The following is a 72,089-nucleotide window of genomic DNA, read 5'->3' on the forward strand; positions in this document are numbered from 1 at the left end:
CATCATTTTATTTGGATTCTTTGGCCTCCCACGAGGTGGCCTTGCTGCATGATATCAGAACAAAACATGAAATCACAGCAAAAACAAAACAACAGCAAACCATCAAGAAGATCCCAACTTTCCTCTTGACTGGCTGAAGCATGCACTCTACCAGACACTGGCCATCACACAGCTATTCCCTTTGGTCATACTATTCAGCCCTTAATCTTTGTTAGCCTTGCCTTCCTGCTCTTGAATGTCTCCTGTAGATATTTTGCCTGGTTTCCCAACTGAAGTCTGTACCATTAGCACATAACTGTGTTGTACCATACCTGGCTACCAATGGATATCAGAGCTGAGGACACAGTTGCTGCCCTTCCCTGTCTTTTTTCCAGTTATCCAAACCCTTCACATTTAGCTTGTGTCAGTCCCATGAAACTCTGTCTTCCCTTTAAATTCTATGAGCTGCAAATGCACCTACCTAAGCAGAGGCAGCAGGGTGGTGCAGTGGATAGAGCACCGGGCTTGGAGTCAGGAACTCATCTTCCTGAGTTCACATCTGTCCTCAGACACTTCCTAGCTGTGTGACCTTGGGCAAGTTACTTACCTCAGTTTCCTCATCTGCAAAATGCACTGGAGAAGGAAACAGCAAACCATTCCAGTATCTCTGACAAGAAAACCTCAAACAGGATCACAAAGAGTCAGATATGACTGCAACTCAACAAGAACAAATGTGAAATTCATGCACAGTCTAATGGAAGATGTTGTCCAAAGAGAACACAAGGTCCAAGTAGGGACATACTCCCTACTTCTAAAGAATACGGTTAGGATTTCTGAAAGAAAGAAGTCAGGAGCTTACAGACAACTCAGAAATCTGGACCATGTATCTTCAGACCCTTTTTTTCAGGAAGAGAGTCAGAAGTTTGATGGACATAGTGAACATGAAATAGCATCACAAAAAATTGAAACTGAGTATACCTTAACTGATTAAAAAAACAAGCAACTGATGTGTGAGTCCTCAGAGTTAGCTAGATATATGCAATCAAATCACTGTTTCTTTAAAGCAAAGGCCAAGACTGACATCAAATTAGAAGGAATAATGATGAGAAGATGCTGCATACAAATGTAAACAATGCAATCTGTCAATACCCAAAATTGGGAAATAGAAGAAGGCAAAGCTAGGGACCCTGGTAATCAATAATTCAAAGTTTAATTTATGTAAAGCAGTTGCCACAACAAGGAGACTGCAAAAAACCCAGAAATCACCTTAACCAACACGTTTTTCACCTTTTTGTGTGTGTGTGTGTGTGTGTGTGTGTGTGTGGCAATAGGGTGAAGTGACTTGCCCAGGGTCACACAGCTAGTAAGTGTCAAGTGTCTGAGGCCACATTTGTACTCAGATCTTTCTGAATCCAGGGCTGGTACTCTATCCACTGTGCCATCTAGCTGCCCCCCACCTTCTCATCTTGAAGAGAGGCAGCATTGTGTAGTGAATAAAGTGCTTAGCTGAGAGTCAGGAAAAGCTGGATTCAGGCTGTGTCTCAAATGCACCAGGTATGCAACCACAGTCAAATCACTTAAACTCTGTACCACCAAACAATTAAGGCTATTACACATTATAAACCAGTGTCCAGTCTTCACTGGTTGAAGCATTTCCCACCCTGAAGACTTGTCCACACTAATGAAACTGCAGTTCCAATCCAAAAATTAATTCCATTAAGTTTCAATTATAATTACTACAATTATGCTACTACTACTGCACTACAATTACTACTTCAATTATAATTACCCAAGATTACTAGCATAGCATCTCACAGCAGTCAGTTATACAACAGTAGCAGGAGACAGGTAATGAATAAGCCCTACTGACCTGATATTTTCTGGGAGTCAATTAATTGGGTAGATTTTTTTGTTGGCCAAATACCTAAGATAGATATCACCTGAAGGGTTAAATGGGTTATAATTAGTCCATGAACTGCAACTTGGACATCTAGAACAAAATGAAAATATAAAAACAAAAAAGTTCCCTACAAAATGATAATTAGGCGTAGCTAGATGGTGCAGTGGATAGAGCACCGACCCTGGAGTCAGGAGGACCTAAGTTCAAATCCAACCACAGACACATAACACTCAATAGCTGTGTGACTCTGGGCAAGTCACTTAACCCCAAGTGCCTCACCAAAAAAAAAAGTGATAATTGTAGTGAAATTTGATCAACAATTGTTAAATAGAGTTTTACTTTAGTTTTTAAGGAGTTTATGTCTTATTGTTCAGTCATTTTCAAACTTGTCCAACTCTCTATGACCTCATTTCTGGTTTTCTCAGCAAAGATACTGGAGTGGCTTGCCATTTCCTTTGCCAGCTCATTTTACAGATGAGGAAACTGATGCAAACAGGGTCAAGTGACTTGCCCAGGGTCACATAGCTAGAAAGTATCTGACACCAGATTTGAACTCAGGTGGTTCTGACTCCAGGCCTGGCAATCTATCCACTGCGCAATTCTAAAGGCAGCATGGTATACTAGACAGAGCACTGGACTTGGACTCAGGAAGACCTGGATTTGAATTCCATTATTATTAATTACTAGCTGTGTGACTATGGCCAAGTCTGAGCTTCAGTTTCCTCAGACATACCCCAGAGAGTTGTAGTAATGTTTTTATAGGTGAGGAAACTGGTTTCCTTTGGTCAACTGAAGGTAAATGACTTGTCCAGGGCCACAAAACTAGAAAGTATATTTGAACTTAGGTCTTATTGGCTCCAAGTCTAACACTCTCTCCACAGAACTCCTCAGCTGCTACTGTTATGTAGAGAATTAGGTGGTCTTTTTCATTAACATAGACATAGAGTAGTCTGTGATATAAAAGGAAAGGAAAATTTTGTAAGTACTAAAAAGCAAACACTTTAAGACATTTCCAACTGGGTAACTATTTATAGAGGACAGGAATCACACCAATTTAGCTTCTCCCAAGATTCAGACTTGCCCTAAGAGCTTTTCTTATAAGATGAGGAAAAAATATACATAGAAAACAGCAATAAAATTGTGATTAAAGATACCATCATCCTAATACATTTACAAGGGTGGGGGAGATACTGATTTCTCATTAATCACTTTAAGTAAAAAATCTGCTGATCGAATCATTAGAGAGTAGCCAATTATTCAGTAACAAGAGACACAACTTGGAGGTGAGATTGACTTTGAAAATTTACAGGTTCCATTCATATTAAATTCTGTTAGGAGAAGCTAAATGTTTGATTTCTGAAAGCTTCCATATGGAAAAACCCAAGACAGAAGGTCTCATAGGCATCAAAATATTTTCAGCAGCACTTTTTATAGCAGTAAAAACCAGAAGCAAAGGGGGAGGAATGGTTGAACACATTGAGGTATATGAAGTTAATGAAATATTATCACACCAAAAGAAAAGACAAACATGAGGAGTTCAGACTCGTATGAACTGCAATGCAAGAAGGCAAGCCCAGTCAAGAGAATAATAAACACGATGCTACGATGTAAACAAAACTGAGGGGCAGCTAGGTGGTGCGGTAGATAGAGCACTGGCCCTGAAGTGAGGAGGATCTGAGTTCAAATCTGACCTCAGATGAACATTTAATACTTACTAGCTGTGTGACCCTGGGCAAGTCACTTAACCCCAATTGCCTAAAAACAACAACAACAAAAAACACTGAAAGGAAACTGAACTCAGATTAGTTATAATGATTAATCTTGGTCTGGAATAACAAATCAATCAATAGGTATTTATTAAGGACCTACTATATGCCAAGCACTGTTTAGATGTTGAATGAAATATAAATCTTCTTGGTAGAGAAGAAAGCCCAAGATCTAAATATTGCTTATGCTGTCAGTCAATAAAGCACCTACTATGTGTCGGTCACTGTGCTAAGCACTAGGGATGTGAAAAGAAGCAAAAGAAAGTCCCTGCCCTCAAGGAGCTCACACTCTAATGGGGGAGACAAGCAAACAAATATGTACAAAGAAGCTGTAATCAAAATAAATATGGAGTAAAAATAAGAGGGAAGGCACTGGAATTTTAGGTGGACTTAAAGGAAGCCATTAGGTGAAAGTGAGGAGGAAGAGTGTTCCCGGCATGCAGAACAGCCAGACAAAATACCTGGGGCCAAGAGATGGAGTTCCATGTTCATGGAACATCCAAGAGTCACTGGATTAAAGCATCCATGACAAACAGTAAAGTGTGAGAAGACTAGAATGGGAGAAGAGGGGGGTAGGTTATGAAGGGCTATGAATAGAGGGCTCACTATTTAATCATGAAGGCAATAGGGAGCCACTGGAGTTTGGTGAATGAGAGTAGGGGGTGACGCAGTCAGGCTTGCACTTTAGATGCTGAATATAGGATATATTGGAGTAAGGAGAGACTTGAAGCAGGTAAACTCACTGGCAGGATTTGGCAATAACCCAGGTGTGAAATGATCAAGCCTGTACCAGAATGGTGGGTGGCAGTGTCAGAGGAGAGAGGGTGCCAGGGTGAAATTGGCAAATCTTGGCAATAGACTAGATAAGGGGTAATGGGAGATAGTGAGGAGTCAAGCATGACTCCTAGGCTGTAAGCCTGAGGGACTGGAGTCACTTTATAGGTTGGTTTTATTAACTATTTTCTTAGTAATAAGAGTTCAGTGTATGGAAGGTGGAATATATTATGAAATTGCTGATATGTAGGCAAAGAACTGGAAACTAAGGAGATAGCTATCAAATATGAAATGACTGAGCAAATTATGATTCTCAAATTTAATGAAACATAGTTATCCCTTCCACATTGCAGGGGTTACGGGCATGGAACCCTGTGATCAGGAAAATCCACATAAAATTTTTTGGCCCTTTCTTCATACCAGAGAAGAAGAATGAATTTTTTCTTTTCTATTTACAGGGTGTTTACAATACATTATTGTAAAATTTGGGTTAATTATTTGGTTATAGCTTCTGTGTCATCTGCTAGCTTTTGCTTGTCATCTGTGGCTTCCACAAAACTCTCCAGAAATTTCCATTTAATTTCTTATGCCAATCTGCAATATATTGAAACCATCATAGGGAAAGTTGTGATGTGGAAGGGCTGACTGTGTACTGTTGTGCAGTAAAAAATGATGAAAGAGATGGTTTCAGAGAGACCAGGGAAAACTGAGAGACTAATATGAACTGATTCAGAGTGAAGTGAGCAGAATCAGAATAATTTATACAAGAACATCATCGTAAAGACAGAGAACTTTGAAAGATTTAAGTACTCTTACTAATACAGTGGCCAACAGTGATTCCAGAGGACCCAAGAGGAAACATGCCAGCCACCTCCCAACAGAGAAGTGAGGAATTCAGGGTGAAGATTAAGACACAGTTTTTGCGTTAGAACAATTCGAACATTTGTTTGGCTTGACCGCATACTTGTTGCAATATTTTTCTTTTTCTTTTCCCAAAGAATGAGTCAGTGGGAGAGAAAATAGATTTTTGTTTATTAAAAAAATTTTTTTAAATTACTGATATGTAAAAAAAAACTAAAGATAATTTTTTTTTCAAAAGAAAGGAAAAATACTTCTCAGCATTGGTTTGGTTCATAGAAGATATGTGTGTGTATTTTTTCTTTCTGGAATCTCACCAATAAAGGCATTGAGGTTTCCTCCAAAGATTCTTGTCATTTTCCATTTCCTATTTGATGATATTTCATGGTATTTTTTAAGCTGCCTCCCTTTATACCATCAGATATGTTGGGGGAAAGGGTCCAAGTGCCATAAAAATGCACCAGCCACATATACTATATGATTTTTTTTAAACAATCACCTCATTTTCTATTCTGTTTAATTTGATTCAACAAGCATTCATCAGGTATCTCCAATGTGATGAGTACTGGAATATAAAGATGAAACCAGTCTCATTTTCTCAAGGAGTTTACATTCTGCTTGGGAACACAGTATATAAACAGTTAAGCAAATATTAGGTAATCTGATAGGAAGAGCATTCTAACAAACTTGAAGATGAAATAACTAGTTTTTTGTAGTTTGGGGGAAAAATTCACAATATTAATCTTGGTTTAAATTCCCAAATAGTTCCCTTGTTTCTGTCCCTACATTAGTCAGTTCATTCATCTACAATGAGCATATTTGATCACTTTCCTGGGTTAGTAGTTCAGATTAGTTAAAGAACAAATCATAAGGTTGGCAGTCTCCCATCTTGTGGTACATCATTTGTCAATGAATCCCAATAAACACTAGGTGGCATAGAGATTGCTTTCACTGAAGAAGCAAAAGAGATAATGGATTGCACCACTCTCTGGTGACATGAATACTATGATCTATCTCTGCTGTGTGGCATTGGAATATCATTTTCCAAAATATACTGTTTCTCAGCAGATGAACACAGCCATTTTTTTTTTTGAAAATTGCCATTATGTCCCAGAAGACACAGTGTTCATCCAGGGAAGATTTATTAATGCCATTATTTACATTTTAATTTTTATTCTTGTTTTCTCTTCACTTTGGTTTAGTTTGTTTTTGAAAGGATGGCATTCTCCCGGGAGGAAACAGAAATGGAACTTCCAAAGATTTTTTGAGGGACGATTGTTGGCTTTTCAGGTGGAATTATATCATGCTATTTTCAGTGAAAAGTTGCCCATATGAGTGCTACAAACACACATATGATACTCTAGGGTCCCTTCTTGGACAACAGCATATTGTTTTTAAATTTTTGTGTCAGCCTGACGTGGCAGTGGATCTTTTTTTGGCCATCACAATGGCACAGGGAACTACTTTTTTTTTCAAGTTACTGCTGATTTGATTTTTTTTTAAAGTCTTTTCTGGTTTTGGGGGGTTTTTTTTGGTAGAGCACAATTTTGGGAAGCATTGATTTAAGTTTTCAATTTCCAAATCCATTATTTTTGGCATGGAACAATAATTTAAACTTTCTCTATGGAGCAAAAACTCAAAGGCTACTGATGTCTTTTATTTGCCACACTTTTAAACTTTGTTTCAAAGTGCTTTAATATACATAATCTTATCCCTACACGGCCATGAAGGCAGGAATTATGTTATCCCCATGAGAAAATGGAAAGGTCATGAGACTGGGGTAAGGTTAACTAGAAGGTTAGTAGCATAGCTACTTAGAATCCCTAGTTTCCATCAAGTGCCACTTTCTACATGAGGTCTTTCTTGGTCCTAATCCCAGCTCCTAGTGTTTCCCTTAAAAATTATCTTATATTTATTTTGTGTGTGTATATACACATATGCACATACATGCCATTCATTACATGCTAAGCTTCCTTTCCAGAGTTTACAAAGTGATAGATGTCTTTTCACTTAGTGACGTATTAAAGTGGTCAGCAAGGACGTATATGTAATTTGTGTGTGCACTGTATATATCTGTATACATATGAACATACAACACAAACAGGTATTATACAAATATACATATATAAATGCACATGCATCTATATATACATACACATACATATACATGTATATGTACATCTATGTTTCATTAAGGGAGGCTATATGTCCACTGGTGACAGACTCATTCTACTATGTTCTGGTCAAACTATATCTGGAACCTTCTTTTCAATTCTTTGTGCCAAATTTTAGGAAGGGTGATTACATATACATAAACACATACAGACAAACATACAGACACACATATACATGTGTGTCTGTATATATATGCATATATATATATGTGTGTGTGTGTGTGTGTGTGTGTGTGTGTGTACATTTCTCTGATAGAATATAAACTTCTTGAGGCTGTCTTTTTGTCTTTGTATCCCAAGTGTTTAGCACAGTGCTTAGTAAATGACTGGAACCTTACTTAGTCTTACTACTTAAGTAATGGGATTAGAGAATTATAGCTTTAGAACTGGAAGGGACCTTAGAAGTCATCTAGACTTTCCCCCTTACTTTAGAGAGGAGGTCCAGAGTGGTCATGTACTCTTCCTGTTTTCATTTGAACAAGGAAGGATTTATCTTTGGGGTTGCTTGAAGGTAGATTGGGGATTTTTACAAAAATGCCTTTTTTTTTTACAACTTGGGGTGTGTGTGTGTGTGTGTGTGTGTGTGTGTGCACGCGTGCGCACACATGTGGTGGTGATGGTGTTAGGCTTTATTTTTTTCCTCATTCAAATAGATCAGCTTTTTACTGAAGCCATTTATCTACATACTAAGCCTTCTGTTCAGAGTTTCTGAGGTTATGGATGTCCTGTCAGTCACTGACCTATTAGAAGAAATGGCCAGTAAATGTTTTTAATCATTTTTATGCGCACCTTTGTCGTCTCTCTGTCATTCTTTCATTACCTTGGATTTGTTGAGCTTGAGCTCTCTTCACAAGCTATTTTTCAAGAAATCAGTAAAGCTTTCACTAGAAATTACCTCAAACAAATGAAATTCCTCAAACATAGTCACACTGCCCAAACCCTTGTACTTATCTTCTCTCATAAATGAAAAAAAAAAAGAGAGACAAGGTCATGCTTTGTCAACTTTTTTACTTAGAGATGACCGAGGCAAAGCTAGTGTGTACTTAAAATGGCAATATATATTCAGAAATTCCTCCTCTAGGTCAGCCTAAATTTATACCTGCTATGTGCCTTACACATCCATTTTTGTGAGTAGAATTTCATTGACTGGTTACTCTGAGTCATTATTCTAAGAATGTTATGACTCTGACCTTGCCATTTCTCTAAGGTCATGGTTATCATCAGCCTGTGGACTTGGGTTCAAGAAATCAACTCCACAATTATAAAATGGGGGAGAGGGTAAGGTCAGATACTAGTTCATATGAAAAATATTTAGGGGGTTTAGTAGACTTCAAAATGATCATGGGTCCACAGTGCAACATGGGAGCCAAAAAGCATCACAGGTTTCACTAAGAGAGGCCACATGTCCAGTAGTGACAGATCCACTTTACTATGCTCTGATGAAATAATATCTGGAGCCTTCTTTTCAGTTCTTTGTGCCAAATTTTATGGAGCACAATTATAATCTAGAGAATGTCCAGAGAAGTGCAGAAAGGATGGTGAAGGGTCTTGAGACTAGGCCATGTGAGGATTGACTGAAGGAAATGTGAAGAAGAAAATAGGAGGGATTGGATTGGTTTTATTTAACCTAAGGGGGTAGAACTAAGAACAAAGAATAGTAATTTCAGAGAAACCATGCAGACTTAATGAAGGCAATAGACTTCATCCAGATAATTAGAACTGTTTAAAAATGCAATGAGTTGCCTCAGAGTACAGTGGAATCCCTCTCACTGGAGATCTCAGATGAAGTCTGAATGACTTTTTACTGTATGACATAAAGGGATTCTTATTAGGTATGAGCTGGACCAGACGGCCTTGGAGGTCTTTACCATCTCAGGGATTCTGTTATTGCCTGGCTGTGGTAGTTTGTAGGCTGGAAGAAAACATGGACAGGATGTATGAGTTTCTTGAGCAGGCTTTTTGCCAGCACAGAAAGAAAAGAGAAAAGTTAGGGTAGGAAGTTCACTGAATGACTTTATTACTGGAAAATTTACCAACCACATCTGGAAAGCAGTGAAAGAACTACTCAGGGATGGGGAATCTTTGGCCCCAAGCCCACATATGGCCCTTTAGGTCTTCAAGTGCTGACCTTTGACTGAACCCAAACTTCAAAGAACAAATCCCCTTAATAAAAGGATTTGTTCTATAAAACTTGGACTCAGTCAAAAAGGCTGTACCTAGAAGGCCACATGTATCTATGAGGCTACAGGTTCCTTACCCCTGAACCAGATTCTCTTCCTCTGAAAAATTGAGGACTGTTGTTCTCAAAGAAAAAGGCCTGTAAAATTAGTATTTTCTCTCTAAGTCTGGAGAAGTATTTCACAACAATAGAAATATTAATAGGAGTATTCTGGCCTAATTCTGGGAGAAAATTGTGCCCTAGCTGTTTTTTGTTGATTAAAAAAAAAACTTTCAATTTAGTAGAACAAAACAGCCATTGATCACATAACTCTTCTTTTGCTTAAAGTTAATAGTTAAAGGGTCATTGAACAGAGTTTTGTTTATGGGTACATTTGTCAAAGAATCTTTCATGATCTGTAAAATGCATTTGAAATTCCTCATTTTTGAGGGGTGGAGCCAAGATGGCAGAGTGAAAGCAGTGACTTGCTTGAGCTTCCCCCAAACCCCTCCAAATACTCATAAAAAATGGCTCTAAACAAATTCTAAAGCAGCAGAACCCACAAAAATACAGAGTGAAACAAATTTCCAGCCCAAGATAACCTGGATGATTGATCAGAAACATGTATCATTCCAGGTTGGGAGAGGAGCACAGTGCTGGCCGCAGCGAACCTGGAGCAGGCCTCAGGACAGAATCATGGGCAGCTGTGGTGTTTTCCAGACTCCTCAATCCATGAATGCCAAAGACAATTTAGAAGGTCAGTGGGAAAAATCTGTTTCTGGGGTGCTGAGAGAGGAAGTGGGTTTGATCAGCTCCCCAAGAGCATGGCCCTGGGAGGAGCAGCTGCCTCCTGAGCTTCTGGCCCACAGATGAGGGGGAATCCAGTGGCTGATCAGAGAAGGATTGCAGGGATCTCTTTGCCAGTGCTGAGGCAGGAATCTCTTGCTTTGCCCTTGCTTGGATCTGGGTCACAGTTCTGGGCGGTGGTGCTGGGGTGAGGAGGGGCAATGGTGTAGGGGAGCTTGTAGTGGCTGTGGAGAGAAAACCCTTCTCACAGTTACAGGACAGAAAGGAGTACTTGTGGTCACAGGCCAGGAAAGGAGTAAACACTCGCCCTTATCATACCACCTTGGAAGAACTGAAAATTTACAGGTCCCTACAAGTATCTCTGAAAACAGCTGTACAAACCCAAGCTTGGGACAGTACATTCTCCACATTGGAAGCAGACTCTTACCTTAACAAAGAGTTTAAAACTCAAGTAATTGGCCGGGATCATGAGCAAGCAGCAAAAAGAGTCAGACTATATTATCTTACTTTGGTGAAAAAGAAGATCAAAATATACAACCAGAAGAAAAACAAAGTCAAAGCTCCTACATCCAAAGCCTCCAAGAAAAATGAATCAGTCCCAGGCCTTGGAAGAGCTCAAAAGGGATTTTGAGAAGCAAGTAAGGGAAGTAGAGGAAAAACTGGGAAGAAAATGAGAGTGATGCAAGAAAATCATGAAAAACAAGTCAACAGCTTGCTAAAGGAGACCCAAAAAATACTGAAGAAAATAACACCTTAAAAAATAGCCTAACCCAAATGGCAAAAGAGGTCCAAAAAGCCAATGAGGAGAAAAATGCCCTAAAAAGAAAATTGGCCAAATGGAAAAGGAAGTCCAAAAGCTTACTGAAGAAAATACTTCCTTAAAAATTAGAATAGAGCAATTGGAAGACAGTGACTTTATGAGAAATCAAGACACTGTAAAAAAATCCAAAAGAATGAAAAATTAGAAAACAATGTGAAATATCTCATTGGAAAAACAACTGACCTGGAAAATAGATCCAGGAGAGAGAATTTAAAAATTATTGGACTATCTGAAAGCCATGATCAAAAAAAGAGCCTAGACATCATCTTTCAAGAAATTATCAAGGAAAACTGCCCTGATATTTAGAACCAGAGGGCAAAATAGAAATTGAAAGAATCCACAGATCTCTCCTGAAAGAGATCCCCAAAAGAAAACTCCCAGTAATATTATAGCCAAATTCCAGAGTTCCCAGGTCAAGGAGAAAATATTACAAGCTGCCAGAAAGAAACAATTCAAGTACTGTGGAAACACAATCAGGGTAACACAAGATTTAGCAGCTTCTACATTAAAGGACGCAGGGCATGGAATATAATGTTCCAGAGGGCAAAGGAGATAGGATTACAACCAAGAATCACCTACCCAGCAAAACTGAGTATAATCCTTCAGGGGAAAAATGGTCATTCAGTGAAATAGAGGACTTTCAAGCATTCTTGATGAAAAGACCAGAGCTGAATAGAAAATTTGACTTTCAAATACAGAACTCAAGTGGAACATGAAGAGGTAAACAGGAAAGAGAAATCATAAGAGACTTATTAAGATTGAACTGTTTACATTCCTGCATGGAAAGATGATATTATAACTCATGAGACCTTTGTCAGTATTAGGGTAGTTGGAGGAAAAAAATTATATGTATGTATATGTAGATAGGTAAAAAGAGGGCACAGGGTGAGTTGAAGATTAAGGGGTCATATCTGGAGAATAAAATTAAGGGATGAGAGAGGATGATACTCAGAGAAGAAAGGGAGAGGTAGAATGGGGTAAATTATCTCACAAAAAAAAACAGAAAAGTCTCTCACAGTGGAGGGGAAACAGGGGAAGGTGAGAGGGAATGAGGAATCTTATTCTCATAGGATTTGGCTTAAGGAGAATAACATACACATTCAATTGGGTATGGAAATCTGTCTTACCCTACAGGAAAATAGGGGGAGAAGGAGAGAAGAGAGCAGGGGGATGATAGAGAGGAGGGCAGATTGGGAAAGGGGGTAATCAGAAGTAAATACTTCTGAGGAGGGACAGGGTCAAAAGAAAGAATAGAATAAATGGGAGGGCAGGATAGGATTAAGGGAAATAGAGTTAGTTTTTCACAACATGTCTACTATGGAAGTGTTTTGCATAACTGCACATGTACAACCCATATTGAGTTGCTTGCCTTTTCAGTGAGGGTGGGTGGGGAGGGAGGAAGGGAGAAAATTTGAAACCTAAAGTTTTAAAAAAGTGTGTTTAAAAAAATGTTTTCACATGCTACTGGGAAATAAGAAATACAGGAAATGGGGTACAGAAGTCTATCCTGCCCTACAGGAAAATAGAAGGGGAAGGGGATAAGAGAAGGGGGGAGAGACAGAAGAGAGGACAGACTAGGGGAAGGGATATTCAGAATGCATGCCATCTTGGGGTGGGGGGAGGGGTGAGATGGGGTGAATAAAAAAAGAGAAAAAAATAAAAATAAAAACAAATATGAATGATTCTATAATTATTAAGACTCATTTATATTTTATTTGTTTATTCTGAACAAACACCAAATAAAATGAACATTTTTGTATGCCATGTAGAGCAGAATAATTGTATGTGGAAAATTATGAATTTCTCTTATGTATGATTTTTTAAAACAAGTATGGAATAAACAAACAAACCAAGCATGGAATAAATTTCATGTTATTTTTAAAAAAAGGAATAGATTTTTGAATCGATAAAGTCTTATTTTCAGTGCTAATAATCTGCATGGCATTGTTATACCAAAATATAATACCATTTCTCAGTGGATAAACATCCCTCTTCACCACATTCTACATTCTCTTTTCATTTAAAAATTACTATTCTACTTAGGAAGTCACCTGAGGAAGATTAATTAAAGCTTTCATTTACATTTTAAGGCTTTCCGCCTTTACTTCCAAAGATAATAATGGTGGAGGAGTAAAGTGGGTTGGGTATATAAATTCTTAAAAAGTCATTTTTAAAATGTCAACTGTCATGGAACTATTGGAATTACATTAAATAAGTAAATTAGATAGCAAAACTATTTTTAGAAAGAACATAAGAATGTAGAAATACCCATACAATGTCAGACAGTGAATGGACAATGAAATCAGGCAGTCTGTTTTTGATGAAACAAGGGGTACTTTTGTTGGGAATGTAGCATGTTTCTAGAAAAGGGAAAGATGAACTGCACCTGGGATTTGGAGTTTTTCCACTCGTCTCTTGAGGCAAAAATATATTCCATGGTTTGAGACTGGAGTTAGTACTAAAAAAGGAGATCCTGCAAAAATGTCAAATCCCCAACGTCTATGCAGGTCAGGTTCATTCTTTCCCCCTCTGGAGTAGACATTACAAGAAAAATGCCAAAGATGCCTGTGATGACAAAGGAGAAAATCCAACAAGACTTATTGATCCGGGTTCATATGACCTCTTCAGACAATGAAAAAATGATGGTCCTTCAAAGGTTGCATTGCAGAGGGAAGAATGTCTGCTCCCTAGAAACTGAGGCAGAGAAATTCCAAACACATGTTGGAACTGCATGATCTGCTTGTGTAAATTTTCAGGGTTGAGGGAGGAGAATGGTTGCAAGAATGATTCCCAGCTCTTCTGATCTAGAGCTGACCTTAGTACTAAATGAAAACCACTGCATGGAAGAAAGTTTCCTCATCTATCCCTCAGATATCCATGATAGCTTTTACAACTAACAATTAGTTTCTTGTAAGGAGAAAGGGAGAAACACCTTCTCTCTCTTTGTAGCCCAGGCACGAAAACTTTGCCCTGCCAATTCCAAAGGGAAGAATTAGCACTTAGCATGGTGCTTGGCACATAGTAAACTTTTAATAAATGTTCATTTTGTGCCTGAATGATTCTTGCTTCTGTAATTGTATCATATGAAGTTTTCAAATGGTGATGAGATCCTCTTCAGTGGAGGTCTCAAATAAAGGCTGAATGACCACAAAATGGATGTTGTAGAGAGGATTCCTATTCAGGCATGAGCTAAACCAGATGGTTTTGGATAGGGGTGGTGAACCTGTGGCCTCGAGGTCACATGTGACCCTCTAGGTCCTTGGGTACAGCCTTTTGACTGAGTCCAATTTTCACAGAACAAATCCTTTTATTAAGGGGGTTTGTTCTGTGAAGTTTGGATTCAGTCAAAAGGCCATACTTGAGGATCTAGAGGGCCAAATGTGGCCTTGATGTTGCAGGTTCCCTACCCCTGGTCTTGAAGGTCCCTACCAACTCAGGGTTCTGTGATTGCATGACTTGTGTGGTTTGCAGACTGATACAAAAATTATGGACAGGACCGATGCACTTCTGGGGAGAGGCTTCTAGTTACCATATGGAGAAAAGAGAAAAGTTAGGGTATGATGTTCACTGAATGATTTTATTATTGGAAATCCAACAGTTGTATTGGGAAAACACTGGAAAAGACTCCAGCTTCACTTCCTCTTCCATTTCCCATGAAATTCCCTCTTAAGGGCTTTTAGTTTCTTCTAAGGTTTATAGCCACACATGGTATGAAAGAATGGAATCAGGTGTCCAAGATTAGAGTCAAACCTAGCTAAAAATTTGGTGAGGCTTGACATCTGTAATCTGGCATAAGATTACTTCTTAATCTTACACCCATTCTTTCTCTTGAGCTGTTGTTCTGTATCACCAAGTGCCTAGTAGACATTTCAAATCTGATGTTTTCAGTACTAAGCATACTTCCTGGCACATAGTAGGCACTTAATATATGCTTCTGACTGGACTTGACTTGATGTGCCAAAGATATCTTGAACTCAATGTATCCAGAATAACTCATTGTCTTTCACATCCAAAGCTACCGATTCTATCCTTCATCCCACTTATCCAATCATTTGCCATATCTTCCCATTTCTACTTCCACATCGCTCACATACATCTGACCCCTACTCTCAACTCACACGGCCACCAGTTTAGTTCAGGCAAAAGGCTCTACATGGAACACTACAAATTTTTGTTTGGAATAACTAAAAAGCTGCAATAATTACTAATTAGGCTTTCAATCAATAAAACATTTACTAATTACAGTCTATATGCTCAGCACTTTTACCGTAACCTTGCTGATACAATCAGCCATAGATCAGTATCCCATTTACCCAACTTCTTCAGGTGATCAATTTTTCCATAAAAATACATTTCCCAGGTGACTAAAGTTTATTCTTTTAAGTTCCAGAATAATTTTATTTTATTTCAAATGCTTAACATGGAAATATTTCCCTCCCTTCTTCAACATATAATCATAGGATCTAGAGCTAGGCCTAAGAGATTATCTAGCCCAACCCTCCCATTTTATATGTAACTCCTCTTTTAGTCCCACTCTACCAACTTATACTTTCATTGGCAAGTTGGGGACCCAGATGGTGGGTACTATTCCAACTTAGAGTTGTAGAGGTAGTGTTAAAAGTTGAGATTTTTAGTATTGTCACTTAGAAGTCCCCACTAGTGTATAACTTATTAAATCAGCCAATAGACTCAATTAGCTTTTTTAAAAGACCATTTACTGAGAAGGTAAAAGAACAGTTGGTACAAAATATTTTCCCCCTCAAACCATAGGTATAAACTCCCCTAGTACACATAAAGGGAGAATGGACTCAAATTTAAAATACAGGGATAGTGAGGCACATATATAGAGACCATGGCAAAGGGGCACCTCCTAACTTCTAGCCCTAGAACTCTATCATGGAGTCCTCATGAAGTTCACCAAGAGCATATGATGGATGGGTATATGGGGTATTCAGGGACAACTAGCGCCTTTGGTGTAAAGGATTTCCAAGCCCTTTTCAGGGCTCTCATCCACCTTTTGTGTCTATCTTTCCACCCAACTCTCACCTGTGGCTCCAAGAAGCTGTAGCACATGCAGTGGCCATACCCCAGTAAAACCATCTCCACAGACAAGTTAAATCAGATTGAGGGTAACTGACAGACCTCAAACCCATCAGTGAGTTAGGGGAGTGTCTACCTCAAGTATGTGAAGACTTCTCCCATCAGAATGGGCTCATAAGAATAATTTGTTCAAAGGGCCATGAAGATGGCTAAAGCAGGTGCCGTGGAGTGCTTAGAGCTTGGTCAGACATCAAAAATGCCAAGATCATCCACTTTATCCTGGGCCATCGCCTGTCGTCTTGACTTTTATCTTGCCACTGGACTTCAATGACTCTGGAAGAGAGAGTCAGGATGATGACTTTGTGCAGCTCTGCCTCACTGAAATCCAATTCACGTGCAAGTCAAGACATCACTCTGTGATGCTGGTCTTCTTTGAAAATGAAGGATGAACAGCAACAACTCTATGATGGATGAGTTATTCTGTTGTACAACTGTTTTGATTCTTCACAAAGCGTGGCATCTCCACTGTACGGGCAGGTCAGATGAACTTTTTCCTTATAGGATGTGGTTTTCTGAGCTGGATGGGTCAGTCTTCTATTGGGTTAAGCTGGTGATTTGGTTATTATCTTGCTATCTCTCCAGAACTTGTAATTCTCACAACATTGCTATCTGAGTACATTTATCTCAAGATAGTTGCTTGGTCACCTCCTGATTCCTGTGGTTACTGCCACCAGATCTAGTCTAGTCAGCTGCTCCTTATGGTCACATATGAAATGTCTGATGGGCCCTCTTTATGTCCCAAATCTACCAGTTCACTGCCTGGAATGTCCACTTCAGAATATTAATTCATCTATAATCAGAAAAGAATAAAAACAAAGAGACAAAAGCAATCATGTGCTCATAGCTTCCACATTTGGGTGGATGAGAAGATAGATGCTCCTTGGCTCTTGGGACCAGCTCCTCTCCTGACTCTTGGGAGAAATTCAAACTAGTTCTGCCTCCACAAAACCCCAAAGAAAAAATACTGAGAGATGGGCCAACTGCTTTTGTATAGACATCTAGTTCTGATTCAACAACTTCTGAGTTATTGATTCTTCCAGTTCTATATAACATTGAAAGATTATTCATCATCTTACGATACCAACTCAATTCATCATGGTCAGAGACCATCTCCTCCCAAGTTTCCACAAGGTTTCTTGGTCCAAAACTGGGAATGGAATATCTGTGCATGCTCAAAGGAATCCCCATTCCTCAATGAGCAGTCTACCCCATTATAAATAGATGAGGAACCTTAGCCTTAGAGAGGTCAACTGACTTGCCAGATATTACCTTTAACAATATCTTGAATATGATCTTTTTATTGTTGCTCAGAGGCCATATTTGTATCATTCTAGGTTGTAGGTTATACTGTGTGTAGTTAAGTTTGGCCACATTTGGATGAGGGACAGGTGCTACTGAGGGCAGAATTTTTGCAGTGGTGCCAGGAAATGAGAGGTTTCTTGTGATGAGCAATGAAGAAAAATGTATTGTAGGGTGTTTGGGGCGGGGGGTGTTCCTTTCAGTTAAGGTCAAAACTCTAGGTTGATAAAACTTAGACATTAGAGTTAGTCCCCCTACTTAACTAGAAGAATTTTAAGTTTTTCCTGACATTTCTTGTCCTACCGCAACCCATCACATAAGATCATAATTGTAGAGATAAAAGAAACTTCAAAGACCATAATTCAACTACTTCATTTTAGAGATGAGAAAACTAAGATCCAGCCAGGTTAAGTGACTTGGCCAAGGTCACATAGGTACTGAGTGGCAAAGGTAGGATTTTAACCCAATTCCTCTGATTCCAGAGCCAGCACTTATACCTCTGTTGCAAAGTGCCTCCTAATCTTTACTCTGTAATAATATAGTCAGTATTTGAAAAAGGTGACCTATTGCCTGGTATGGATGGATGAATAAATGAACGAACATTTATTAAGCGCCACTACGTTCCATGGGCAGCTAGGTGGTACAGTGGATAGACTGTTGTTCCTGGAGTCAGGGAGACCTGAGTTCAAATCTAGCTTCAGACACTTACTAGCTGTGTAACCCTGGGCTAGCCACCTAATTATGTTTGCTTCAGTTTCCTCATCTATAAAATGAAGTAGAGAAGGAAATGGCAAATGACCCCAGTGTCTTTTCCAAAACAAAACCACAAAAACAACCAAAAAACAAAACAAAACAAAACAAAAGGGGTCATGAATAATTGTACATGAGTGAAACATCTGAACGACAACAACAGCAGCAAAAACTATGTGCCAATCAATGTATTAAGCATGGAGGACAAAAATGGAGAGCAAAATAGTCTACTCTTAAGAGCTCTCATTCAAACTGGGGGAGACAACACGTTAACAGAGTTCAACTGTAGACTGGATGGAAGGGGCAGGTGGTCCTAAGTGTGCAACTACAGGGCTGATGGGAGGGCCTACGGGTCCTTGGGTTTAACTAGCAGGTCAGCTGGCAATGCCTCAGGGTCTGAGGTTATAGCATTAGGGTAGAAAGTAAGCCCTAGTGGTCTGGAGGGTGTGTTGCTAGGCCATGTAGGCCAAGTGAACTTTAGGGCATAATAACAGGGAAGGCAGCAAGGGCTAGTGGTCATGCATCTTACCAGAAGGATTACAGTGATGGTTCCCTGCTCATCCAAGTGGTGTGAGTGGCCACATCCTCCTAGTAGGGGGAAGCCTTACTGAAAGAGCTTGGCCTACTCCTGTTATGGAGTGGTCTAAAGGTTCTAGTGGAGAACTCCAGACAGCTTCTCTCAGGGATAAAGATGGGACTCAGGTTTTGCCGGGGGGTAGGAAAGAGAAGTGAGTATTGATGGGAAGGCTGGGGAGGAAGGGCTTCCTGTGGTATCTATTTCCAGCTAGACCTGCGAGATGGGATCAACTCAATTCACTTTAGGGGGTGAGCCCTAAGGGAAAGTCAGCACAAAACACAAGAATATAGGGCTAATGTCCCATAGAATGAGCTAGAGAATGGAGCTTTTCCGCTTTTTGGGAGGCACTATGGTCTAGAACAGATGCTATCCTTGAGGTCAAAAGGCCTGCATTTGACACCCTTACTCTGCCAATTGTATGACCTTCTTCAAGTCACTTAACACCTCTAAGCTTCAATTTCCTCATCTATAAATTGGATATAATAGAACTAACCCTTAACTATTTCCCGGAGTTGTTATAAGAATCAAACCAAATAACATGTGTGACTGTGTTTTGCTAAAGTTATGTAGCGTTATAACAATCTAAGGCATTATTATTGAATATAAAACAGGAAACATCCCCTTATGCTCCAAAGATAGTGTATCTATTAGAAAGATAAGCCATTATATAAAAAATTTTTTTCAAATACCATAATTGAGTCTTGACAGTCTTCCTTTGATTAAAAAAAAAACTGGGTAAAAGAAGAGGTGAGCTGTGGTGACCCAGCAGATTTCAAATTAGGGACTTCAGACTTTCAGGCTTTTAATACAAACTCTGAATTTAAGCTTCTATTCACATCAAATTGCTCTTTCAACACAGAGACAGAGTGAATAAAGGGTTCCCTTAGTTGTATGCCACTCTGGTTTAGTTATCCTTATGGGGGATGGAGGATGTCCAACTATCCGGGGCCTCAGGCTACTGCATACGGCATCATGGTTATCACTCAAAGCAGGGCAGCCAAAGGTCAGCTTTGAAAGTCTGCCTTCCTGAAAATTATCCTTCTCCATTGGCTTTGAATGTCTGCATTTTAGAAATAAGACATTTTGGGGGGCTTTGGTGTGTCTATGTGTGTGTGTGTGTTTTTCTTAAACGAAGAGAGAAGTGAGTGTTGGAAAGATGTCGGGCTGACATCTAACCACAGAATTGCCGAGTATAAGGCAAGCCACTGGTGTTGTGGGTCTCCTGACTCTTCAGTCTGTCTAAGTCTTTAGCCACTAGCAAGGCCAAATGTAAAACTGGGTCATCATCATTCATCAGGCATATATTAAAAGACTGCTTGCCTGCTTGTTCTGAGTTGCATGCTAATCAATTAGAGAGACCTGACTTTTGTTCTCTAGGAAATCGTGATCTAATTATAGACCTAACAAAAGATCGAAAGGGAAAAATACTGGCCTTAGGGCAAAGATTAATTTAAATAATTAAATATAAGTCATTAAAATAAATAATTAAAAGCTGCTCCTATAATACATAGCAAGGCTGGCGCTACCGACATTCATCTACCTACCCTCCTTACTCAAATCCAGAGGCCCCTGGAGGTAAAAAATATGTCAATATAGTGCAAGAGTCAATACGTGACTTTTCACAGGTTTTGTGTTTCTAATCAATTATTTAACAGTATGGGTACTGGCCAATAATAGCTGGAAATTAAAGTTCTATCTATTCAGTTGGTCAGTCAATAAATATTTATTAAGCACCTACTGTGTGCCAGGAACTGTTCTAAGCACCAGGAAAACAAATATGAAAAAGAAAGACCCTGCCCTGCAGCTTACAATCTAATGGAGGAAGACAACCTTAAAAAATTCATAATATGCATGAATATATGTATATCTGTATCACATATGTTTATTTTTGTAGTTAATGCCTAGCACAGTGCCATATGCATCGTTGGCAGTTAATGAATGGCTTTTGCATTGAATTGGTAACTTCCACAAAATTCCTACTCTGATGCCTCATTGAAGAATAGAGGTGACCCTGAGTTCTCAAAGGCAATGTCAATGAAACATAAACTCTGGCAGGCTACCTTAGGTGAAGAGTTCTTAGCTTTTTTTGTGTCTTATACTCCTTTGATAGTCTGGTGAAGTCTATGAACCTCTTCTCAGAATTACATTTTAAATGCATAACTTAGAATGTTGTTGTACAGTAGCATCCAACTCTCCATGACCTCATTTGGGGTTTTCTTGGCAAATATACTGGAGTAGTTTGCCATTTCCTCCTCCAGCTCATCTTACAAATGAAGAACTGAGGCAAATGGAGTTAAGTGACTTGACCAGGGTCACACAGCTATTAAGTGTCTGAGGCCAAATTTGAACTCAAAAAAAGTTTTCCTGGGACTCCAGGCCCAGCACTCTGTGCACTGTACCACCTAGCTGCCCCCTATAAAACAAAAATACAGAATTTTAAACAAAAATAAATATATTAAAATACAGCTATCACATTTTTTTAAAAAGTTCATAGACCCCTGGTAAAGGACCCCCGTACTATAATGTAAAGACCTTAAATAGGGTCCTATCGTCAAATTATATCTGCTTTTTGAGGACCAGCCTGGTTAAGTGTAATACTGATGGTATCCAGAATTCATTCAGGTTCACAGTACTTTGTGGGTCCACATCCATTCAAAATAATAGCTCACAAGCCCCCACTAATATGTTTACTTTTTTTCTAGTCAGCCAGGAGATACAATAAGTTCAAAGCAAAGACATTCGATGAACTGTCACAGTGAAAAGATTTGCAATAGAAGTCTTTCCCCATAAACCTAGTGTGCCTCCCCCTCCCCTCCATGCAAATAGACATACCATTAGTGAAGAGAGTGAGCACGTACAGGGATCATGCGTGATGGGCCCATGTGAAGGGAATACGGGTGGCAGCAGAAGTCACAGCTCCAATGCGATAGGACCGCTGATGTCGTCTGCTGAGATCATCACATTGCTCTCACCAGACTTATTTGTTGCTGTGTGTGGCATCTCCTCTGGGTAAGTAATCTCTGCTGAGCATTGCTCTCTACTACTACCTTCTGGATTCATCTCTTTAGGGACAGCCAAGACATCTCCACTTCAGTCTGGTAGCTATGTGGCTAGAACCTCTTTCTTATATGGGCAACCTGACCGCTCTTCTATCTCAGCTGCCGCACCAGATTAAAAAAAAAAGCCAGGTAGAGTGTCCTCAAATTTGACCCCTATGCCTAAAGGAGATCAAAGCTTTTTGCTACAGATAACCATGTAGCTTAAACTAAGTACTGACTTTCACATACTCCTAGGATTCTCTCTGATTTAGCTGCAAATGAATTTCAGCCAAAACAAATGGAAGTAAGGAGATAAAGATCAATGTTTTTCACCCACCTATCCTATATGCTTGCCTTGACTGTGAATAGTTGTCAGCAGCAAAGCCTGATTGTTTTGATGTTGTATTTTGATCAGCAAAAGAATTACCTCCCTATGAAGAGTGTGGAGAGGCTTATCATCAACTGGTGGTCCATAATTTGATCTTTTTTTCTCCACCAATAGCCTATGAAACTAACAAAACCCCTACCAAAATGGCACACACTCCCAACACCTCACTTGCTACTTTCTGCTTTTGTAATGACAGTGATAGGCTGTCGGTGATCTGGGACAATCCGAGCCAGCATTTATTAAAAGCCTATTATTTTGGAAGTTTTGGCACTAGGCGCTGGGCTTCCAAAGACAAAGCAAAAAACAATCGCTACCCTAAGGAGCACACATATATTCCTACTACCACGGGGTTGTTATTTTTACTGGACCTGTAATTTCACAGTTGTAGAGAACTCCAGGTGAGGAAAGCCCTTCCACCAATGCATCCTGATATTCACTCTGCAACGTATGGTCTTAGAGAAATATCTGAGGCACTGAAAGGGCCACATAGTCAGTACGTGTCGTAGGTAGGAATTGAGCCTATGTCTTCCTTACTTTGAGTCATCCATGTTTCCATGCTGCCTCTCACTAGAGAGAAATAGCATGTAATGAGATAAGTATATAGATCATAATGTGAAATAGAAAAATATAACAACAACTATGGCAATCAGGAAAGATTCCCCACAGGAGATGGCACATGAGCTGTTCTTTGAAGGAAGCAGAAAAGTATATATGTGTGTGTGTAGAGGAGAAGAGGGTAGATAACAAAAAAAACCCCACAGTTTTAAATTACCTATAAATGTTATTTTAACTGTTAGCATTCTCTTTTTTTTTGTCTTTTTTTTTTTTTGGTTAGGCAATAGGGTTAAGTGATTGTTCAGGGTCACACAGTTAGTGAGTATTATATATCTGAGGCCGGATTTGAACTCAGGTCCTCCTGAATCCAGGGCTGGTGCTCCATCTACCACACCACCTAACTGCCCCAAACTGTTAGTATTCTTAATGTATATTACTTATCTGCCAATCAGTGAGTTGATACATTACTAGAGAAAATGAACGACATCCATTTTAGACATTTTTGCTAAAATGAAATAAGAAATGAGAAAGAAGGGGCTTTAAATGAAAAACACCTCACAGGTTCTCTGGTTCTACTCACAGAGGCAAAAGAAGAATTTCATTTACCTTGATCTCAAAGGCAATAGGTTTCAAGGGAACTTGGTCATATTGCCTTGCAGTTCTTACACTGAACATAAGCAAACAGATTACTACGAAGATAATTATAGCTTGTTCATCAGCATCTGTTGTAGAGAAAGAATTAGAGAAATTCCATGAATAACTTGATAAGACCTTCTAAACTTAAGCCCAAATAAACCTTAGTATTCAGGTATTTCAGTTCAGAAAGCAGACAGAAGACAGAAGGATTAAAATATGTTGGAAAACATGATTCTGGATCAAAAACTGAAAGCGAACAGAGATTTACACATATTATCATGAATATTTTCTTTGCAATGAAAATTGGAAGTTGCCTCATGTAGGAAGCACTGAACAACATCATAGAAACTGAAATGAACCATATTTTAACAGATGGGAATTGACAAAACATGGAAGCCAAGGGCAACGCCAATTTAGAGTACAAGCTTCTTTGTAAAATACTATGGAGAAAGACGGTAAATGAATACAAATAGTAAAAGACAGTTTTGCAGAAAACAAGCCTTCCAAGAGTTTGGCATGAGACCCAGACAAACCAGGGTATCTCAAGAACATTTTTACAGTGAAGAAATGTTCCACAAGGACAGTGGGAGGAGGACAACAAATAGATGTGAAATTAAGCAGATACTCCTGCACTTCTATGATTATCTAGCTCATTAGTAACAATAGAAACACTGTCTTTGGAACCTGAATTTCAGTACCTAATATATTATGTACTATCTGAGAAAGTGGCAACGACACTTTGGAAAATGAAGTCACAAAGAGCAGCTGTACATATACCAAAGAAATCCATTCTGACCACAACATAATTTTAAAGGCATATCAGGATAGATTTTTAAAGAATCTTAAAGAATGGAAATTTCCTGAAGAATAGAAAAGATTGCAACCTTTTAAAAAGATAAATGACATCACACAAAGCATATAACAAGGAAACATATCTTACTGAAGTTGGTGACTATCACCACAGCAGATATAATGTATGAAGTCCAAATCAAAGACAGATTCCTTATTGCAGAGATTATTTAGATGCTCTTATTTTCATATGCTATTGTGCTGATTGCATCAAGCTCTGGAAGGCTACAAGGCATCCTCAGAATAAGAAAAATTCTTATATTTACATAGTGCTTTAAATTTTGCAAAGCACTTTGCAGATATTTCATTTCAGCTTTGTAATAATCTTATCAAGTAGATAGTAGAACTACTACTGTCTCTCTACTATATAGATATGAAAATTGAGACTTGGACACTTATGTAACTTATCTACACAGTTTGGAAGTATCAAAAGAGGGATTTTAACCTAGGTCCTAGTCCTTTCTAATTCTAAATCCAGTACTCTATCCATTTTACCAGATTGCCTTGAAGGGTGAGGGAATGTGGGTGGGTAGTAAATGAAAGAAACATCCACATATAAAAACAAAGTGGATGAAAAGCACATCATTATTAAGATAATGGCATACAATTGGATAAGCTACATGTTTATTTAGTTCATCAGCATGTATATCTTGGACAGTTGCTTCTGGTGAAACTATCCCAGGCCAATTGGTTTTAATCATAGATAATCTCTTGGTGATATATTCCTTCAAATCAGAGGTATCAACACTGATCCTCATATGAATAAAAATTGCAACTGACCCAAAGGGAAATAAAAAGACATACCACAGATATAGGTAGGGTGGAGCACCTGCAGTTCCTCACACTTGTTGCTGGTAGGTCACAGCCCAAGTATGATCTAGAACATGTTTCCTCCGTTGGAAACAAGCTATCAATGTGATAGAATACTATTGTGCTGTTTAAAAAAATGATGAAGGGGATGGTTACAGAAAAGTCTGGGTAGATCTATATGAACTGATGAAAAATGAAGTGAGCAGAAGCAGGAGAATAATCTGCACAGTAATGGCAACATTGTAAAAATGGTTAACTGTGAAAGACTTATGAACTCTGATCAAGACAATGACAAAACATAATTCTGAAGTACTCACGATGAAAAATATTATCCACCTCCAAATAAATGATGGACCCAGAGTGCAGAAATGAAGCATCTTCCTTCTTTCCTTCCTTCTTTCTTTCCTTCTTTCCTTCCTTCCTTCCTCCCTCCCTCCCTTTCTTTCTACATGGCTAATGAAGAAATTTGTTTTGCATGACTATACATATTTGTAATAGTTTTTGTTTTTCTTGCCTTCTCATTGGGGAGGGGGAATTTGGAACTAAGAGAAATGAATAAAGAATTCTGTGATTCAAAAAATTTTTTTAAAAGAAAAGGCACAAGCTATCATACTTTTCAGCTGTATACTCAAGTGCCACTCCCTGCCACCAATCTGCTCTCTGACTTGTTTCTTATTCAACTCCATTCACCAAACATTTAAGTAACCACTATATGCAGTGTATTGTCTTAGGTTCTGGTTATTCAGAGATGAAAAGGAAATAGTTTGCTTCTTCAAAGAGTTTGTATTCTACAGGGATATAACATAGACATAGATAAATAAATATGATGTATTTTGGAGAGAGTGAGAGAGACAGATACAGAGATGGAGACAGAGAGAGCCCACCTAAATACCAGGTGGGATCAGGAAAGGCTTTGTGTAGGGGGCAGCACCTGTGTCGAGCCATGAAGGGAAGTAAGGATTCTAAGAAGTGCAGGCTAGGAAAAGGAAGTACCTTCCAGTCCTTAAGTTGGGCATAGGGGAAAGTTGGGAGGGTTACCTGTACAAAGGTACAGAGGTGGGAAAGTGGGAGATGCTGAGATGAGAACACAGCTAAGAGGACAATTTGTTTGGATTGTAGCGAATGTAAACTGAAGTAACATTAAAAACAATCTTTAAAAGTAGGTGGGAGCCATATTGAAGAAGGTATGCCCTACTGGGCTGAGGAGTTTGCATATTATATAGGAAACAATAGGTCTTATGATTAGAACACCTACATTTCTCACCTTTCTTAAGTTTCCTACCATTTCCCAATGTGGATTTCTTTTCAGGGACCAGGGCTTTAGGAACATTTTAAACATAACAAACATTAAAAATGTAAAAAAAAAGTTCCTCCTCCATCTTCCTCCCAATACACATTTCAGAGTCCCACTCAGGCTCTGTCTCTTCGAGCCCACTTTGATTTCTCCCTTCTTTGAATTCCTAGAGCACTTACTGTCTGAATCATAAAATTAAATATGGGGCTATTTGTTTCTTTGTATTGTTTTCTAGTCGTTTCTTGTTCATAAATCTGGTGTACCTAATTAGATTTTAAGGTAAGGAACAGTATCTTCTACTCGGCATTTCCCATGATACTTGGCCCAGTTTTAGGGCACATAGTTAATGCCTAATAAATAATTTGGGGCCTGTCTCGATATGAGTAATGAATGTGGGGCATGCAAATTGTGCAGAAGTACCAACATCACGTGTCATGATTCAGTACAGACTTTTCGCAACTTACCTGTATCACTATTTTAGGGAACCTCCCCATTCTGACCCAGTCACTAATCCTAAAGAACACTTGTGAAAGAGTCTGTATCGTATTTGTTCCAGGCTTTCCAAAAGCTAAAGCTTAATCCAGTCTTCCTAGTTCTAGTGATTCTTGACTTATAAGATGACAGTTGCAGATCTGGAAGGGACCTCAGAGGCCATCTCGTCTAACCCCTTCATTTTACAGATGAGGAACCAGGGCTGAGAGGCTCAGTATCCCCCTGCTGAGAAGTACTTTAAGTGAGTGAACTTGGAGGTCTTTCTCACTCCAGTTCTGGCACTCTATCTACTATGTTGGAGGCCTCTCACTCCACACCCATTCATTTTTCCCTTGTACCATGCTGCCTGTGTTAGGGACACCAGGATGACTACATTTTGAACGGCATGGCCTAAGGCATTAGGTTCACAACGGTTTGTGTTTGTTTCCCAAACCCCCTTCAATAACTACAACACAACAAAAATGTGTTGTGAACCTGGGGGTGGGGAGGAGGTGTGTTATATACACAAAATATATTATTAACATAATATAATGGGCAATTTTTTTTATTCCTTAAGACACCATTCATTAAGAATTTTTAGCCCAACTCCTTGAACCATTCACTTGAACCTCTAATTTGTGAACCACTAATGGGAATCGCTGGCCTAGCATATGAGTTGAAGTTTGGATGGCTTGCTCAATTTGGGGGCAGAAGACCAGGTTTGAATTCTGGCTCTGATACTATCTGTGACTCTGGTCAAGTTGTCCAAGCCTCAGTTTCCTCTCCTGTAAAATGAAGTACCATGTGATCACTGAGGTCTCTTGCAACAAAGATAGCATGCTTGGCACCTGGGCCAGTCTTAGGTAGAACTGAAGAATGGCTATCTGTATTTCTCCTTTTCATTAGCCAGCACAGACCTACACCCTGTCACCCTTGTCCTGCCCTTCTTGATCATGGCACCACCTAGGCTCAGTAGTGGTTAACACCTTAGACTTGACCTCAGGATAGATCTGAGCACAGATTCAGTTAGCCATGTGACCATGGACAACTCACTTAACCTCTATCTATCTCAGTTTTGTCATCTGTACAATGGAGATATCAGCACCTACCTCCTGAGTTTTTTTGAGGATAAAATGAAGTAATGTTTGTGAAACCCTGTGCAAATCTTAAAGCACAATATAAATACTAGCTGTCATTATTTTTGTGGTTGTTATCCTTCATTGGATGGTAGAATTGAAAGCTAGGAGAGGCTTTAGAGATGTCTAGTCCAGCCTGTTCATGTTAGAGGGGGAAAAGAGCAAGGCCAAGAAAGGTCAAACAACTTGCTGCCTAATGTAAGATAAAATATGAATTAATATTATGATTCTAAAGGAGGAGGGAGGGGAACCAAAGCCCCTTTCAGATAGTTCATTTTTCAGACCTTAAGTGGCAACATTTGCATATGGAAAGGCCAGGAAATCATTGAACAGTTAGCAAAGATAATGACTTTGCCTCCAGAGCACAGAATTGCTTTGTACCTTTTTTTCCATCTCATTCATTTACACCTAAGAGAAGTTTGGAAGAAAAATTGGGAAAATCTTGAACATCGGAGCTGTTGTGTCAAGGTAACTGGGAAAATAGCCATTGCCTGGGGTATGGCCTGGCTAGTGGAGATTCCAGTTTAGGAAGTGTATTGTTAGTCACCGTAAGGTAGGGTGAGATCGCTGAGCAACAGCACCTAGTCTTGTAGTTGAAAGGAGCCCATGGAAGCAAAGCCTAAGAACACTAAGTTGCTGGGATGACTTAGCTCTTTATTCTGAAGGATTCACTTAGAGCCTGGACTTGGGCATGGCCAGGCCAAGATTCTGAGTCTTGCTTTTGTGATTCAGTCATTTTCAGTCATGTCCTACTCTTCATGACCCCAATCCAGGTTTTCTTGGCAAAGATGCTAGAGTGGTTTTGCCATTTTCTTCTCCAGCTCATTTTGCAGATAAGGAAACTGAGGTAAAGGGTATTAAGTGACTTGCCCAGGGTCACACAGCCAGTAAGTGTATGAGGCCAGTTTTGAAGTCAGGCATCTTCCTGACTCCATGCCTGGCACTATATCTACTACACGACCTAACTACCCTCACAGTACAATATAGATAATGTTAATTTGTGGTTTTCTAAGTCAATATTCTGCTAGCAGAGATCCATTTCTATTTGAATTTGACACCAACTTAAATAGAATTAAGGCCACTGAACCATACATAAGGATCCCTGCAGGCCATAAGGATCTATTTCTATTGACTTAGAAAACCGCATATTTACATTATATATGTTTTATTGTATTTTTATTTATTTTCCTAGACATTTCCCAATTATACTTTATTCTGGTTCTATGCACTCAGGAGTGTTATGGGCCACAGGCTACCCAGAGGCCAAGGGTTTGCCATTTCTGTCCCAGACAGTCTTCCCTGCTGTCCTTCCTGGAACAGACCCTGTGCTTGCCATATTTTGTAGTTAGGCCACATTTCTCTTTCCATCTTGGCTCCACCGCCGGGCTTCACTTGTCAGAATCCCATGAATTCTTTAAGATCTAGCTCAAATGCTCTATGTCCCCACCAAATCATGCTACTTACCATTCCTAAACTACTTACCATGAGCATACTTTCCCAGTTGCAAAGGAACAGAGGCTAAGAAATTGTTTCTTTGGTGAGGAAAGAGCTAAAACACAGTAAATAATTTTGTTTCATTTAATAACTTTTTTGTTGATACATTAGTTCAACATAGGATACAAACTTCAACTAGCTCACCATTCACTTAATAATAAAGTTGTAGAAAATGCTTTTTTCAGATCTACTTTTTAAAAAAAAGATTCTAATATGACCTCAGCCCCAGAGGCAATCTTTTAATGGAAAAAAAAAAGGGGGGGAACTTAGCATGGTAATAAAAGAAAAACCTTTTTAAGAACTAGAGACAAATCCCTTGTTTATTTTTAATTCAGGAAGTGATCCCTCTGAGGGGAAAGGAGAAGGAAAAGGGTGGCAAGATCCTCAGCCCTATTCCAATATGAGAGACTCTCTAAAAATGAGATAGAAAGACTTCACAAAGCTTCCCAACCCCATGACTATTAGGACCCTCTGATCTTTGGTGCACATCTAAGAGAATGGGGAATCCTCACGCTGTATGGTCAAAGACATAACACAGACTCACCACTTCTAAATCTTTCAGTGTTCTGGGCTCCCGAGAAATTGGTAAACTCAAGAGCATGGCCCAGCAGATTAGACTTCCCAGAAATGCATTCCACTCTAGGGAACAGAAACACAGACACAATGGGGAAGATGCCCATGATTACCAGACCCCCTAGGGCCAAACTGTACCATCTCAGTTTCTATCCTGCCAATATACAGTGTGATATAAGAAATGCTGCCTTTGGAATCAGAAGACCTGAGTTCAAATCTGACTGCAGAAAGCCCCAGCATGGGGGTTTCTATAGTCCTAAGAACCACTGCCCATAGCTGCTTCCTTGCATTGCCAGTCCCCTAACCCTCACCCTACCACAGCTGCTTTGGTTTCTTTATTGTGGTAACATACTGAAGTAAGGTGACATTAGAACTCTGAAAACTGAGTTTAAGTTTCTGTAGGTATTTTGTTTTTAGCTACGCGACCCTGGCCAAGTCACTTAACCCAGTTTGCCTCAGTTTCCACATCTGTAAAATGAACTGGAGAAGATACTCCAGTATCTCTGCCAAGGGGTCACTGCAAGTTAGACATGACTGAACAACAGCAACAGGTTTTTTACTCACTAAAATTTTACAGGAAAGTTAGGTAAAGTCTCAGCAGCCAACTTCCGAATGCATCAGATGTAGTGTATAGAGCCAGCTGATCTTGGCTTCAAGTCAACAGTCAGCCAATAAAGATTGCAATGCCAGGAGCTATGCTAAGTACTGGGGTGTGGGGGGGAGGTGTAGAGGGAAAAAGCATTCTCTGCCTTTAGAGAACTCAACATTCAAATGAGGAAGATGACGTGCAAAAAAAAATTGTACATAGAAGATACACACAAGGCAAGCGGAAGATAATGTCAAGACGGTGGGGGAGGCAGGAAGAGGAGACCTACTTTGATAGAAAGACATTCCTGGCCTGGGAATCCACACAGACCCCCTTTGAGGGTCTAGTGAAGTCTATGGACCCCTTCCTAGAAGAATGGTTTTAAGTGCATAAAATAAAATACATAAGATTACAAAGGAAGCTCGTTACATAAAAATGCAGTTTTAAAAATACACTTTTTTTAAAGTTCATAGACCACAGGTTAAAGGCCTGCTACCCTGTACCAATGAAATCACAGATCCAATCCCTAGCTCCTGTCTTGTAAAATAACAACTAGAAGATTATCTGGTAGGATTTAATTCACTCTTACAGCAATTTGGTGTTGGCGGGTTGTTATGGAGGTCTGCTGTCTTAATTCGCATGGTATAGCAACCTGTCTAGTTGGTTGTTAGAAGTTAATTGTATTTTTAGGCATCAGATAAACTTTTGGAAAGTAGCTGCTTCACGGATGGCTGTTACCTGGGTGAATTCTAGGCTGCTCCCAGTTGCTTCGCAGTCCCATGTAACCCACAAGCATTCTCAGTGAAGCAGAAATGATAAGGAGACATGTCGCACTCCACACTCTCAGGAGAGGGACAATGAACTGCCTCACCCCCGTTAAGAAGGTGAAGAGTCACCTTCCCTTTACAGCGATCACTTTACAAAGGGCTAAAATAGGGGTGGTAGGTAAAAATTAAAGTCTGAACTCAAATTCAGACTCTTGGTGGTTTTGACATGAACATTGGAAAGTTTCGTTCTCCCTACTGCTAAAGGCATGGGCTTGCGATAAATATACCTGGACGTATGAGAAAATAAAGTACAGAAGCTATAACCAGGCAAACAAAAATCCTTGAAAAATCAATAACTTGCGACTTCTGGCTGCTTCTTTAATCCACCATTTTGAAAGAAAAAGACTCTAGTGCTTCTAGCGCAGAATTTTAATAGCTTTATAAAACATAGATCTTAAAGCTGACCAGATCTCAGAAATGATCCAATTCAGCCTCTTCCTTTCAGAGAACTGAGGTGCTGAGGTATAATCATTCCCATTTTAAAGAGGGGGTAACTGAGGCCTAGAGAGGTTAGATGGTTTGCCTAAGTACTTAGATCATAACTTATAGAAAAAGGTACATCCTGGTAGATCTCTGTGGTGCTGGAAGGGTCAGGCTGTAGGAGTCTACAATTCATGGACAGCTCTTCTGGGGTGTTTATATCTGTGTCTCTGGGTGTTGTGTGAGTCTGGAGAAGTATTGCGTGCTAGGCTAGTAAGCTTCCCAAGGAGGGGAAGATTTGAAATGCTAACAGTGGGACTTTTTTTATCTGAGCCAAAATAATTGAAGAGGTGAGGAGGAAGTGATACAGAAGAGAGTCACAGCATGTGTAAAGTGATGTTATGATACTGTTCCTCTCCCCCACCCTCAAACATTCAGCCTCTCTCCAGGGGATTGGGAAGAATGTGGTGCCTGGGAGACAGAGAGAATGGTGAAGGGATGCCTGGGTTAGCAGCCTGAGGATAGACAAGGGAAAAGGATCCTGTCGCACAGCTAATTCCAATGGAGGCATGTGAGGTACAAAGTAGGGCAGCTAGGTAGCACAGTTGTTAGAGTAGGGGGCTTGGAATCAGGAGGACTCATGTTCCTGCATTCAAATCTAGTCTCATTTACTATGTGTTACCCTGGGCAAGTCACTTAACCCTGGTCTTCCTCAGTTTCCTCATCTGTCAAATGAGCTGAAGAAGGAAATGGCAAACCACTCTAGTATCTTTACCAAGAAAACCCCAAACAGGGTCATGGAGAGTCAGGCATGACTGAAATGATTGAACAACAACGATAATGAGGTACAAAGTACAAGGCAGTAGCTTCCAGACTGCTATGGGGAAGACTTATGCCCTCTGAATGTCCCATCACCCACCCTACTTATGGCTCTGAGTCTTTCATAATTTGTCCACTGCTCTATATCATTGGATAACCTTAGTAGCTCCCATACCAGGATTCTCAAGCTATGTTGTCAACTAATTAAAAAAAAAACCAAAACAATCTCAATATGAAAATTGCATTTGAACCATATTTGAATTATATACTATTTTGTGAGCAAGCTTCAGCTTGTTTATAATCACAACACAGTAGATGGCTGCTATTCGATTAGCCTGAAGATGGTGACTATGACACTTTAAATTTGACTGCTAAGGGAAAATGTCCATAGGATTTTAATGGTTTTGCTTTTGCTTTTGCTCTGGGGAATGAGAAGAGCAGAATATGGTTAACATTGCATTATTGATCCATAGCTATGCAAGAAAACTGAGAAACAGATAACGCAAAACAGGGGCAATGTTAATTTTTTTTTAAACAGTCAGCTTTTAAATATGTGTTCTGTGATTTAGCTATAAAAGATCTAGATTTACATCTCCCACCATCTGGTGCGATTTCACGCCTATATTCCCTATATCAAATATCCCATATTTGCTAAAGGAACTAAGGCTACTTTTAATATTAATGCAGTATATATGTAGATATATTACATATATTCACAAGAATATGAATGAATGAATGAATGAATGAATGAATGAATGAATGAATGAATAAGGCGCAAGTATAAAGTAATCAGATAGTTTCATTTTCTCCCGGGTGTACATAGCCGTTTCTTCAATCACTGTCCTTTTTGCTAATATCCTTTCTAAGATGGAGCACATATCCACAATAGTGCAGATATGATATGGCCCCATCTGATCAAATCAATCAACAAGCCCCTATTAAGAACCTGCTGTATGCCAGGCTAGGTGATGCAGTAATGTGTTCCATGACTTTTCCCAAGAATCAACGTAAAGCTCACTGGCCGAAAGCTTGAAGAATGTGCTTTCTTTTTCCTTTTGGAAGATCACACATTTCCCCCTCTCCAGTATTATGGCACTTCTCTCATGGCCCACAGTTTTTCAGAGATCACCTACAGCAAGTAATTCAAGTAATTCAATCACACCTACAAGTTTTTTTTCAATGCCTTGCAGTTGGCCTGGGCCTGCTGCCTTGTATGCATTGAGAGTGGCTAGCTTCTCCCCTTTCATCTCCTCATTTATCTTGGGTTTTAGTCTCTCTTTAAGAAGGATCCTAATTGTGATGGAATATTATTATGCTATAAGAAATGACAAGCAGGATGCTCTCAGAAAAACCTGAAAAGATTTACATGAACTGATGCAAAGTGAAATGGGCAGAACAAGGAGAACATTGCATATAGTAACAGCAATAATTGTATGAATAACTTAGCTATTCTCAGAAATTCAATGATCCAAGACAGTTCTGAAGGACTTATGATGAAAAATACTATCCTTCTCCAGAGAAAGAATTGATGGAGTCTGAATGCAGATCAAAACATACTTTTTATTTACTTTATTTTTTGGGGGGGATTTTTTGTCTATGTTTTCTTTCACAGTATCACTTATATGGAAATATGTTTTGTATGACTGCACACATGTAACATGTCAAATTGCTTGATTTCTCAATGAGGGTGGAGGGAGGGAGAGAATTTGGAACTCAATATTAAAAAAAGAACATTAAAATTGTTTTACATGTAATCGGGAAAAATGAAATATTAAATAAAAAAGAAGTATACAGAAGGTTTTTAAAAAAAGGATCATAAGGTCATATGTTTAGAGCCAGAAGGAAACTTAGAAACCATTAAGTCCAATCCACCTCATTGAATAGATATTGAATAGGTCAGTTTTCCCCTCTACACAAACCATCATCTACATAGAAATCAAAGTGATTTTGTTAAAGCACAGACATGACCATATTACTCCTCTGCTCTATAAATTCCAACGGCTCCCTACTGCATCTAGGTTCAAATGTAGGCTTCTCTGTTTAGATTTTAAAGCCCTTGACAACCTGGCCCAAACTTACTTTTCCATATGTTATACCTCTTCCTTCTTGCCACGCAGGCCTTCTTGCTTTAGTATTGATCTTGGGTCTGTCTCTTTAAAATCTGATTTTTTTGAACAACTCTCCCTATCTCAAGCATAAGGACAAGGAAATGCATGGAGGTAGAGAATTTCAGGAATCCCTTCTGGGAAAAAATGGAGAATAAATGAAAGGGAATTGTGTGAAATAAGGTTTTAATTGCAATCTGAAGCCAGATTTGGAAGGGTTTTGAATTTGGCGTTTTGTAGGCCTTAGAGAGTCATTGAAGGATTTTGAACAGGTGGGTTCAGATTGTCAGCCCTGTGTAGTAGGAAGATTACTTGGTTAGCCACGTATGGGGTAAACTGAAGATGAGAGAGAGGGCCTGAAGATAAAAAGCCCAACTAGAAGGCTACTGAAACAGTTCAGATGAGACTGTTGTTGTTACGTTGTTTTCAGTTGTGTCCAATTCTTTGTGATACTGTTTGGGGTTTTCTTGGCAAAGATACTGGAGCAGTTTGCCATTTCCTTCTCCAGCTCATTTTATAGATGAGGAAACTGAGGCAAACAGGGTTAAGTGCCTTGCCCAGGGTCGCACAACTAGTAAGTATCTGAGACCTGATTTGAACTTAGGAAGATGAATCTTCCTAACTCCTGGCCAGGTGTTTTATCCACTGCACCACCTAGCTGTCCCTATATCTCTCTGGTGAGATATAGTACATTAAAGTAAGGATGGTAATAGAAAGGGTAGGTATGGGAGAAAAAAAAAAGGAAACAAGGATTTATTAAGCACTTACTATGTTCCAGGCACCATAGCAAGCAGTGATACAAATATAAGGAGAGAGACAGCCCCTGCCTTCAAGGAGCTTACATTCTAACATGGGAAGACAATACACAAAAGGGACCTGAAAAACCAGTGGTGGAGAAGGTACTCTGAACAGGGGGCATGGTTTCAAAGTCCAAAAAGTAAGGAATGGAACCAGGAGGAGAATCAATGCAGGCCAGCCTGGGCCTTTCCACAAGATAAAAGTACCAAAAGGAACTCTCCAATGAGAGTAGCAGGATAGGCCTTATGGAGGAATATTTCGGGGTGAGCAGGCCTCAGGAATAGTAAGTTATTCTACAGCAAAGAGGCTTCAGGTGCTAAGGGTGGTCCCAGGATGAGCCAGCAGTAAAGAAAACATTGAAATCTATGAAGCCAGAAATAGGACAGGAAGGAGAATATATCACGGAGGTAGAATTGACATGACTTGAGCCCAGATTGGATATGGAGGTGAAGGGGAGAAAACCAAATCAAAGATGATTTTAAAATTAACTACACTGTAGTTGCCTTCCAATACCAAGGGCAGTTGGGATGTGATTATTCAGGCTTTGGAATACCCACTTGGAACCACACACATTTGATTACAAGCACTTTCTCTGCCCTGGGCCACAAACCATTATCCCTGCAGTCTAACTGAGAGTAGCCAGCATCCAGCCAGGTGAGGATGAGGAGGAAACCTTCAGATGCTCTTGTTTCTTGCACAGCATGGATTCATTGAGACCCTGCTGTGCCTCTAATATGAAGCCACAGCTTGTAAGCAACAAGACACTGGCCCAAATATCTAAGTCCAGCTCCAGATACATTATTCGATGTTGTTGCTTATCCATTGTCTCTTTGCACTATTAGAGTTGACTGGGAAGTTGGGATAGTCCAGAGTTACTTTGGAGGAGGGGATGGCACCAGAGTCTTCTAGTCCATCTCTCTGCATTACAAAGACGCTTTGCTTTTCCTCCTCTCATAACCTACCTGAATGTGTACCTGTGGCTACCTTGGCCCACACTGCCTGAAGGCATTCCCTCCCCTAGCATTCTCTATTACCCTTAATGGAGCTTGGGGTCTGTCTGGTCTCTCTGCCATAGGCTCCAGGTCCCATCACAATTGTTCCCCTAGTTGTAGGGGAAACTGAAGCCCAGTTTCATTTAACTACTTTACCTTTTACAAAAGAATAGTTACTGTGAAGGGACAGACAAACAAACATACAACCATCCCCACAAAACCTGGGGATATAATCCATACCCCCTATGCCAGTCTCTGCTGAGGGGAAGGCAATGAAGTTGACAGTTAGCTCAGTTGCTGAACAGCACAAACGCACCAAATTCTGAGTCCAAAGCCTCCCTTGAGCTACAGCCCCAAGCATCCTGGCTTCTCAAGGCTTCCTTGCTGGCCTGCCACCAATATCTAGCCTGGAATTCTGACTCCCAGGCTCAAGCTCCAGGTTTCGGTGACCACTTCACAGCCTGCATGTAGAACTGAAAAGGACAAGTGAAACAGGCCATATGAAAGCCCTCCACCCATTTCTTAGGGCCATGGGGCCTAAAAGAAGACCAGTCAGTTCATGGCACCCAAGCTGAAGGTGAACTAGTCTTGTTTGCCTCGTTCTCTGTAGTCTCATAGCTTCAACCACCTAACCTGTTCTGGTTGTTCAGCCAACAGAAAGAGGCTATTGCTACCCACGTGGTGGGCAAATACAGCACGTCTTCTCTCAGAAGTGCCTCCACCTTAGGTGACCTGGACTCGTAAAACTCCCATTAAATATGCAAACCCATAAAGTCTTTTCTATGAGATGTCATGTAAAACTTTAAGACATCCTGGGAGCAGCCATAATAACATATTCTCTCAGGTTCTCCATAGAGAGTCTTACCCTGTTGAAAACTTACTTCCTTGGCTTTTGGAGTAACCTGACTGAATATACTTTTGAAGATAGTCTTTCATTAAGCAAGATATCAGGAGTTCAATTCAATAAGCATTTATTAAGTGCCCTCTAAGTGCCAGGCACTGTGCTAAGCACTGCTCCCCCTCTCCCTAGGCTACGAAGACTCGTTTCAAGGTCAGATTTTTAGTTAATGCAAAATAATTAAGGCAATTATTCAGATCACCCTGAAAAGAAAACTTTTTTTAAAAAAAATTCTAGTTATATCCCATTTCTTTTTTCGGATTCTCCCCCCGACACTGTGGATTTTGCTGCTGGCTATGGAAATGACCCTTATGAGGCAGTCAACACAATATTCCAGGCCTCCTTTCCAGATTCTGTGAGTAAATATACTTTACTTGCGGCTGCCCCTGGAGACTATTCAGATGTCAGCTGGTCCAGGACACAGCAGCATCTCATCCTCATTGGCTCCCAGAAGCATGAACGACTGTGTTACAGTCTGCACTGGCTCCCCCTTTACTTCTGAGTGCAATTCGTGCTAATGACTTTGATCTACAAAGACATTTTGGTCCTTGGTTAACTGAAGTCATTTGGATCTAAATGTTCCCTTCTAATGGTTTCTAATTTTACTCATAAAATTTTTCCATCACAAAATCCACATTTGTAGTACCAAATTGGGAGCTCTGTCAGCAAATTACTTGATCTGCCCTCATTAAGGTGGGTTTTACAGGCACAGGATCAGGGAATATTGCTTTAAAATATGGCCTTATGTCCATGCCAGAGGACAAGCCAACCATTTGCTCAGGATACTGTTAATGTTCCACTTTTGCCTAAAAATATCACAACGTACTACGATATTCATGCCTTTTTTTTTTTGCAGGTTTGTGCAAGTTGAGAAACCTTTTGAAACAAGAGAAATGAATTGGGTATGAGTGTCTGCGTGTTTTCATTAAATAAACCCTAGGAAATCTAAGCCACTTCACACTAGACCTATAATAACCTTTACTATCCTGCCTTCCAATCCAAATGCATTAGACAGAAGCTAATATGAACTATGAGCTGGAAGAATTAGCCTGAAAACTAAAAGAGGTTAGTTTAAAATGAAGAAAAGGCATATTAATCAATTTTCAAATACCCATGGAGAAGAATGCAAGTGTTTCAATGCTAACTAACGGTGGGCACCTTTTCTTTACAAACTGCAGTCCATGGTGTGGATAATTGTCTCAGAATCATTAAATTTGGGCCTAGTACACCATGATAGGCAAGCACATTTCTGTGCTAGATCCCCACTTAACTGATTTAATCTGTGGGGAAAGAACAAGGTGCCCCACCCATATAAGATGCTGACCCTAGAAGAAGAAAAACCACTTGAGCTTCATGAGAGATCCTAAAAGACATTGCTCCTGACTTTAAAAAAAATCCTGAAATACTTAAAAATTCATTGTTTCCTCTTAATAGAGCAATTACTGCTATTTATTTGGTACAGGGGTTCTTAACCTAGAAGAGATTATAGACAGATTTCAGAATGTCTGTGAATTATATGGGGAAAAAGTTATGCTTTTATTTTTACTTATCTCTAAATGAAATTGAAGTATTCCTTCAATCATGATTTTTTAAAAAAATATATTATTTCATCATCATACTGTTAAAGCGGCCCTTGACACCAAAAAGGCAAAAAAAAATCTAATTTAGTTTTTTTTAGGATTTGCAAATTGCTTTCTGTATTTGATAACATTTGAATTTCACAGTGACCCACTGCTCCTACTGGTACTGTTGTTGTTTAGTCAATTAGGCATGTCTGACTGTAATCCCAGTTGAGGTTTTCTCAGTAAAGATACTGGAGTGTGAGAGAAATTATTATTTTACTATTACATTAATAACCAATTATTAAATTGGGATCCAGTTTTTTCTCCTCAATTTCCTCATTAAGGCCTGGCTCCTATAAAAAGTCAGTTTCTGAAGGATGTGACTGATTGAGATCACCCCTAGCCTCAAGGAACATGCTCTTCAACCCCCAACTAGGAGGCCTAACTTCTGTTTAGAGTATAAACAAAATCCAGTCTGGGAGAGTTCTTACCCTAGGAAAAGAAGCCGCTGTTCTTGTGTGACCCAGCTCATGAAGGAGAAAACCAACCAGAGTGGTCTGGATGGTGATGGATTCCTCTGTCCAGATTGCTGGAGGTGGCTGAATCTCATGATCAAGCCATGTTCTCAGTCAGAGGACCTGAAGACTTCTAACCCCACTCCTCATTAAATGTCCACCAATCAGGGTTGATTTTCACTTGTCAGGAGCATTCCCTTTAAGAAAAAAATTACATAAAACTTTCAGGCTCTCTATGTGTTGTCTTTGGTTAGAGAAAAAACAGTGATAATCAATTTATTAATTATTAACAATGATCATCAACTTATTGATTATTGCTAGCCTAATTAATAAATTGATTAATTATCCAGAAACTCTGTCTCTTGAGGTTTTTCATTTGTCACAACTGGTTTATCATTTCCTTCTCCAGCTTATTTTACAGATGAAGAAACTGAGGCAAACAGCATTAAGTGACTTGTCCAGGGTCACACAGCTACTAAGTGTGTGAAGACAGATTGAATTAAAGTCTTCTGACTCTAAGCCTGATGTTCTCTCCACTGCACACCTAGTTGCCCTTACATGACACAGTGGGTTTTCTATGACCCAGAGTTTCTGTCACTTTAATCCCTTTAACATCTGGTACCTCTAAGGTAGGAAGAAGTACCCAAGAAACCCTTCAGGAGTATGAGGATATTGAGGAAGGAGAAGGGGACATGAGACAGAGCTGGGGAGAGGGAAACCCAAGGACAGAGGAAGAGTAACTTCAGCCCTGGATCATAAAGGGACTAAACTGAGAATTGGGTTAGTCAAAGGTAAACAAATTCTTGCTGTTTGGGGATAAAGTTGAATGATTCTATTCATGTGTGTGGTGGTGATGGTTATGATTTAATACTACATAACAATAGCAATAGGGACAGGGACTGTGATTTCATTGGTGTAGGGAACTCCCAGGTCAGGAGTTCCCTCTACCAATGTAGAGTATCACCTTCTCTATAACTTAGTCTTAATTAGGCAACTTGGTATAGTGACTAGGGCACTGGACTTGGTATAAGGAAAACCTCTGTTTGATTCGTGACCCAGAAACATTAGGCTATGAGCTCCTGAGAGCTCCTGAGAGCAGGGGCTGGTTTTTTTGACTTTCTTCTCATCTCCATCAATTAGCACAGAACCTGGCACTTGGTAAGTGCTTAGTGAATGCTAAGTTGACTGATTAATTGACTGACTTGCTCTGGGCAAATCACTTAACCTTCCTCAACCTCAGTTTCCTCATCTGAAAAATGGTGTAATAATAGCACCATCTTCCTGACTCCAGGCCTGGCACTCTATCCACTGTACCACCTAGCTGCCCTCAACGAAGCATATACCAAATAAAACCAATGACAATGATGTTGATTATTAATAGAAGAAAATTGTTGAGACTTTTAAAAAATGAAAAAAAGATATTTAGGTGGGAAAAAGTCACAATAATAGCTGGTATTTATGTAGTGCTTCCTGGTTTTCCAGAGTGCTTTCTATACAGTAGAGTGAATATTATTATTCTCATTTTATGGACAAGGAAGCTAGAGCTTAGAGAGCTTAGACGTACACACAGCGAGGTAGCAGGGATAGTTGTGCCTTAAATCCACATCTTCAGCCTCAGACTCAAAGTTCTTTCCCCTCTACCATGCTATAGGCTAATTACTCTGATATATAGGAGTTGCTTACCATTTAAAGATTAATTACTGTGCAGCAAAACAACAATTGTCCGTGTCATTAAATATGCATCACATTAACTTTGTTGTAAGTTTCATTTGATATAACAGTAAACTAGATGTATTTGAGCTCAGCCTTTAATGGTCTGTTGCTTACCCACCATTGTGATCTGTTCATCACTAAAACAGAATAGGAGCACTGGTCTCTATGTAATTCCTTTAATGGAGCCTGAATGCTAGTTGACTCAGGGTTTTCTCTGGTAACTTTTTCACTCTCCTCTGGAGGTCTTGGACAGCATACCACTCTTGTGGTTTCACCATTCAGAGCTCAATGTGACTTTGAGAGAAAGGCGGGGTGGGATGTAAACATTTCTGTGAATTGGTAGGGACGGCACAATAGATTAAAGAGAGCAGCCTTTCCTTTCTGAAATATTCCCTATTTATATTCCCCTCTAGCAAATTACTGCCTGAAGTCCAAGGTCATGTCTCTATAGTACTAGTTTCCTCCATAGTGTTGGCTACACTCACTTAGTTCACTCTAGAAGACAACTGGGTACTTTCCTGGTGACTTTTGGGGTCATGTATATAATTTTTGTTCCTTGCTCAATGCGGAAAACCAATTTGCACTGACCTGGCTCTTCCTAGTGACTTTGACCTGGTGTAATGGAAATTGACCACATTAAGCCCTAGGTGGCTCAACCCCTCATGGAAGTCTGGCTTTCCTCAATTTTAGGAACATTTACTTAGATATTTCAAGATCTGTAATTCCATCCATGCAAGCCTCTATAAGTGGAGATCACAACCCTTTTCTTGGACGTTGCTGGCACTTAGCACAGTGCCTGACTCATTATAAGTGCTTAATTAGGCAACTTGGTATAGTGACTAGGGCACTGGACTTGGTATAAGGAAAACCTCTGTTTGATTCGTGACCCAGAAACATTAGGCTATGAGCTCCTGAGAGCAGGGGCTGGTTTTTTTGACTTTCTTCTCATCTCCATCAATTAGCACAGAACCTGGCACTTGGTAAGTGCTTAGTGAATGCTAAGTTGACTGGTTAATTGACTGACTTGCTCTGGGCAAATCACTTAACCTTCCTCAACCTCAGTTTCCTCATCTGAAAAATGGTGTAATAATAGCACCTTCTTCCAAGATGGTTGTGAAGATCAAACAAGATAGTATAGGGAAAGATCTTTGCAAACCTTAAAGTGTTATATAAATGTTAGCTAGTGTTATTATTTGTCCAGTCTTTAATTTAGCCATTTATTCACAGTCTTTCAAGAGTTGCTACTAGGTCTGTTTCCCAAGATGATTATGGAAAAAGGAAAAGAGCCTATATGTTCTAAAACATTATAGCAGCTCTCTTTGTGGTGGCAAAGAATTGAAAGTGCAGGGATGCCCATCAATTGGTGAATGGCTGGATATATGATCGTGATGGAATACTACTGTGCTATAAGAAATGATGAGCTCAGTGATCTTAGAAAAATATAGACTTGCACGAAATAATGAAAAGTAAAATGAGCAGAAGAGAACATTATATACAGTAACAACAATGTTGTTTTAAGAACAACTTTGAGTGACTAAGTCATTTTGACTATTATAAATACCCAAATTAACTACAAAAGACATATGATGGAAGATGCTATCTGCATCCAAAGAAAGAAACTGGCAAAATAGAAATACGTATAGAATGATTTTACATAGATGTGTACATATGTATACTTTTTTTTTTGTCTAATGGTAGCCATATCTGGGGGGGGGGGAAGAAGAGAAAGAAAAAGGACGTTACATAACTTTATTATATATTTAAAAGGAATAGCAGGCTGTGCATAATACATTTGCAGTTTCATGCACAATTATCTTTTTTCTATTCTATGTTATAGAAATGCTTGTTTTATTTCTTGAGTTCAGAATAAAATAAATAATATTTTTTAAAAAAGAGTTGCTCTGGTGGAAAAATTTGTCAGTGTGGGCCAACCTGGTGAAGAAGTTCTCCAGACTCAGGGTGATTCTCAGACAAGAGTTATACATTTCCTCACCAGGTCCAAGCATGAAGCCTTTCTAGTTTGGTAAGACCAGACAGATCTTAGGCTTTTAAAATAGAGATTTCCAGAACCTAGAATTACCTCTCCACTGTGATGAGGTTTCCAAGGACTTTAATTCCCATATGCCCAGTGAAAAGAAGATGGCCTTATAATAGACAAAATATTATATTTATTGCTTCATCTCTAAAAATAATTTTTGTAATCTATTTCTCCTTCTTTCCTGTTTTACTGAAATTATACAAGACGACAATAAAACCAAGCAGCAGAGACATAACTTGAAGTTTTTATGCCCAAGGCAAGCAGTACAATATGTCTCCTTCAAGTCTCATTTTCTTTTTAAGACAAATCCAGTTGAGGGTGCTGTTGGTGGTTTTCTTTTTAGCTAATTATTCTTGCTAATTAGGTGTTAAGCCAAGTTGTTCCTTCAGGACTGGAGGACTTCAAGTACTGTAGATGCCTTTACATTTTAGTGCCCTGGGGCAAAGCTTTGATCATCCTGCCCTAGATAGGGGTCGGCTAACCACTTTGGCCTAGTGCAGGGCAAAGGAGTATTTCAATATCGTTCTCCTGTATAGCTTTGTCAAGTGAAAATAAGATATTCTTGCACAATATTGGAAGTAATTATAACAAAAGGAAATGCTAAAAGATCATTCTAGAAATAGGATAGGCATTAATCCCTGAGAAATCCTCTTTGCATACAGTCTCAGTGAAATTGTGTTCTCCATTTTAAAATATAAAGAATTCCACCCTCTATGTCTGCTTTTGCAAGATTATAAAATGCCTTCTAATTTAGAGAATGGAGGGTTTTCTTTCCCTCTTCCATTAACTCTCCCCAGCAGGCCATTTATCTGCATCTTATTCTATGTTGTTTAGAGTTCAATGTTGCCATTTTAAAATTATTGAACATCCTGCCTTTCAAAGACAAATATTACCTTAACACTGAGTATATAATGAATATTCCTTTCTGTGGAATACTTGCTCTTTATATAAAGGAAAAAAAATCTCACAGAGCAGACTTTGTCAGGTTTTCTTTGTCTACTGCCACACCAAAAGCAAGTTTTTCAAATTAATTCACTTATCTATTGTCTCCGGCTTAGACAACTCAGAACAATGGTGGTGTCTTGTATCTTCAGGTATTCCCTACTGTTCCTGTCTGTCGAAATCCTAAACAATTATAGATGAACTCCGTCCTCTCTCTATTAAGATCTGCTTATTTCTCTCCTGCTGTCAGGACTGCCTGCTGTGTTTTTCAAACATGGAAATCTTTTCAATAGCAATAATCCTTAATTGTACAAGTGATAACCTTTGCCTGGATTGTCTCAGAGTTTTAATAACCCGGAAATTTACAGTGAAGGAAAGAGGATCAACCACCTTACCCATCCTGGAGTAGACTTGGATAGCTTTCCGGAGATTCACTTGTTCTTCTGCCTCGCTGCATAGATTGATTATTGCCACTCCTTTTTCCTTAACTGGTTCTCTTACTTTTTAGATCTGTCTCCCCAAACCTTCTACCCGATATTCCTTGTTCTACACTCTGGGACTAAGCAGAAAGAGCCTGATCCCTCTTCCCCATGACAGTTCAGATGTTTAATGAAAACTATCATGGCTCCCTTCCCTTCTCCAAGTCTTTTCTTTTCCAGGCTAAATATTTCTTAAATATTTCTTCAGCTAATCCTTCTCAATGCCTTTCACCATCATAGTTACCTTCCTGGGGATATTTGTTCTCTAGCTCATTACTATGACATCCAGAACTGAACACCATAGTCCAGATGTGGTCTAACCAAGACAGAGTGCCACATGATTATTACCTTCTTCGTTTTGTTTGTGGTTATCCTTTTCTTATTGTAGTTTAAAATTATATTAGCTTATTTGGAGGTCACAGATCAGAATTCCATTGCTAATTGAAAAGGTTTGGGAATTCCATCACGAACTTCTAAATATAGAGAACTAAAGAGTGGGGGAAAAAACATGAAAAATGATCGAGGAGACATAACACAAAACTTTATTGCTCATTTATTTTGTCAAGTGTGATTTATGGCATTGTAATGTGTTATAGATAAACTCTGCAAGATTTTCATTTTTATGAAGTCTTAATAATCCACGTGGCAGCACTACTTTTGATCTTGCAATTGTCCTCATAAATTAACTGGAAATTTTTAGTCATTTATTACTTTGGGGCCAGAAAAATGAAAGAAACCATCTTCTAACTCAAGTACTCTGGCTCTGCTTTTGATTTCCATGGAATGCTTGGCCTAGAGTTAAGGAGACAGGAATAGAAATCCTGCCTCATCCAGTTACTAGCTGGGAGACCTTGAGTAAATCACTTCACCTGTCTCAGTGTCAGCTATAAAATGGGGTTAAGAATAGCACCCACCTTCCAGAGAAGAGCAAATGAAATAACATAGAGAAAGCACTTTGTAAACCTTAAAAAGCTAGATACTATTCTTCCTATTACTCATAAGCTCATATTAAAAGCTCCTTTAGATGAAATCATAGGATACTAATTAATATATACACAAAATTAAGATGTTTTTCGAGGCATGCCTAAAAGAACTGTATGAACTAATGCAAGTCAAAAGTTATAGGACCACAGTGACCACAATGATATGGGCAGCTAGGTTGTACAGTGGGTAGTGCACCAGGCTCAGAGTCAAAAAGACTTGAGCTCAAATTGGGCCTCAGACACTTACTATACATGTAAGGCAAGTTCATTAAACTCTGTTTGCCCAGCTTCTTCATCTATAAAATGGGGATAATAACACCATGTACTCCCCGCCCCGAGATTGCTATAAGGATCAAATGTGAAAATAGTTGTAAAACCCTTATACCTGGCACGTAGTAGGCACTCTATAAATGTGACCTATTATCATCATGATGATTGTTATCAATATAAATTAATATTATTGGTATAAAATTATTATATCAATAATGCTAAGTATTAATTTTATTATATTGTTATTATTACTATTGTTGATATCATTGTTTATATAAAAAGTCATACTAAAAGATGAAAATTCAGATCAACTGCAAAAAAAAAATCTTGATTCCAAGGGATACTGTTCTTAATCAAGCAGTAGAGGACTATGAGTATGAAATGCTATATATACACCATGAGGTGCGGTTATCGTATATATTGTGATTCTTCTAAGGGAAGGTTCAGTGGGGCTGGGGGGAGTTATTATAAAACCTGTTAGAATAAACAAGAAGTTTCAATAAAACACTTTTTAAAACATGGAAGATGTACTTGTACCTACCTGAGGATGAAGTTGGAAAAGCTGGGAGTTCCTGCTAAAGACTGGACCAGATTTAGGGAAATAGGTTTTTAATTACCACTGCCAAAGGAAGGTAGAGCCCTCAGAAGAGGAAGCAAAATATAGTGGGCAGTGAGCCCAGAAAATGGTATTAGACCAACTCTGTGGGCTACCCGTACAACTACCCATCATAGAATTAGGCATTCATGCCTTGTTTGTTCTTGTGTGAATAGTTAGGTTAAACTTTTTTTGACCAATCATGGACCTCATTTAGGAGGTTTTGTGGGGTTGAGGGCTTGGTGCTGCTATCTGTAAAATTCCAGCCACAAGTGAGATGAGGGAAATGGAATAAAAATTTCTATGGTGCCTATTTTGTGCGAGCCCATGGGCTAAGCATTTCACAATTATTGTCTCATTTGATCCTCACAATAACCCTGTGGGGTAGGTGCAATTATTATCTCTATTTTATAGTTGAAGAAGGTGAGGCAAAATGAGGTTAAGTAACTTGTTCAGAGACACATAGCTAGTAAGTGTTTGAAGTTGGATTTGAACTCGTGTTTTCCAGACTCCAGGACCAGCATTCTATCCCCTCCAACATCAACCTACGTCTGTAGGACCTCAGCTCTTCCGTTTGGTCCCTATTCTGGACATTCTCCATGACAGTGACAAATACTTTCGTTGAACAAATATCCATTTTAGACTTTGCTTGATATTAATAATGAAAGACTCATTGAACAAAATTATCTCTGTCACATTTTTGAAGTAATCGTAGATGACTTTGACATAAGTATGGGACTCACCTTGTTGGAAGAGTGCCTTTAATATAGTGTTTTGCCTTATTAATTTTAATGAAATTTGCATTAATATTGATGAAAATTGTAATAGTCGACAAACAACGAGGGCAATAGGATTCTGACTTTTCTACATGTTTCAGTCCATTGTATTATGGTTCACATGTGGTCTTCTGTAGAATGTCATTTTTTTAAAAGACTATCATTTTTGAAAGCTTAGCTGTTCTTTCTCATACCTATGTCAAAGATACCCAAGCTGAATGTTTATTATTCCTAAAAACTATTCTCATAAAAAAATTGTAGAGGTGGGAAATTAAGCATATGGGTCGATAGTTTACTTATGATAATGGCCACTTTTTTGTAATAATAAGGTTCAGTTTTTCTCCCATCCCTTTGGTATCCTCCACATTTTCAGTTATCTTAAAAATTACTCCTTCAATGACCTCAATATTGGCAGTCACCTCCTGCGCAGACCTTCTCTGCAATTACTTAGTCTAGTGAAGTTATTCTTTCCTTCTGTTTTTTCCCTCAATATCATTTCCGACAGCTTACCTTGTGTTGGGTTGGAATCAGCAAGGCTGGGACTTTAGGAAGACTCTAGGTTGCTTTCTTCAACTCCTTTCAGATGAATGCTGCAGGGTGCTTATCCATCTGGGGCCCTTTGTGGTGCTGCTTCCCTCATTCTTGCTGGGGCACTGGGAGACCCGTTTGCTGGGCTGCTGCACTGCTGCTCCCTGTCTTTCTTCTACTTCAGTTTTTCCAAGGTTTTTTTCTGGGATGATATTTTCTGGGTTTTCAGAGGTTGATAGGGAGAATGAGAGTGACTACCTTTTTACTCCGCCATCTTGGCTGCCAGAAGCAGAACCTCCCCTCAATATCATTTCCATTCTTAACATTGTACAAGGGTGTGCTATTATAATACTCCAAATGCTATAATAATGAGAGCCAACATTTAGATATATATAGAAAACTTTCAGATTTCCAACATGCTTCCCATATATAAACTTATTTAATCATCAAAGCAACCTTGTGAGCTCGGTGCTACTATTACTCCCGTTCTACAGATGTGACTGTGGCTAATCAGCTTTATGTTGCCTGACTGCCATGTAGCAAGGCTTCATGGTATGCGATGGTGAAATTCACATCACTATATTTAATCTTTTGATATTTAATCTTTGATATAAAGATCTTTAAAGAGTTTTTAGATGTTTTGCCTGTTGTTCTTGTACTGATTTCATCCTTAATTGTTCTTGTGTTGACTTGACTAAAAGTAGCTCACAAAGTTTCTTAAAACTTGTTTTCCTAAAAAAAAAAAAAGAAAAGAAAGAAAGAAAACTTATTTTCCTCTCTAGTGTTTCTTGCTATTTTTTGAGCCAATGCTGATCACAATCTTCCAGCTACTCCAAACAAGTTTATAGCCCAAATGCACGTAGCCTTCAGCTGTTATGTCTCCATATGACAAAGAGATCAAGCTTTCATGGTTAAGACCCTTTAGATCCCCTCATTATGACAGTTAATTTACGTTAATTAATCTTAGGAAATGTTTATAATCTCTTTCAATGCCCATTCCTCCATTCATTTTCCATTTGGGAATATCAACTTGTTATGAACATCAAATAATATAATATCTGTAAAAAGCACTTAGCACAGTGTCTGGCACATAGTAGTTTATTCCCTTCCCCTTTTTGAAATAAGTCACATCTTTCCTTATTTTTATTACTTTAGTTTTATATTAATTTTTATCTTTGTTCTAACAAGTTCATGGCCTGATTATATATCGAATAGTTGATCTGGAAATGCCTTCTATTTACCATCTGTTAAAAAATAATTGATTTCAATTTTTGTGATGTTCCAAGTATCATAGATTTAGAACTGGAAGGGACTGTGGAGACCATTGTACAAATGAGGAAAGTGAAACCCAAAGAAGTTAGGTGACTTGCCCTGGGTCACACAGATAGTATGTGGCAGAGGTGAGATTTGAGCCCAAGCTCTTTGTCTCCAAATCCATCCCTCTTTCCATCATACTATATACTGCCTCTCCCTGTTTTTAGGTGGGTTCATAGAAAAAGTGAAGGATAGCTGATGAACCATCCAAGCCGTTGAGTAGTATCTGTGCAATGTTAGGAAACCTATAGGAAGCCCATCAGAACATTGGGTGAACCTCTCTGGTAAATTTACAGAAAGACATAAAGGAGACACACAGGATGGATGAGTTGCAGTCTCTGCCATAGGAACAATTGATTTGATCACCAATCCATCAAGATATTTGGTTTTTGCCATTTCTACAACCTCCCAACTCTTTTCTTGAAGGAATCATTCAAGATTTACAGATACGAAACTGTTGCAAGATCTAGAAACTGTTGGCTTCTCTCATTTCTAACCTCTGAACCATATTATCTAAACTTTTTTTGCCATCCTTACTATGCCACCTTTTGCTCTGAAGTTGCTGAGTTATCAAAAAACATGTCTATTTGTTGCTTGATAAGAAATAAACATAGTCAAACAAAATCAATCTGCATATTAGCCATTTCTGAAAATGCATGTGCTATTCTGCATCTCTAGTTCATCACCTCTCTGCTAAGAAATAGGGATTATATTTCACATAATTTTTCTGGAAGTATGATTAGCAATTACACTGATGATAGTTCTTAAGTTCTTTACAATGGTACAGCCATTGTTTGAATTATTCTGGTTCTGTTCACTTTGTTCTCCACCAGTTCATACAAGTGCTTACAGAGCTTTCTGAATCTATCCCCTTCCTAATTTCCTATGGTGTGCGACAACTATTTAATACTTAATATTTGTTCAATCATTCTCCAACTGATAGTCATGTACTTTGATTCCAGTTTCTGCTATAACAAAAAATGCTACTATAAATATTTTTGTGCATATAGGATCTTTCCCTTGTTTCTTTGATCTCTAGCATATATGCCTAATAGCGGTATTGCTAGATAAAAGAGCACATACAGTTTGGTGACTTTCATATTCCCAAATTTCTTTCTAAAATGTTGGGGCATTTCATAGCTTCACCTGTAATATATTATTATGCTTAGCCTTCAGTAGCTCTTCCAACATTGTCCTTTCTTCCCTTTTTCTCATCTTTGTCAACTTAATGGGGGATGAGATGAAGCCTCAGAGTTGTTTTAATTTGTATTTCTCTTCTTATTAGCTATTTGGAGTATTTTTTTCATATGGTTGTTGATAGGTTGCCTTTCTTCTTTTCAAAACTGACTGTCCATAGCCTTTGACTATTGTATATGTTGATGTAATCTGGAGGGTTCCATTGAGTTCTTCATAGAATTTTTTATCTTTTCATCCCCTGCAGTGGATGTTGGCACATAATCTACGACTGTTTTCATGTTGACATTCTTGTAGATGTTTTTTATTAAATAAATTCTTATTTAAGAAACCTAGATGTCCAACAAAACCAGGTCTAAGGAGAACCTGTGAGTCACCTTTCCACTACTTACAACTTCCTTTTGTCTCCTGGTTTCATTCACAGCAACAATGTCAAGGTAATATGATTCACTTCCTCTTGTAGGAAGTCTTATTGTTAGTATTAGACAAAGATCTCGCATTAAGAGAGGACCAGTCTAAAAACAGTCTAAATACCCTGTGATTTTTTGTACTCTCTGAGCTCTTGCAGATTGCAACTACACCACCAACATAAAGAAGTAGATTGCAGCCACTGAGGGCTGATGACCATTTGGACTTTTTCTTTTTGTCGTGGGTTGCCTTGACCATAGAATTCTTCACTAAGTTGTCTGACTACAAGTGATACGCATCTCCTTACTAGCTAGGCTGGTCCTTAGAGAGCAGATTCTGTTGCTGGGGCCATTCTCAAAGCCTTTTAACAGTTTATGTGCTCTAATGACGTAGCTCTCAAAAACTCAGGGACACCTAGATGCCATGATGAGGCGTTGGAATAGGAGATCATGAAGGATGGTTAACTAAAGTCCCCAAATTTTCTGTTGCAAAGTTGCTACATGATTTTAAAATTAACTAAAGCATTCTTACTAATCTAAATCTAGTTGCCAAAATGATAAATGAGGATGAGTACACTTTAGGCATATCATTACCAATATTGTTATAGAATAAAGTTGGGGAAGTTTAATTCCTTGAGGAAGGAATAAACTGAGAAACCTAATATACAAGACCAATTGCATACTAATGATTTTAATTTACATAATCCCCTTGGGATAGTCTCTAAAAATGCCTGGTAACAAGGAAGATTCACTAGACTGACCACAGCTTCGTTCATTTAAGCAAATCTCTAGTTTAGAGAATAGAGCTCTAGTTTTGACTCTACCTGGAGCTAGGCACTAGGTGAATTATTTCTATTTTTTGTGCATTCATCTTCTGAATTGCAAAACAGGATATTTTAGATGGTGATCCTAACCTATTTCATAGATCCACTGGGAAGAACAATTAAAATATGCATGATCAGCATAAAGCACTTAAGGAGAGGTACTGTATTGTAGTAGAAAGGGCACTGAACTTAGAGTAAGAAAGACCAGAGTTCAAATCTAGCCTCAGCTACTTACTAGCTGTGTGACTCTGTGCCTCAATTTCCTCATCTATAAACTATGTGGGTTAGACTCAGCCTCAAAGGTCCCTTCTAGGTTCAACTCTATAATCCTATGATTGGATTATAGATTTATAACTGGAAGAGAATGTCCATTTTCCATTTCTGTGCCTTTGCATAGACTTTCTTCCATGCTTGGAATGTTCACCCTCATTCCTACCCCCTTCCCACCTCCAGCCCCAATCACCATGTATACATATCCTATATTTATTCATCAGCTAAAATGAAGTGTAATGGTTTGGCTGAAAGAATACTAGATTCAGAGTCTGAGGACAGGGTTCAAATAAAGGCTCTGTAAAATATTGGGGAAAATCACATCTCCCTGATCCCCTGTTTCTTCATTTGTAAAATGAAAATGTCAAACTAGTTGACCTCTAAGGTTCATTCCATATCCAAAGCTACAGTTCTCTGTTGTATCTCTCCAGTAGAAAGCAAGATCCTCAAAGGCAGGCAACGTGAAGGAGGCAGTATGGTGCAGTGGGATCTCATCTTCGTACAATACTGTTTGTGTGATTTTGGGCAAATGACTTAATAGCTCTGAGCCTCAGTTTCCATATCTGGAAAATGAAAGCATTAGACAAGATGGCTTCTAAGTCTCTTAAAGCTTTCGATCTTATAATCATGTTTTTTAATTTGTATCCCCAGTGCCTGGAACATGGTAAGCACTTAACAAATACTTATTAATTGCTAGATCTCAGAGGTCTTTGTCTCCAACCACCTTGGTTTATGGAGAAGGAAACTGAAGCTCGGAGACAGTAAGTAGTTTGGCTCAGTAGAAAGACAATGGATACACTAGTGGAGTCCTGGGACCTAGCTGAGAAGTCCAACTGAGAACAAGAAGGGGAAGGTGGTGCCCTATTAGACCACCCTATTCATAGGAAATTAGGAGATGAGGGGGAACCATATGCCCCCAAAGGCCTACTTGCTAAAGTCTATATAGAGTCTTGTGATATATGGGAGGGTGTATGAACTGTCCAAGGATCATTCCAGGATCATGAGTGTATGTTTGAAGGAGAATAAGGATGTTTAAGAAGCTACGTACAATGGCTGGAGTGCTATACTTGAAATCAGAAACATGAGTTCGAATTCTGTCCCTGACACTAGCTGTGTGACCCTAGCAGGTCATTTAAACTCTGTTTGCCTCAATTTCCTCACCTGTAAAATGAGGATAATAATAGCACCAACTTCATAGGGCTGTTGTGAGATAACAAATGTAAAGTACTTTATAAATCTTAAAATGCTATATGATAGAAAATTGTTAAGATAAGGACAGAAATTGTTAACACCAAATGTAATGTTACCTGCCACTCTCTAAATGACCCTAGTGATGTTAGAAGGTCAGTAGCATTCCCAGCAAGATAGTATTGATGAGGCTGAGCTGAGTCAGACCTTAAGTCCCATCCTGACATCTTGCCTTGTGGGGGAACTTAGCTCAAGTTATACCTAGGTGCTCGATGTCCTTGCTCCTCCTATTGGAATTCATGGCATGAAGGGCAAAATAGTCAGAATGAAGTGATACTCCTTGCTCAGATTGCCGGGGCAGCTGGGATCTCATGACCAGGCCTTGCTACCTCGTTCTGCCTCCTCCCTCTTCCCTCCTAAGGGTATAAAAGACTTTTCCAGGGTTTCTATTTTGGCAAATCCACTGGACTTGCCCCAGGGTGGCAGGTTTGCTGCCCTGTTATCTCAATTAAAGATGCTTTATTCCTCAACTCATGGCTTTGATTATTTCAGGACTTGACATATATAAAAGCTAGCTATTATTATCATTATTATTATACCTGACTATGTATCCTTGAATACTGCTGTATGCTTTGGATGAAAAAAAGCAAGTCAGCATATTGAACTGTTCCGGTGTTCATTGTACCAGAATATTGGATTTGCAAAAATTTGCCATTTTATAGACAAGGAAACTGAGGGCCGGAGAATTTAACTGGCTTGCTCAAGATCACAGTTTAGTAAGTTGTAGGGCCAAAATGATCCTAGGTCCTTTCACCTTGAATCTATGGCTTTTTCTACCTAACCATTCTGCAGTAATTTTAAGATGAGTAATGTATTTTATGCTGAAGGCTTAGATCTGAAGAAAAAAAAAAACTTCAAGAATCTTGCAGTGGCTTCAACACATGACAGTGTAACGGAAACATGTGAAGTTTCAAAGCCCACATTTTTAAGAACAGGAACCTGCCAGCATTGACACAAAATAAATCCTCACATTGTCCTCTCCATGACACAGCAGCTAGAATTTTCACCCGATGTGACAGCTTGGTCTATGTCAGCCTGAGCTCCATCGAAGCAAAGAGCAGTTTACTAAGACCCAGTGCTCTGTTCATACAGATTCCAACTTTAAGAAATGTCCCCAAAATCAAGAAAAAGCAGAGTGATCCTCTACAGTAGCAAGCAAAGAAATGAAGTAAGTCTAGGCCAATGAGTCCTTTTGTTTCTGGCTTCCCAGAAAGGACTTGGCAGGGACAAAGGCTGACCGTGAACTATAATAACTAGATGAAGGTTTATTTGGATCACAGATCAGTAATGGTTCAGCATATGAAAGAACCTTCCTAGATTCTGGACTTTAACCAGATTCCATTCTCTTTCAATAATTTCACTACAAGAATATCCTGAATTATCTAGGAATATGAGCACATCAGAATGATGACAGTTTTGAGCATATTGAATCTACATTATGTTGTTACTTGATTCCCCTCATTGCAAACTAAAATAAGCCTCAGGCAATCATTTTGCTACTACCCAATGCATTTTTATAACTCAATGCTAAACCACCTTTTTCTATCCTCAAATTAATTCATTTTTCTGTCTTCTGGTACAGGAGATGTAAATTTTTCACAATCACTGCCTTTAAAAACTGCTAAGCACTGTTTATTCAAAAAGCCATTTTCTTCTATGCTATCCTGGAACAAACAGAATGATTGTACCAAATGTCGTAAAGCTGCCTACTTGATAGCATTTTTAATATGTCCTTAATTTTAATACATCTTTAGGCTATATATTTTATTAGTTGGAGGAAAAGTATGGGAGACTGCATTCAATTCTGAGAGAATTAGAACAGCAAGTGGTAGCGTGAATTGAGTAAGCCACAGTGACACCATCTTGTGACTCAGTTCTGGATCTAACTCAGTTCCCTTTCTAGTCAGTTATGGGTCTAGTCCAATTTCTGTCTTGTGGGAAAACTTTATTCAGTTGTGGGAATTGGGAGAAAATTTTGTTGGCATTGTTTGAAACTGCCCCTGCATGGCTGGGAGGCTGGATCACCTCTACCTATTGTTTAGAGACCTTTACCTGAAGACTTAGGTTATGCTGACCTGGTGACCTGGTGAGATTCAAAGACTGACGCAAAGAGTTTTCCCACAATTATGCTTCTCAAGCAACCGATATGTCTAATCTGAAAACTGGACCCGTACTGATCAATCAATTATTGTTTCCGTGTACCTTTGATTGCATACAGACACTTGGTGAAATTGGGACACTTTTCTGATTTCACGGAATTGTACCTGTTTGCTGTTCCTCTTGGAAAGTCCCTAATCTTTCCTCCAATTAGAAATCTAATTTCCTAATTTTGTATCCTGATTAATTGTTTTCTTTTAACTAATTGGTCTTATTTGATTAATTGTTTTTTTAAAAATGTATAAAAGTTTGTCTCCCCCTGCATTCAGAGTCCAGCCCTAAGCTGAGGAAGCCTGGTCCCAATTTGTTATGCAGTTGGTATGCATTGCTTAATAAATCGATATGCTTGGAAGTTGAAACCTTTGTTTCCTCAGTCATTTCATTTTTCACTCACCACAATTCCTAGCCATTACTGAATCACTGTGCAACCTTGCTTAAATCAATTAGTCTTCTGCCTTCATTTTCATAATCAGATAAAAGTTTCACTGCATAATGCCTGATAAGAGGTTCTGAAGTTTAAGGTTTAGGTGGTGCTTGGAATCCATGAAGTCAAAGGTAAATGCTATGAAAGGAATTATTATACATAGCACTCAAGGATAGGTATATATACACAGACACACACAGACACACACAGACACACACAGACACACACACAAATTGATCCTTCTACTATACAAGTATCCCTAAAGTCTTTGTGTAGTTGTAAAGTAATTAAGTTTAAAACTGTACAAAGACTTTTGGGACATATTATATTTCCAAATTTACTCTTTCTTTAAGAAGTCAGATGCATTCAGGAGGGGATGGAGTGAAGATGGTAGATTAGAGGCAATGCAGCAAAATTCTCCCAACATTCCCCTTCAAACAACTTTAAAATAATGCTTCAAATCAAATTTTGGAGTGGAAGAATCAGCAAAAGGTCAGGGCGAGGCAATATTCCAGACTAAGAAAACCTACAAGGTCAGCAGGAGACATCTTTGACACCAGGGTGGAAGCCTGTCCATAACCCACATACACAGCAGCTGTAGCTTTGGGAGCTCACAACGGGGGCTTGGACAACTAGTCAGAAAGAGATTACATAGAATGCTTTGCTGGCATTAGGTATAGGTGGCACTGACTGGCAACTCTATTGCCCATGAAGAGCACTGGAGGTCAGTCACAAGGAAGCAGGAGCTCACATCACAGTTCCAAGGCAAAGAGGAGTGCTAATGCTTGTCAATTCAGGGGACCAAGGTCCCTTCCTGGGTAAAGGTCAGATTGCAAACCAGAAGAGCAGTAACCATACCTCTCCCAGGATCACACCACCTTGGAAGCATCAAAAACTTGCATATACCCAGAACTGGCTCTGAAAATTGCAGCACAAAAAAAGCTTGAAGCTTGGGACAGGGTCTTCTCACTCTCAGGTGAGCAGAACTCAACTTTAACATAAAGTTTAAATTCAAGAAATAGTATGGAAAGATGAGTAAACAACAATAACAGAAGAATTTGACCATAAAAAGCTACTACAGTGGCAAGAAGACCAAGACATAAATTCAGAAGAAGACAACAATATGAAAACAGCTACAAACAAAGCTTCAAAGATAAATGCTAATTGGACCCAAACCTAACAAGAATTTCTGGAAGAATTAAAGAAAGAAATAAGAATGATAGAGAAAAATTGGGAAAAGAATGAAAACAATGCAAGAAAATTGGGAAAAGAAAATTAACAGCTTGGTAAAAGAGGCACCAAAAAATACTGAAGAAACTGATTGACCAAATGATAAAAAAAAAAAGGCACATAAATTTACTGAAGAAAAGAACTCCTTATTTATAGCAGAATAGGCCAAATGGAAAAGAAGGTACAAAAAGTGTCTGAAGGAAAGAACTCCTTAAAAAAATTTAAAAAAGGAAACAAATCCCTTAAAATTAGAATTGGCTAAATAGAAGCTAATGACTCCATGAGATACCAAGAAACAATAAACCAAAGTTAAAAGAATGAAACAATAGGAGAAAATGTGAAATATCTCATTGGAAAAACAACTGATCTGGAAAATAGAGGAAAGACATTTAAGAATTATTGGACTATCTGAAAGCCATGATAAAAAAAAAAAGCCTAGACATCATATTTCAAGAAGTTATCAAGGCAAGCTGCTTCAATATCTTAGATCCAGAAGGTAAAATAAAAATTAAAAGAATACATCAATCACCTCTTGAAAGAGATCCCAAAATGAAAATTTCCAAGAATATTATAGCCAAATTCCAAAGCTCCCAGGTCAAAGAGAAAATACTTCAAGCAACCAAAAAGAAACAAGTCAAGTTTGTGTAAAGCAATACTTCTGTATAAGATTGATCAAATTTATTAAAATAAGAGCCATTCCCCAATAGATAAATGGTCAATGGATATAAACAGGCAGTTTTCAGAAAAAATCAAAGTTATCTATAGTCATGTGAAACAATGTTCTAAAAGGGAAAATGAGAAATTGGAGAGGATGCAGGAAAAATGAGACATTAATGCACGATTGGAGGAGTTGTGAACTGATTCGGCCATTCTGTAGAGCAATTTGGAACTATGCCCAAAAGGCTATAAAACCATGCATGCCCTTTGATCTAGCAGTGCCACTATTAGGTCTGCATCCCAAAAGACATTAAAAAAAACCAAAGGAAAAGGACCTATATGTACAAAAATATTTATTGTAGCTCTTTTCTAGTGGCAAAGAATGGGAAATTGAGGGGGTGCCCATCAATTGGGGAATAGCTGAACAAATTGTGGAATGTGATTATGATGGAATAGTATTATGCTATAAGAAATGATGAGCAGGATGCCCTTAGAAAAACCTGGAAAGACTTACATGAGCTGATGCAAAGTGAAATGTACTGTGCACAAAGTAACAGCAGTATTGCAAGATGATCAGCTGTGAATGACTCAGCAATACAATTCTAACAGACTTATGATGAAAAATGCTATCCATTCCCAGAGAAAGAACAGATGTCTGAATACAGATTGAAGCATACTTTTTATACTTTATTTTTCTTTAGGTTTCTTTCTTTTTTCTTTCTTGATCTACATTTTCTTTCATAACATGACTATTATGGAAATGTTTTGAATGACTACACATGTATAACCTATATTGAATTTCTTGCTTTCTTAATGAGGGAGTGGCAAGGAGGGAAGAAGGAAGAGAATTTGGAACTCCAAGTTTTAAAAATGAATGTTAAAAATTGTTTTTACATGTAACTGAGGACAAATAAAATACTAAATAGATTTTTTTAAAAAGAAAAAATGCTCTAAATCACTGTTGATTAGAGAAAGAAAAATTAAATAATTCTGAAGTCCCACCTTACACCTATCAGAAATGACAAATGCTGGAAGGGATGAGGGAAAATAGGTACACTAATAAATTGTTGGTGGAGTAATGAAGTGGTCCAGCCATTCTGGAGCACTATGGAGCCATGCTCAAAGAGCTAAAAAACTGTGCATACTGTTTGGCCCAGCAATAACACTACTTGGTCTGTATTCCCAGAGAGCTAGGGAAAAGGAAGAGTACCTATATGAACAAAAATATTTATAGCAGCTCTTTTTGTGATAGCAAAGAATTAGAAAACAAGGGGATGCTTATCAGTTGGGGAATGGCTAAACAAATTGTGGCATATAATTGTGATGGAGTACCATTGTGCTATGGGGAATAACAAGGGGGTGGTTTCAGAAAAATATGGCAAGACCTATATGAACTGATGGGAGGTGAAATGAGAAAAACCTCAGGAGATTATTGTGTACAATAACAGCAACGTTGTAATGATGATCAACGGCGAAAGACTTGGCTACTCTGATCAATACTGTGATCAAAGGACTCATGAAGAAAAAAATGCTGTCCAGTTCCAGAGAGAGAAATGATAAACTCTGGGTGCAAATTGAATTACAATTTTCTCACTTTATTTTTCTTGCATTTTTTGTAAATATGGCTGATATGAAATATGTTTTACACGATTTCACATGTATAATTGATACATTTCTTGCCTTCTCAATAGGTGGGAGAGGGGGTGGAAGGGAGGGAATTTGGAATTCAAAATTAAAAAAAATAAAGTTAAAAATAAATATTTTTAAATAAAAAAGAAGTCACATGTATTCAACATATTTGTCCACTGATAAGAGGAAGTTCAGAAGCAATTAGCAGCTGTGTAGCTCAGACCCTAGGAGGGAAGCAAGGCTGTATTTCCAGCTTCTAGCCCAGTATGAAGCCTGCAGAAGAATAATCAGTTCAGGAATCATAGATCAGGGAGGCCAACAGTTGTATCACCCTGAACCAGCAGTTTCCCAGCTGACTGATAAGAGCTGAATCAAGCAACAGTCTACTTTTCCTCAGACCCAAACCCAGGCCAGGCACTTGCAGAGCTCAGATCAAGATGGTCAGGAATCAAACTTTGCCATTAATTAGGCCGCTCTGGAGCATGAAAAGCCTACAGATCTGCAGTCTATCCCTAAGATGTTGGAATAACACAACACTCAATACCCCAAGAATCCTGCAATAGGATCAGCCCAGACATTCCCTCTGGAAGTGTTGCAAAGCCCAACCCTAATATCAAGTCTGAAGTCAGGAACTAGTTTGGAAGAATGAGCAACTAGAAAAAGAACCTACTATTAAAAGCTATTAGGGTGACAGAGAAGTGCAAGACACAATCTTTGAAGAAGAGAAAGTTTCCAAAATGTGTACAAACAAAGTACCACAAGTTCAATTAGGCTTGGAAGAGATGGAGCAAGACTTAAAAAAAAAAATTTTCAAAAATGGAATGAGACCACTTGAGGAAAATAATGGAAAAGAAATGAGAGTATAGTAAAAAGAATTGGAAAGGAAATTAATAGCTTCGCAAGAGGTACAAAATCTCATCCAAGGAACAAACTCCATGAAAATGAGTATGAACCAAATAGAAGCCAATGACCCCGTGAAGCAACAAGAAATATTAAAACAAAGCCAAAAACCTAAAAAAAGAAAAGGAGATCTAATATATTCCATAACAAAATCAACTAACCTAGAAAACAGATGGAGGAGAAAACAGTTAAGAATCATGGGACTTTCTGAATGCCCTGAGGTGCCCCCCCCAAAAAAAGAGCTTCCACATCAAATTTTTCAAAAATTATTAAAAGAGAACTGCTAGAGCTCTAAAATCAGAAGGCAAAGTAGAAATAGAAAGATTCCATCCCCAAATGAAAACTCTTAGAAACATCATAGCCAAAATCCAGAATTTCTATATCAAAGAAAAAAATACTACAAGCAGTCAGGAAGAAAGAATTCAAGCACTGAAGATCACACATGATTTAACAGCCACCACTAAAATGGAAGGTAAAAGAACTTAGAATATAATATTCCAGAAGGCAAAGGTTATTCGGCTCATAGGAAAGAATAATATCCAGAAAAAAACCCAAACAAACCCTGAGTATAATACTATGGGGAGGTGGGGGTGGTAATGGACCTCTAATGAAGTAGTAGACTTCCATGTATTCATGATGAAAAGACCAGAGTGGCATAGAAACTTGAAGTTCAAACACAAGAATGAAGAGAAGCATTAAAAGGTAAAGATGAATAAACAATGATAAAGAACTAAACAAGGTTAAACTGCTGACATTCAAATATGGGGAGATGATATGTATGTATGTTTCTTCTGAATCCTATTGTCAGAACTCATAGAGGAAGTCCAATTAGATAAGTGATTGTTATGTCTGGATGATCTTAAGAAAAGAATGAAAAGAGAGAGGAAGAAGAATATTCTGGTTGGGGAGGAGGGAGAGAGAGGAAGTTTGGGGAAATTATCTTACATAATCAAGGTGCGCAAGTAGATATCTATACAAAAAAAGGAGGAAGGGATGAGAAGAAGTGACTGTCACTTGAACCTCACTCTTTCAGTCAGTCACTAAACATTTATTAAAAACCTACTACATCATCCAGAAAAAGAACTATGGAGTTTGTTTACCTTTCTTTTTTTTTTTTTAAGTAACTGGGAGTAAGCGACTTGCCCAGGGTCACACAGCTAGTAACTGTCAAGTGTTTGGTCTGAGGCCAGATTTGAACTCAGGTTCTCCTGACTTCAGGGCCGGTGCTCTATCCACCGTGCCACCTAGCTGCCCCAAGAACTATGGAGTTTGAATGCAGATCAAAGCATACTATTTGCTCTTTTTTTTTTCCTTTCTGTTTTGTTTCTTCTTCCTTGTAGTTCCTCCTATTGATTCTAATTCTTCTTTACAACATGACTAATGTGAAAATATGTTTAATAAGAATGTATGTTTGTACATTGTATGTATGTATATATATGAATGTATATGTAGAGCTTATATCAGATTGTATGCTGTGCAGGGAGGGGAGAAAATTTAGAACTCAAAAACTTATGTAAGTGATTGTTGAAAACTAAAAACAAATAAATTTGAAAAAAACCTACTACATGTCAGGTATTTTTGTAAATGCTGAGGATACAAATATAAATAAAAAAGACCGTCCCTGTCCATGAGCAGCTTACAACCTAATGGATAAAGACAACACGCAACAGGAAACTGCAAAACAAGGAAGATGGGAAAGAAGACCCCCAGCATAGCAGCATGATGGAGAAGTCCAAAGGAATCCGAAAGCAGTGCAGCTGGTAGGAAATGAGATGACTGACTGTCCTGAGCCCCTTCCTTGAATGGGAGTTTTGGATCTCATTCCTTTCCCCTCTAATCAGAGGAGCAGAGGGTGCTGATGAGATGTGAGTCCCAAAACTAATTCAGTTTTGCAAGATGCTACAGTTTCCTAATGATGAGATTACTGGGGCATGATGGCATGATGGAGAATTCCAAAGCAGAGCAGCTTCCATCTGAACTAGTCAAAAGAAGAAAGAATACACACATACAGACAGAGTTGGACATAAGAGTTCACCCAAAAATAGTTTAGGGGGAAAGGGAAGAGGGAGGATGGAGAATTAGAAGGAGAGTAGATTACAGGAGGAATTAGTCCTAAGGGAAACAAACTCTAAGGGTATACAAAAATATTTATAGCTCTTTTTGAGATGGCAAAGAATGGGAGTCTGAGAAGGTGCTCATAAACTGAGGAATCCATGAATAAGTTGGGATACATAAATGTGATGAAATACTATTATGCTGAACTCTGATCCAAGTAACGACACATCATAATTCCCAAGAGCTAATTCTATAACACGCTACTCACTTCCTGATAGAAAGGTGAAGGATTCAAAATACAGAATAAGACAATGTGTTTTTGGACACGACCAATGTGAAAAGTTTTTGACTGACTATGCATGTTTGTAATGGATTATGTTTTTCTTTTTCATTTGGGAGGACAGTTTGGGACAGAGGGTGAAGAAGGCAGATTTTGGCTAATTAAAATAAAATCTATTTTTAAAATTTATTTTTATTAATTAATTTATTTTGACTTATCAACAATCACTTCCATAAGCTTTTGAGTTTTAAATTTTTTCTCCCCCTCCTGCCCCACCTCCCTCCCCAAGACAGTGTGCAATCTGATATAGGCTATACATAGAAATTCCTATTAAATATATTTTCACATTAGTCATGTTGTAAGGTAGAATTAGAACCAATAGAAGGAACCACAAGAAAGAGGAAACAAAACAAAACAGAAGGAAAAAAAAGAGCAAATATTATGTTTTGATCTTCATTCAAACTCTATAATTCTTTCTTTGGGTATGGATAGCATTTTCCCTCATGAGACCTTTGGAGATGTCTTAGATCCTTGCATTGCTGACAAAGGCTAAGTCTATCACAATTAGTCATCACACAACATGGCTATTACTCTGTACAATGCTCTCGTGGTTCTGCTCATTTTGCTCTGCATCAGTTCATGTTAAGTCTTTCCAAGTTTTTTTGAAGTCTGCCTGCTCATCATTTCTTATAGCACAATTGTATTGCATTATATTCATATACCACAACTTGTTCAGCCATTCCCCAATTGATGGGCATCCCCTCGATTTCCAATTCTTTGCCACCACAAAAAGAGCTGCTATAAATATGTTTGTATGTGTGGGTCCTTTTCCCATTTGTATAATCTCTTTGGGATACAGCCTAGAAGTGCTATTGTTGGGTCAAATGGTATGAACACAAAATATTTTTTAAAAGAAGAGTTACTAGCCAATGACATCCAGCAGGAATCAGGATTGCAGCCTCAGCAGTGCCTACAATATATCACAGAATCACAAAATCAGAAGGACCCTCCAGCCATCCAGTCCAACCCATATAAACATGAGCATCTCCTCCTTTCATGTTCCCAATGAGGGCTTCTCTGGGTTTTGTTTGAAGACCTCCATTTAGAGATAACCCCCTTCTTTCCAAGGTAGCCCATTCCATTTTAAAAATAGATTTAGTGCTTTCTTATATCAGTTCTTCATAACTTCCCCACATTGCTCCTACTTCTGCTTTCCAGGGGGCAAGCAGAGCCAATCTAATCCTCTCTTTCATATTTGAAGACAATGGACATTTCTCTCCCTCCTAAGTCTTTTCTTCTCCCTATTAATGATCCCCAGTTCCTTTGGCAAATCTTCATAACCTTAAGGCCTTTCACTAAAGAAACACTCTACTTTATCAAAGTGGTCATTAAAATACAGCATTTAGAACTGGATATGACATTCTAATTGTTGTCTGACCAGGTCAGAGTACAGTAAAACGTTAATCATCAGCTCAGAGGCACACTGCCTCTCTTAACACAGCTTAAGAGTACATTAGGTTTTTTTGACTGCCATATATCATTGTTTACTCATATTTACTTTTTAATTGGAGTGGAACCAAGATGATGGAGCAGCGAGATGTGGTAAAGAAATGAGTTTTCCCTTACCCCCAACTCCTCCAAACAGATCTAGAAAATCCTGAAGGGGGAAGCCAAGGCTGTATAGCCCACTAAAATAACCTGAAGAATGGTGAACGAGCCTCCCACCTTTCCTAGCTTGCATTTGGTTTTTATTATAATTTAATTTTTTAATTGACAAAAATTTATTTTCTCTCCCTCCTCCTAACTTCTTCCCCAATTAAAAAAACAAACAAACAAAAGATAAAGTAAATCCTCTATCTTGAGCTTATGAAGTATATTTTTAAAGTCAATACATTTATTCTTATTACATTATATCATTCAATTTGGTCCAACATTCTGCTCCATCAAGGTCTTTTTAGTTCCTGACTGTAACCTAGATTATGTTAGCTATTCCTCCTAGCTTTGCATCATCTGCAAATTTGTTAAGTATGTCATTTTGGCTTTTAGCCAAGTCATCAATAAAGGCTATTCGGCAGCAAAGAGCCAAGCATAAAATCCCAGGGCACTATACTCCAGACCTTCTTTCATAATGACACCACACCATTAATGGTTCTTTGAATCTATCTATCCAGTGATTTTTGAATGCACAATGAGAGGCTTTGGCACATGGAACAGCTCATGCTGTTCTAACTGGCACAAGAGAGCTGATTGTTAAATTTTCAATGTGAACATTTAAACCTCTGAAAGTGCTACAAATCAGGGATTAATTTTATTGTGTTGTTGATAATCTAAAGAAAGTGTTAGATATGTAAATTAAACTTAACAGTGTGTCCTACCATGCATTTTTCAGAGAGCTGGTTATTAAACATTTACTTGCACATTCCTGTTTTTATCTATCCTTTATTAAGGGATAGGCTCTGGATTTGTGATTTCATTGGTGTCAGGAGCTATTGGGTGAGGAAACCACTCTATCAATGCAAGTCAACACTTTTCCTGAAACTTTTAGTCTTAGAGAATTGCTTAGGTGACAGGGAGGTTAAGAAATTTGACAGGGTCACAAACAATTATATGTCAATGGTGGGATTTGAATCCAGATCTTCCTGGCTTCCAGGTCAGCTTTATTTACTATACCATGCTGCCTCTTCCTTTACTAAAATCTAGGTATACAATCGCAGGTCTGAAGAGGTAAGGAGTAAGGGGACTACAGTCTTGGTCCCCCTATGGTCATTTTATTGGCCAGTTTCACTTAATTGTTTTTCTTTGTTATAGAGGAAGGTTGGAGTTCTATGTCAGGAAATTATTGTTGTTTTTTAAAAAAATACGACAATAAAAAAAAAATCTAGGTACACTACCTCTGTCGCATTCCCCAGATCTGTCAATCTAATACCACTGTTGATAAAAGAAAAGAAGTCAGTCAGGCATGGCCTTTTTTGGAGGAATTTATGGTGACCACTTGTAAACAAAACTTCCTTTTTGGATATTCAATAACCATTGCTTTAATAGACATTACAGATTTTTTTTCCCAGGAATCAAAAGCCAACCTCGCTAAATGAAAGTTTACAGACTCCTTGATCTTTTGTTTTTTAAATACCAGAACCATAGTTGCTTCTCCAATCCTTTAATAATACTCCCTCCAGGGTCTTGCAAAGATCACTGCCAGTGGCTCAACAGTCATATCTGCCAATTCTTTTTGGACCTGAGGGTGTCATTCATCTAGAATTGGTGACATTAACTCATCAAGGACACCTAGGTACCCACCTTACTACCTCACCATTCCTTTGATGTCTAAACTCCCTAGTAGCCATTTTTGCATCTGTCCCTTCCAGTCCAAAGATTATTCTCTTTGATAGAGAAAATGAAAGTAAAATAATCTCTCCTGTCTGTGATAAGTTATCATTGTGCTATCTAGGCAGCAGCTCTATCCTTCTTTTAATCTTCTTCTCTTTCCAAATATAGCTTTGTAAAAGGAACATCCTAGCCCTATTCCAGCACTTTTATATTTGGTCCTGAGTTCATTAGCCCTTTTGTTTCTCAGGATTTACAACATCTGGGAACAGCAGAGAAAGGATGCTGATTCTAGATACAGGCTCATGGAGCTTAAAGGCAAAGGATAGAGACTTAGAAGAAATTGCAGCCAAAGAGATAGCACATCCCATTCGTTCCTCTTCTGCTGGGTTTAATGGCATTGGTCCTAGGATCCTTTAAGTAATGCCACTTTCCAGTAAAAGAGAGTCTTCAAGGATGGACAGGTATGCAAACCAGACAAATGAACAGAGTAGCCATAGACCCTAGAAAGGGACCTGCTGCCCTCTTCACCCATATAGCTATGACCCCGAGAATCACTGAAAATTTCCACAATATTCTCTAACCCTAGAGTAAACCACCTCTTGTGAGTTAACTGCCTGTATCCCACTCTACTTTAGTGGAAGATAGGCAGTTATTATAGGACACAATTTCTAGGTTTGCTCTCTCCTGCCCCTATGCTGTATTTCAGAGGCTGAAGAAGGAGGAACCATACTCCAACACCAGGTTTTATTTGTTTGTTTGCCTTGAGGGTTGGAACTTGGAAGAAAAGGAATGTGATGCTTTGTGATAGAAACATAGTAAATTGGAGATCTATAGATAGATCTATCAAATCATCTAGCTTCATAAAACCATTTGCTCACCTTTGATCTTGAATGGAGGTGAGTAGCTGATATAATATGCTGAATCAGGAAGAGAGGAGATGTGTGGTTGATAGGTGGAGGCAGAATTGTATGATACATCACAACTGACAGTTATTTGGGGGCCAGAGCTATGATTTCATTAGCTTAGGGAACTCCCATTGAGGAAGTCTCTCTACCAACTGAGATCAGCAACTAGTTCATAACTTATAGTCTTAAGGAGTTTTGTGGGGCATTGAGAATTTCAGTAACTTGATCACAGCATCAATATTTGTCAAAGATAGAACTTAAATATAGCCCTTTTTGACACGGCACTTGGTTCTCTATATGCAGTATATAACACTGCCTGCTAAGTGATATATAATCCTAAAGAAAGAGTTTAAGATGTGCCAGCATAGAAGACAAGACTGGGTCACTGTCAGCCACCTACCCATGGCCCCATCTGTTCATGGGATCCAGATGATAACATTAGGACAACTTTTTAAAAAACCATCTTTTTGTTTTCCTTAGCTTTTTTCATCATCCTTGGCTCATTCTGAATTTGAGCATGTCTCACCTCATTCTTTGCTGCATATCTCTATGTCCTTTCTGTTTTCTGGCCTTGATTACATCTTTGCTACATATATTTTAAAAATCTAACTTGATTGATGAACATCCTGATCATCAGAATCTGCTTATTAGACAACTTCCAATTTTGCTCCTCACTGAAACTGTTTCTCTTCATGTTTTTGCTTTCTTCCTCCCTGGCTGTCTTCCTCTAAAGATTTTAGCCCATGTTGAGTCATATCTAACAATTCTGGCACCTGAGACATGACCGACAAAATACAACCTAGAGAAAAGACCTTGAAAGGTGTCTTCAAACCAACTTTTAAAGACAAATTTAGTTAATGGAAAGAAAGATCTTAAACCTTAAAATGCAAGGCCCCATGGTGGGAGACCCTAGAATTCACATAAATCCGCTGTTCAAGGAGCAATCAGAGCATGCTGAGGAGGAACTCACTTGAGATGTGGCCACTGAGAAGAGGAAATGGACCATCAGAGAGCAGCAGGAGATATAGTGAATAAGATAAAGGAAAAGAAGGGAAGGGAAGGATGGATAATATGTCTCTAAGTTGAAATTTAATCAATCATACAATAAGAAAAAAGGTCTAATTATTGATTCAACAAAACCTTGGTATCAAAATTCTTTTGCAGTTCAAAAAACATTAAAAGTATTTTTTAAAAGCATCAAAGCAGGGGTTCACAGAATGCCTAGTACTCACAGTCATTTGCAGTCTTATTTCCTTTGATTTTTGATATATTATATTCAAGCATTTTCTGGTATTCTCATCTTATTCAGAAAATTCTACACAAAGAAAACCAATGTTCTTTGATGTGTGATGTTTTTCTTCTTGGCTGCATATCAAATAATTTCCTTGTCATTGTAGTCTTAGAATTCAACAATAGTATGTTTGGATCATTTTAATCTAGGGCTCATCCTGTTCATAACCTGTGGATTCTGTCAATTTGCTTGCTGTCCTTTGATTTCAATATTTCTGGCAAACTTTACTGTATGATTTTCTGATATAGAAGAAGATTCTTTCTTCATTTTTTTTGAGAATCCAAAGCCTTTCAGGTTATTTTCTTGAGCATTGTTCCTCAGATCCATCACTTCTGTTTCTCAGCATTCTTCTGTTGATGTTGTTTTTCAGTATTATTTTCTGTTGGCTGATTTTGCAATTATATCCTCAAAAATATTTCAGTTTGTTGAGTTTTTCATCAGCTTGTCCTGTTCTTCATTTCTTCCTTAATAATAACCATGTTCTAGTATCTTATATATTTCTTGAGCAACGAATGAGGCTTTAGGGGGGGCATGATATTATATTTATTTATTTTTTCATATCTGTAATACCTTGTAATACCTCTATCCTATCTTAGGCAGCAAACTGTTTCTGTTATATGTACTGATGTACTGTATATACATGTATACTGTGTCTATGTGTGTCTGTATGTGTATAGCAGATAGTAATCCTCCATCTGCTTAAATTCTTTCAATGGTAGGGAGCTCATTACTTTATAGACTATCTCATTCCATTTTTGCACAGTTCTAATTATTTTAAATAGTCTTGATTACATTGAGCTGAAAGCTGTCTCTCCTCAATTTTCACCAGTTGATTCTTATTCTGCCCTTTGGACAAATGGACATTGAGGCAAGTGACTACTTTTGGTTGGATCTCTAAGATTTCATCTAGCTTTCCCTCTCACCTTGCAAGGCAGATGAATTAGAGTTGATTTCCAAATGATACTAATATTACTCATCAGTATACTAATTCTTCTCACAGGGCTAAATATTGTTTCCTGCTTTATTGATCTTTAAAACAGAATATATAGGACAGTACTGATTACTCACAGTGCTTTTCAGTCAGACCACTGACTACTCAGGACAAAGGCTGATTCTTTTTCTGCTCTCTGGAAGACTGACATCAGCATCAAACCAGAAGAAAAAATCAAGATGAGAAGTAGATATTGTGTGACTATAATAGCTTAAATTTGACTTATTTAAACTATTTCAACTTATTAAAACTAACTATGGAAAATGGGAGATAGATAAACATGAAGAAATGGACTCTATTACCATTTCTCAGAGAATTTTACCTGATGTAAAATAGTCATTACAAAATGGTAGCCAAAGAAACCCAGAAACCACCTCAACCATCAAATACTTGATCTCCTTGGCATACAGAAAAGAATGTCAGCTAAGGCCACCTATTTAGAGCACAAGCTCATCTGTGAAATCTTATGTAAAAGGATAAAGATAATTATAAACTGAATCATCTTACAAAAGAGCAAAGAGAAGTGGAGAGGCAAATAAATATATAGAAATTTAACATGAAAGAATGCAGATAATCTCAAGACTATTTTTAGATAAACCTGGGAAAGAAGACATATAAGATCCTTAGATTTAGAAGGAATTTTAGAGGTCATTAAGTTTAACATTTTCACTTTTTTTTTCATAAACGAGAAATTAAGTTCTAAGAGTTTAAATGACTGTCCAAGTTTATATAGATAGTAAGCAAGAAAAACTGAGATTCCAACCTAGTGGTGTTGTAAATAACACTTTGGCAATGGTACCTTCTTCCAATAGGTTATCTACTTATATCTTGCTGTAGTCAGGATGAGATACGAATGACAGGATAATTTAGCATGTATTCCTGAAAACCATTTTCCTGTTTACTGAATTCTTTTAATGGGACTTTGGGGAACAGATAAATGCCAAATTCCTGCATTACTTTTCTATTCATGCTAAGGGTAATTTTTGGTGACCAAACTGCTTTGCAATAAAGTATACCTTTTTAACATGGGCACTAAAATTATCTGATCATTATTGCATAATAGATATGACAAATGGGTGGCAGTAGAAAAAGTAACCTATAGCTGTTGTAATGAATAACTTTTCAATCTTGAAACAAGATTAGAATTGTTGGCCCCTAAATGACAAATATGCATCATGTTCTTAAGACCAAGAAAAGTAAATCCTCAAAAAGCACATGGCATCTCTCTCTCTCTCTCTCTCTCTCTCTCTCTCTCTCTCTCTCTCTCTCAATCTCTATCTATCTATCTATCTATCTATCTATCTATCTATCTATCTATCTACCTATCCATCTATCTATCTATCTATCTATCTATCTATCTATCTATCTATCTACCCATCTACCTACCAACCTACCTACCTACCTATCTATCCATGTAGTCAGAACAGCTGACACACTAAACAGAATATCAGAATAATGTTCATAATAAAAGAACCTTGATACATAAATTGAAGAATCACTGTAGAATAAATTGGATGTTTTTTTTCTTTGAGGTCAAGGATATTTTTCTCTCGCATACACAAAGGAAAGCTGTGATGAAAAATTAAAATAAAATAAAATATCTCAATAGGCTAAATGCTCACTTACCAAATATAACCAATTGTCTAAGTCTCTAATGGAATTGATTCTATAGAATAATTTGAGTCATCATCCATAATTTAAGGAAATTAACTAATTGCAAGAATATAAAGAGAGAAGATAGGCTTAAGCCATAGGAATCACATTTATAAACTACATAAAAAAGAATTGTAAAATATTATGTATAAAAGATCAGGGCCCAAATTTATTTCTTTTACATTTTTAGTAAAAAAAAATTCCTTAGAAGCTGGGCAAAGTTTGTAAGATGAACACTCCAATCACATTTCTGCTTCCTGTATATATCACAGGAATCAGGGATAAAATTGGCAAGTAACTTTGGTGTTCCCAGTCGTTGTTTTGTGTCCTTTTGTGCTCTTATCTTTGGGCCAACTTTACCCACTTGGGGAACACCATGTTCCTACACTTTCCTAATCTTTCTTTCAAGCAACAACAATAGCAGCCATAACATTTAGGAAAGAGCCTATTTGACATAGTATTGTAAATTTCAATTAGTGTTACTTCTCATCGGAATTTCAAGCCATTCTTTTTATTCTATAATAAAAAGTTTTGTCCACAGTTAAAAGTATTTCAGGGGATTGGTAAAGAGTGGGCAATGTATTTTAGGAATGGGAAGTCCTTTTGACAGCCCTGAAATCACATCATCAGCATCATTATCAAAACCATCAGCATCAGCATCTTCAGACTAGAGCTGGAAGGAACTTCAGAGGTTATGGAGTCTAATTTCATCATTTTACAAATGAAGAAACTATGATTAAGTGACTGGCCCATGCATGCACAGGTAATAAATGTCTGAGGTAGGATTAATCTTGGGTTCTCTGATTCTAGGGCAATTAAAGTAATACAATGACAGATTTAGAGCTAAAAGTGAACTCCAATCCCTCCTTATTTTAACAATATAATAATATGTAGTGCTTTAAAGTTTGCAAAGCACTTTACAAATATTATCCCATTAAATCCTCACAATGCTATGAGTTAGGTGCTATTATTATCCCCATTTTATAGATGAGGAAACCAAGGCATACAGAGGTGAAGTGAGCTGCCTGGTATCACACAGCTAAGAGCCTCTTATTCAGTGCTCCATCCACTATGCTACCTAATTGCTTCACAAGGAATGTGAGGCCAAATGTAACAGAATGGAAAAAAACCCAAAAACCAAAAAAACAAAAAACATTGACTATGCAGTGAGAGGACCCACATTCAAATCTCACCTCTTCCATTTATAACTGAACAGCTTTGGGCAAGTGACATAGCCTTTCTGGCCCTCAGTTTCCTCATCTGCAAACTGAGAGAGTTAGA

This window comes from Phascolarctos cinereus, unplaced genomic scaffold (genome assembly GCF_003287225.1).
Source record: "Phascolarctos cinereus isolate Bilbo 61053 unplaced genomic scaffold, phaCin_HiC Scaffold_1;HRSCAF=81, whole genome shotgun sequence".
NCBI classification, from domain to species: Eukaryota; Metazoa; Chordata; class Mammalia; order Diprotodontia; family Phascolarctidae; genus Phascolarctos; species Phascolarctos cinereus.